Below are 72,089 nucleotides of genomic sequence, written 5' to 3'. Positions count from 1 at the left end.
TCTAGGGTCTGGAGCGCTGTGCGAGTTGACATTTGAAATGGAAGTTATGCTTCTGTTATGGGAAAAAGTCCACAATGAAAATGACATGAAATGTCGAGAATGATAGGCTACATTTGCATCTGTTGGGCATCAAGTAGGCTATTGATTTCTAAGCCATTGTAGGTTACTGTAGCCCTACCACGAACAACGAACACAATTTCATTTTATCAATGGCAATTTGAATGCACAGTGATACCGTGACGATAACCTGAGACCCTTTGTCGTGCCGTTCTTCCGCCGCCATCACTTCATGTTTCAGCATGATAATGCACAGCCGCATGTCACAAGGATTTGTACACAATTCCTGGAAGATGAAAATGGCCCAGTTCTTCCATGGCCTGCATACTCACCAGATATGTCACCCATTGAGCATGTTTGGGATGCTCTGGTTCGACATGTATGACAGCGTGTTCCAGTTCCCGCCAATATCCAGCAACTTCGCACAGCCATTGAAAAGGAGTGGGACAACATTCCACAGGCCACAATCAACAGCCTGATCAACTCTATCGGAAGGAGATGTCTCACGCTGCATGACGCAAATGGTGGTCACACCAGATACTGACTGGTTTTCTGATCCACGCCCCTAGCTTTAAAAAAAAAAGGTATCTGTGAACAACAGATGCATATTATTTCCAGTCATGTGAAATCTATAGATTAGGGCCTAATGCATGTATTTCAATTGACTGATTTCCTTATATGAACTGTAACTCAGTAAAACCTTTGAAATTGTTGCATGTTGCATTTATAATTTTGTTCAGTATAATGACTTGTCAGCCAGCAATGTTCATCTGTAAAATGAAAAGCAGACAGCCAGCTCTAGCAAACACCATAAAACGGGTCCACTAATTGCAGGCAAGAGCCAATATTTAGTGTATTAAGTCCAAGGACACACACGCACACAAACACACACAGACAGCACATGGGATTTTTAATTATATCAAGACACAAATGGGAGAATCTGCTACCTGCTACAGTTCATACTGAACAGAACATAACCAGTCCCAAATAATAGAATGTAAACTGACATACGATAAACCAGCTAAACTCAGGTTAACGTCAGAATCAGCTTTATTCACCAAATACAATTGCATGTACAGGAATGTAACTCTGTGAAATGATGCTGCCACAATAAACAGACTATACAGACAATAATAATATAATAATAATATGCCATTTAGCAGACGCTTTTATCCAAAGCGACTTACAGTCATGTGTGCACACATTTTTACGTATGGGTGGTCCCGGGGATCGAACCCACTACCCTGGCGTTACAAGCGCCATGCTCTACCAATTGAGCTACAGAGGACGGCAATAAAATATATAGATGCAGAATTTCCACCGATCTGCATACAGTATACCGTACACTATATGAACACTATAAGCTACATTATAAATGATGCATGTAAGAGACGTGCAAAGAGAAATGTGCAGTTATGGGATTAGTAGTGCAGAGTGAAAAGTCCATGGATGAGAGGATCATCTTGGACCAGGTGGCTGGTTGGTGAGGGGCATGCAGGGCCTCGATGGAGGGCAGGTGGCAGCCAATGACCCTCTCAGCAGACCAGACAATCCATTGCAGTGATCGAGGAGGTGAGGGTGAATTCGATGATGGTCGTTTAACTGAATTAGTACACACAGGATTCAAAGGAGGCCTGAGAACAAAACAACACTATGCATTCACAAAACATTGTACTGAGGAAAACAGATTTGTTTTATAGTAATTGTCTGATTGGGAACTACCATTGTCTATCAATGACAGAATCTCAAATTATTTTAATTTGGCACTGTAAGTTTTATTGAATACAGTCAGTAATACAGGAGTCAAATCGCAAAATGGAGTCTCATCAGATCAGATGTTGTCAGCAAGCCAGAGCCATCTGTGGAAAGAGCACAAGTAGAACAAAGATATAAGTGCAAACATAAATATATCATTCAACATAGAATCCACCTAAAACAATGGCATGAGCTCTGTCCCAAGTCATTTCTGCTCAACTCCTCACTTCCTCTGTACTCGCGTCCTTCTCAAAACACATTGGAGGAGGTCTGAGGCGAGGAACCTTGGGTCATGTCCTCCAATAGAGGCGTGATGGTCAGTCCTTGCATCCATAGCTCTGTCTATGAATTTGAGAGTGGTTACATTTCTGCGGCCCCATCCCTCAGCATTTTACCAAAATGGGCGAGGAAAACGCTTTGTTATTGTTTCAACTGCTGATTGCCACTTTAAGAAACACATAAATTAGCATACAACTATGTTTAATTATACATGACTAATAGGAGTGTGGTGCCATGCCTTTAGCTCCCAGGTGCAGCAGAGCTGACACACTAAAGATGAAGTTGCAGAAGATGTCTTGACCACCCTATGGCTGTTCTCCTGACACCGGAAGCGCTGGAAGGTGTCCCAGGCACCGTGGATTTGCCCTGTACCAATCCACGCCACTCGTCAGTCAGCATGGCTCAGTATTGAACAGCCTGCTGTCATTTCATGCCCAACCCACCTCGTGGAGAGCTATCCTCCTATAGATTTTCACTTCATCCCTTACCTACACTACTCATATTGTTTAGCAATGACTTTCACATACAGTACATTCAGTATATAACCATCCTTTGTATAGAACCATCTTTCTGCTTATGGTGGTGATGCAACACAGTAGCTTATGCACTGAACTGTATGTATGGGGTGACATACATGCATTATTCAAAGCTTACTTGAATAATACTAAAGTTAATGTCTAAAAATCCATCCACAGCATTGGAATAACATGTTCACAATTTTGCTGAAGCTACTTAACAATTAAAGCATGACTCATAAGGATATGGTGTGGACATCTTTTCTGGATATCTTCCCTTTGATAGCAGCAGGGTACAAAGTCCAAACTGATGCCCATTAGGTCCAAATCTTTTATGTTAGGGTCACGTCAGTGTAATGAATACTCGGACAGAGTGGTAAGATCCAATCGCAGAATAGCGATGCTTTATTAGAGTACAGACAAGGGAATAGCTTAATCGTGGTCGGGCGGGCTGTGGTCAAAACCGGGCCAGGCAGAGATAGGCAGAGGTACCAAGGGAGCGGGCTTAGTCGTAGTCGAGGTCACAGACATAGGATCAGAGGACGGTAATCACTGGGGTAGACAAGCAGAGGATTAAGCAATTCGGGGAGTCAAACAACAAGGCACAGGTCGGATACACGGGTAATCAAAAACAACAAACTCTCTCTCTCTCTCGGAACAAAACGCTTAGCAAGTCACAATGGAACAATACCTCGCACCGACTGAACTTCTGAGCACACCTTATATCCTACCCTAATTACGGACAGGTGTGCTCAGAACTCAGGTGAACCAGATCGAGTCTGATGACTCCCCCTCTCAGTAGATCGGGGAAGTGTCAGACTCTGTCTAGACCCAGCCAACCCCCGATCCCTTACAGTCAGGATCAAATCACACACATTTCTTGTGTTCTTACTCCTAGAGGAATAACCTGTGAAGATAAGTTATCAAATGTCAACCTCAACAAAAGACACGTTTCTGCTTTGCAAAACATGCAATGCGATCAGAGATCTACAATGAAGATTGATCCATGAGGAAACCGTCACAGAATGACATTTGCTGATTTTATCACCAGCTTGACAAGCAACAAAGCTCCCGCTCAGTCATTTTAACCAACCAGGTCTGTTGTTCCACAGTAACAGGGGGCTTTCGATGCGATCCTCTCTACAGTATTTTCAAAGCAAAGAGAAAACAATGCATGGTCGGTTGGCTTTATCCTCCTACCTCCCGCAATGCACTCACACTCACAACCTAGTGTAATTTACTGCAATCGTTTTTCTTTTTTCTGCATCAACAGCAGCTTGACGTAAGTTGTGGATTAATGGAGTTGTGTGTGGCAGGGGGCTAATTTATATGTTTAGTGCAGCAGGCTGACTGTGTTCTCTAATGGGGAACGCAACGGACATGGGAGGGAGGGTGACTGCACTGCTTCATGCCTGGGAGTCATCAATCACAAACTGCAGTCAACTGGAAGAGCAACACAGGGATTCCATTCTCAATCAGTTTACCATAATGCCTCTCTACCTTACCTGTTATCACTGGATTGACTGTATGTACGACCATGAGTCCCCTTCGGTTAAGACTGCTCCTGCTTCTCATCCTTCCCTCTATGAAGTACATGTTGTATAGGCTTATACTGAACTAAATCTAATTTCAATTAGTATGCAGTTAACAATCACACAGACAATACAGACAAAATAATATTGTAAAAAAGCCCTGCTATCATTGGTGGTGTGGTGATGAACAGGTTTGAGTTTAGGGGACCTAGACCGGGGAATAAAAATTCATCCACTTTGGGAGCCGTTGCTAGGTTACATTCAGTTTAACAGAATACTGATCTGTCCAGGTATAAACTGGTGAGAAATATGCCTCTGCTATTTCTATTTTTAAAAAGTATACCAATGATATAACAAATAGATATCCACAAAAGACTGCAAAAAAGACAGGAATTTGTATTTTTTCCTCGCCTCCTCCAAGCTGTCGCATTGCAAGGCAAAACAAAGACAGACCATGGAAAGGACAAAGTGTGACAGAAGCTGTATGTTTTAATGGGTATAAAAATAACATTAGTTAGGCTAAAGCCTGGTTTTGATTTGTTGGCTGCATGGGTTTCTGCCATCGAGCATGTTAAATGATGGGAAATGACAGTATAAACATGACTTAAAGATCATCCCTTTATCTCTGAACATCACATTACACCTTTGGACAGATGACCTTGGAAAAGAAGGATAGAAGTGAGAGGAAATAAATAACTAAATGTAGGCCTATCATACGCCTCCGGACTGCATGTCTAGCTGTATTGTGTAATGCTCATTTGTAGTTGGAAAAGCACAAACACACTTTATTACTCTTAAAATAGTCAGCCAGACAGTTGCCATTTAGCACAAGCCTTTTGTGAGTCATCATACAACACACTTTGAAAATAAAAATTGCACCACAGAAGGGTTGAACAAGCCCTTTTAAAAATTTTAGTAATTAGGTTATTTTATTCCCTGTAAATCAAACATTTGTAAAATAACTGGAGACATTCACACCAAGATAAATAAATAGGCAAATAAATCTATATTACATCCCATCCACTTGATACACTAAAGAGAAGCACTTTCACTGCTGATGTCCACAAGGTGAACAAATGTTTGATGTTGAAACTTCAGATGTGGAAAAACTGTCAGGTCTCAAGACATGGAAAGAAATTGAGAGGAAAATAATAATCTGTCTATTTCCAGAACTGGTGGTACAGGCCATACTTTTAGGAATACAAATCATGATATTTGATATTAGACTTATATGAGGGAGACGAATCTACATTATCTCAATTTGAGATCAGTTAAGTTATTTCATGTTGTCGACAGCTCTCAGTAAAGGAATCCTATTTTTTATCCTGTGTATTGAAAAGGGTATTAGGCTATGCATAGCCTATATTACATAATCCCCTCTCTAGGGAGTCAGGCTTTGATCTGAATGCCAACCCATCCCTAAATTCTCATCTACTGTAGCATTGTGATGTTCCTCACATTGCACACTGTGGTCACATGATTAGGGCCATGATTTGAAACAAAAACTATTGATGTCCCTGACTGACTAATAAGGCAGTCTAAATGGAAATGGTTCTTCTACAACTTGCAGGGAGGTGATGACATATCTTCAAATGTCTAGGGTGGAAATATCATTTAAATATTTATGTTGCATGCAATCTTCTGGCAGCTTTAATTGAGACATGTTTGGGAGAGACAGTTCAAACATTTGGAATTTACAATATCTTTCATATCTACTTGATGAACTGACTGATCCTCTATTTACCTGGAGATATTCCCACAGGACCCAACACTAACACAGCTGGTAGAACATCTGATTCATCCAATCATCCAATCTGATTCATCCAATCATCCAATCTGATTCATCCAATCGTCCAATTTGAATAATCCATCTGATTAATTCAATGCCTATCAAGTCAGTTGACATATGTTCATCGACGGATTTTGCTCACCCTGTCTCCACACATTGCATTGAGGTGTGTGTGTGTGTGTGTGTTTGTGTGTGTGGCCAGTTCGGGAGTCAACAGATACCTCAACAATATGGTGAACTCAGTGTAATCTCAGATGGCCTCCTACACTTACTAGTGGATGAACATGTCTACTGTGTTTACCCTGTTATTTAAGCACAACTCAATATTGCACAAATAGCCTATAATACTGCTGTCACTGTCCCATGGGAGGGCACAGAGGCTGCCTATGCTGGAGTAAAAGCATGGTATTAATATTGCAATGTGGGAGGATCATGGCAGGAGGACTCAGCTCTATTTTAACCTCTACTGTACTGTATGTGTGTTTGTGTGTGTGGCCAGTTTCTGCAATGTGAACATATTATTACTATGGTTCAAAGATGAGCTGAACAGAAGTGAAGGCAATATAATAAGCTATGCTTCTGGGTTTGGAAGTACAACCGCTACAAAATTGGGACAGTACTGACTGAGTCATTGGGCTTTTTAAAATAAACACTGCGAAATTAAGTGCCAGAGATTTCCATCCACCTATAATTGACAGCAGCAATTATAGAATGTATCCTCCTGAAAGGGTCAGCGACGGTGTGAGATAGAAGGAGCTGGCTGAGCACTGAGAGGCTCTGATGATTGACACAATGAAATTCTGCATTCATTGTCAATGGTGATGTGAAGGACAAACCGTTTGACATTGACACTGGGCTGGGGGATAGGGGAGGGGGCAGAGGCGGTGCTGTCCCTAGACAGCACAGGTATTCTGTATGAGTCATCCAGAATCATACAGTCAAACAGGCTTAACAATGAATAGACCCCAGATGTCAAACTCCTAATCTGCGATCCTGTTTCCATCTACAACAATGAACGTAATAAGGCATTCAAACTATTCAAAGGTGTTGACAGCAAGTCTCAAAAAGTGTGTACAAAATGAAAGAGCTGCAGGATATAACTAGATAGAACACCTTATCACTTCCTCTAAAGAGAAAAACATTCATTGATAATGACTTTTCATGTCGACAGGCTGTGTGGTTTGCAAAGCCCCTGAAGACAGAGTTTAGAAAATGCCAAAGCCTTAATTTCCTGAGTAATTTGATTCACCACATGCACATTGTGCACATTGATATAAAAAATGCTCTCCAAGAGGGCTGAAAAGGAGTCCATTAATTGTAGACAAGGGAATGGGGGTTACATGGTTCAGTACCTCTGGCTTATTAAAAAGGCTTCTTACCAGGAATCTAAATGTCAAAAGCCCTACAGGGAGGATCATGAGGATCCACAAGGAAAACAGGTGAGGAAACACAGATGAGGGAAATGCAGCAGGAAAATAATATTAATGTTGTCTGATGTTTGTTGATGGTATATGAGGCAGAGGCTCTATGACTGGAGGTGTTAATTAACCAGTGTCTGGATGAACAAGCACAACGTGGTTTATGAATGCCATCTGAATAGTGCTCTGTATTACACATCACTAATACAGTATGCTTGTGTGTTAATTGTGTTTATTGTTTCAAGCTTTTCATATCTACTTGATGGATTAATTACAAGAGGATGAGGCATTAGGTTGCATCTAATTGAGGGTAACCAAGGAAACTAAAACAGACCCATCATCTAAATGTTCCCACCCAGTTCTGAAAGCACTAAAATGTATTATCAACAACATGCTCAAATAGATCCTGATAATAGCCACATTGCTAGAGGAGTGAAATATATCCTAGCTCTAGACCAAACACAACTTTGCAGTGAGTTCAAGAGTTCATACGAAGTTGGCAAAATATGAGGGTGCATTCCGTATCAGTGTGCTGCCATACACACTGTGAGATGCTCAATTTGAACTATGACCATTCCGACTGATAGCTTTTGGTGGTACAGTATTATGACAGGTCTTCAGGCCTTTGACCTTGGCACTAAACAACCATATTTTCTTCCTGCGTATCGCTCTGCTGCCTCTCTCATCATCTGCAGCCACTGGCAGGGTCACATTCAAAACTCAAATCCACTGATGACAACATGTACACACACAGAGCAACGCCTGCGGTATAACAGCTGCACCTGTGCAGTATAAAACATTGCATCCCCAAGCTGCACATAGCTCCCTGGCTACCAAATAAAGTAATATTTAAACAACAGCAAATTTGTGATATAAAAACAAACTCTCCCTTTCAAACTGAATCCTCCTGCAAGAGCAACATGAGCTCAGAACGAACGCTCACATTGTTAGACTGAGATCAATTTATAGCACTCCATCAAAATGGAGGGAACCATTTGTTGCAAGAGGTAAACAATCAAATCAATACAGTATTTTTGACAATGCCATTTGCATCATGTTACTGTAGCAGTTTTGGCTACGCAGTGTCTATAAATCCTGATTTTGAGCTGATGGGCATTTTGTTTATCCAGAAATAAAGATTCTGGACCATGTGAGTATGTCTCTTTGTAATGCAGGTGAAGTCCCATATCAAAGTCAATATATATTCTATCACACATAAAAGTCAGTATTTCAAATCTATCATGGTTTCTCACCTTGACCTAGAGCAATACGAAAAATATTTTTTTTTACAGATCAGTATGGCAAAACGCTATTTCATGTTGAAGACATATCTCATCTCACATAACTTGTAGTTAGAATGCATGCATTTTTTATGTTGGGAACAAATTAAAGGGTAGGAAGCATGAGTTTTTACTCACAAATGTAACAACACAGTGTAGTCAAAGACTTAGTAACTTAGTTGTAGTCATGATCTGGTTATAAACATAGTTATGTTTTTGGGTTATTACCACTGGGTTATTACATATTTATTAACTAATTTCCGGATGTCTTCTAAACTACCCACAATGCACTATTTGTCAACGTCATATGGAGGATCTACTCTGTGCTAGCAGATATTTGGATATGATGACGAGATACTTATGTCTCCACCCTAACAATGGGATTCTTTGTCCACAGAGCGGAACGGCGGGTTGTCAAGCTCTCTTTGGATTGGTGGATATTTTAATACTTTTTTGAATATTCGATGATGGGTGTTGACGTCAACAGCCTGTATTCAATGGAGAGAGATACTATGTCACATTTCCTACTTATATCAGTACACTCGTAACAACCTAAGCATTACGAAACTTCTATTAGATCAAATAAACCTCACGTAGCAAATAACCCATTCCATTTTTTTGTTGACCAAATTCGACACTCTCTCATTGACCTCCATGCAAAAACTCCTCACTTGGTGAGTGAAAGAAACAACGGCACCTGCTGGAGAAGACAGATTTTTGGCCCAGTTGTCCCTCGCTTCGTCTCTTCCTCTCTGGTGCTACCGAGTTCATATCAGTGGTTCGTATACTAGTTCGGTAGCTAGCTCAAGCTGGCTAACGTTAGCCACTAGCCATGCTAGCATGTAACTACATTCCAGACCAAGTGTTGGCAGTGGTGAGCTACAATCCACCAATCACAGGAAGTGTGATCAAAACAAGAAGCAGATGGGGCTCGGGCCATGCAGTGTGCTTATCACTTACTTTGTGGCTGTGTTATCTAGTGGGAACCAGTTAGAACGGCAGGCGGTGCCTTCTTGTGGGCACAAAACGAAAGAGAAAATCGTACCTTCTTGCTCTAATTTTCTAGGACCTCGTCTGTTCTCCTTTTTGTTTTGTCAACTTTTCGGTATGTTCTCTGTGAAGTAGGCTACGGGAGTTTTGTAACTTTTTCCACCTTGGCTTAGTGCTATCGCGCTAGGTGACGGACATCTGGAATCTATCTATTTGGGATTTCCCTTACTCTCCATCGGCCGGTGAAGCGCCCGCGTCCACCTGGCTTTGGTAACTAACTCAACCTGCACACTTTTAAAAGTTGTATCATTGGATGGGCTCCAGCCATCAGTCTGTAAGTCTCTGCTCTCTCTTTGCTTTGATCTTGAGAGTTGCACCCCTTCTCAAAAAACCAACACTCGATCCCTCTGATGTCAACAACTACAGACCAGTATCCCTTCTTTCTTTTCTCTCCAAAACTATTGAGCGTGCCGTCTTTAGCCAGCTCTCTTGCTATCTCTCTCAGAATGACCTTCTTGATCCAAACCAGTCAGGTTTCAAGACTGGTCATTCAACTGAGACTACTCTTCTCTGTGTCACGGAGGCTCTCCGCACTGCTAAAGCTAACTCTCTCTCCTCTGCTCTTGTCCTTCTAGACCTGTCTGCTGCCTTTGATACTGTGAACCATCAGATCCTCCTCTCCACCCTCTCCAAGCTGGGCATCTCCGGTGCGGCTTACTCTTGGATTGCGTCCTACCTGACCGGTCGCTCCTACCAAGTGGCGTGGCGAGAAGCTGTCTCCGCACCACGTGCTCTCACCACTGGTGTCCCCCAGGGCTCAGTTCTAGGCCCTCTCCTATTCTCGCTATACACCAAGTCACTTGGCTCTGTCATATCCTCACATGGCCTATCCTATCATTGCTACGCAGACGACACACAACTAATCTTCTCCTTTCCCCCTTCTGATTACCAGGTTGCGAATCGCATCTCTGCATGTCTGGCAGACATATCAGTATGGATGACGGATCACCACCTCAAGCTGAACCTTGGCAAGACAGAGCTGCTCTTCCTCCCGGGGAAGGACTGCCCGTTCCATGATCTCGCCATCACAGTTGACAACTCCATTGTGTCCTCCTCCCAGAGTGCGAAGAGCCTTGGCGTGACCCTGGACAACACCCTGTCGTTCTCCGCTAACATCAAGGCGGTGACCTGATCCTGTAGGTTCATGCTCTACAACATTCGGAGAGTACGACCCTGCCTTACACAGGAAGCGGCACATGTCCTAATCCAGGCACTTGTCATCTCCCGTCTGGATTACTGCAACTCGCTGTTGGCTGGGCTCCCTGCCTGTGCCATTAAACCCCTAACATAAAATATATATATATAAAAACATTTTCCTTAAAGTATATATTTTAGAGATGACTAATGTTACTGTCCTCACTACAACAACAAAATATTTAAATACAATTTTGTCCTTGAAGCATTTAATTGAAATACTGTAGAATTCCATTCATTCCTATGGAGGACTGCTCCTACTGGGGAGTGCTAACATACAGTAGCACAAGCAATACAGGGTTTACAGTGCATTCGGAAAGTATTCAGACCCCTTCCCTTTTTCCACATTTTGTTACTTTACAGCCTTATTCTAAAATTGATTAAATTCAACATTTTCCTCATCAATCTACACACAATACCCCATATTGACAAAGCGAAAAAGATGTTTTTAGACATTTTTGTTGTTATAAAACAACAACAAAGAGCAGAAGTAAAATAAAATAACAGTAGGGAGGCTATATACAGGGGGTACCAGTACAGAGTCAATGTGCGGGGGCACCGGCTAGTTGAGGTAGTTGAGGTAATATGTACATGTGGGTAGAGTTAAAGTGACTATGCATAAATAATTAACAGAGTAGCAGCAGCGTAAAAAGATCCAGGGTTTACAGTGCATTCGGAAAGTATTCAGACCCCTTCCCTTTTTCCACATTTTGTTACATTACAGCCTTATTCTAAAATTTATTAAATTCAACATTTTCCTCATCAATCTACACACAATACACCATATCGACAAAGCGAAAATAGGTTTTTAGACATTTTTGCAGTTATAAAACAACAACAAAAACATACAAAAAAAGGTTTTTCCTTTGTCATTATGGGGTATTGGGTGTAGATTGATGAGGGAAAAAAACGATTTAATCAATTTTACAATAAGGTTGTAACGTAACAACATTTGGATAAAGTCAAGGGGTCTGACTACTTTCCGAATGCACTATATATACACTACCAGTCAAAAGTTTGGACACACCTACTCATTCAAGGGTTTTTCTTTATTTTTACTATTTTTTTTATTGTAGAATAATAGCGAAGACATCAAAACTATGAAATAATACATATGGAATAATGTAGTAACCAAAAAAGTGTTCAGCAAATCAAAATATATTTTATATTTGAGATTCTTCAAATAGCCACCCTTTGCCTTGATGACAGCTTTGCACACTATTGGCATTCTCTCAACCAGCTTCATGAGACAGTCACCTGGAATGCATTTCAATTAACAGGTGTGCCTTCTTAAAAGTTAATTTGTGGAATTTCTTAATGTGTTTGGGCCAATCAGTTGTGTTGTGACAAGGTAGGGGGGTATTCAGAAGATAGCCCTATTTGGTAAAAGACCAAGTCCATATTATGGCAAGAACAGCTCAAATAAGCAAAGAGAAATTACAGTCCATCATTACTTTAAGACATGAAGGTCAGTCAATACGGAAAATGTCAAGCACTTTGAAAGTTTCTTCAAGTGCAGTCGCAAAAACCATCAAGCGCTATGATGAAACTGTCTCTCATGAGGACCGCCAAAGGAATGGAAGACCCAGAGTTACCTCTGCTGCAGAGGATAAGTTCATTAGAGTTACCAGCCTCAGAAATAGCAGCCCAAATAAATGCTTTACAGAGTTCAAGTCACAGACACATCTCAACATCAACTGTTCAGAGGGGACTGTGTGAATCAGGCCTTCATGGTCGAATTGCTGCAAAGAAACCAGTACAAATAATAAGAAGAGACCTGATTGGGCCAAGAAACACGAGCAATGGACATTAGACCGGTGGAAATTTGTCCTTTGGTCTGGAGTCCAAATAGTTTTTTTTTGGTTCCAACCGCTGTGTCTTTGTGAGACGTGGTGTGGGTGAACGGATGATCTCCGCATGTGTAGTTCCCACCGTAAAGCATGGAGGAGGAGGTGTTATGGTGTAGGGGGTGCTTTGCTGGTGACAGTGTCTGTGATTTATCAAGAATTCAAGGCACACTTAACCAGCATGGCTACCACAGCATTCTGCAGCGATACGCCATCCCATCTGGTTTGGGCTTAGTGGGACTATCATTTGTTTTTCAAAAAGACAATGACCTAACACACCTCCAGGCTGTGTAAGGGCTATTTTACCAAGAAGGAGAGTGATGGAGTGCTGCATCAGATGACCTGGCCTCCACAATCCCCCAACCTCAACCCAATTGAGATGGTTTGGGATGAGTCGGACGGCAGAGTGAAGGAAAGGCAGCCGACAAGTGCTCAGCATATGTGGGAACTCCTTCAAGACTGTTGGAAAAGCATTCCAGGTGAAGCTGGATGAGAGAATGCCAAGAGTGTGCAAAGCTGTTGTCAAGGCAAAGGGTGGCTATTTGAAGAATCTCAAATATAAAATATATTTTGATTTATTTAACACTTTTTTGGTTACTACATGATTCCATATGTGCTATTTCCTAGTTTTGATGTCTTCACTATTATTCTACAATGTAAAAAATAAAGAAAAACCCTTGAATGAGTAGGTGTGTCCAAACTTTTGACTGGTACTGTACATCATTAGGATCACTAGCACACATTACATAAATTCGCTCAGAGGTGGTTTAAACTGCATTCTAATGTTGACTTCTCTTAAAGAAAACGGTATCAAGCAAAGTGTTTAATGCATGCTCACTTTTTGTGTATCTGGGGATGATCGAGTGGAAATTTGAAATGGAAGTTATGGAACTCCCTCGTGTAGCTCTTTTTATGGGGAAAAGTCTGCAATGAAACTGACATTAAATGTAGAGAATGATACATTTGTCTCTGTTGGCCATCAAGTATTAATTTACTGTATATGCCATTGTAGGCTACCATTTGATACAATAAATATGTTGAAATGATTATATCACTGGAGTCATTGCAAATCAATTGTGCCACTTGTGTAGCCTACCTGGAGCTGGCAAACCAATTTAATAAATAGCCTATAACTTCAGTTTATTGTTGTTGTAGCCTTATGCTATTATGCAATTATTAATGGACATGTTTAGTTAATTAAATTGGAAGTTATCAAAGCTCTATGGCAATTGCCGATCAGTTGTTAGAACGCATTAGATTGACGGCAACAGTAGTCAGATTAGGCTACAGGAAAAAAATGACGACCCCATCCTCAGTTGCCTATTACAGCAGGCTATTGGGAAACACAAGCACTTCTTATCTCGAAATCGCCTTGCTGTTCATGTTGAATACGTTTGTCTGTTAATTCGAACTAAGCAAATTATATTTTCTCTTGCAACATAATTATTATTTTGAGGAAACCTCATTTTGCTTCTAACGTCGTTAGAAGTTACTACGATATTCCTTCTTAATTGGCTCGATAACATGATGGAAAAAGGGTTTATTGTGTAAATATTGCAACTCCTCTCTTGCTTTAAAAATTACAGTTTGGCCTAGTTTTTAGGCCTTTTGACAGTTTTGAGTGTCATTGGGCTTGAAATTTTAGCTAGACCTGGCAACCCTGCTTGTAACTTGCGTTTTGCACAGTCAATTCAATGCAGACAAAGCTCATGGAAAAGCAAGCTACGTGTACCACCTGCTGGTGGTATTTTGTACTACAAATAATGTACAGAGCTCAGACCCGTTGTCACGAATTCAGCCGAGGCTGCTCCTCCTCCTCCTTGCTCGGGCAGGCTTCGGCGTTCGTCGTCACCGGAGTACTAGCTGCCACCGATCTATGTTTCTGCGTTCTACTTGTTTTGTCTATATTGCACACACCTGGTTCCAATTACGATAATTTGTTTCCCTATTTTACCCTCTGGTTCCCTCATGGTGTTGTGCATGATTGTTCGTTGTCATTGACATGTGAGTCGGTATTTTCTTCCCTGCGTGGAAGATATGTATATTTACTTGTGACAAGTAAAGTACGTCATTGACTAAGTTCTGTGTCCTGCGCCTGACTCCGTCCTACCACTACACACTGACGCATGACACCCGTTGACTTTTTCCACATTTTGTTACGTTACAGCCTTATTCTAAAATTGATTAAATTGTTTTTTTCTCCCTCATCAATATACACACAATACCCCATAATGACAAAGCAAACAGGTTTTAAAAATGTTTGCAAATGTATTAAAAATAAAAAACGGAAATATCACATTTACATAAGTATTCAGACCCTTTACTCAGTACTTTGCTGAAGCACCTTTGGCAGCAATTACAGCCTCGAGTCTTCTTGGGTATGATGATTCAAGCTTGGCACACCTGTATTTGGGGAGTTTCTCCCATTCTTCTCTGCAGATCCTCTCAAGCTCTGTCAGGTTGGATGGGGAGCGTTGCTGCACAGCTATCTTCAGGTCTCTCCAGAGAAGTTCGATCGGGTTCAAGGCCAGGCTCTGGCTGGGCCACTCAAGGACATTCAGAGACTTGTCCTGAAGCCTCTCCTGTGTTGTCTTGGCTGTGTGCTTAGGGTCGTTGTCCTGTTGGAAGGTGAACCTTCGCCCCAAGTCTCAGGTCCTGAGCGCTCTGGAGCAGGTTTTCATCAACGATCTCTCTATACTTTGTTCCGTTCATCTTTCCCTCGATCCTGACTTGTCTCCAAGTCCCTGCCACTGAAAAACATCCCCACAGCATGACGCTGCCACCACCTTGCTTCACTGTAGGGATGGTGCCAGGTTTCCTCCAGAAGTGACGCTTGGCATTCAGGCCAAAGAGTTCAATCTTGGTTTCATCAGACCAGAGAATCTTGTTTCTCATGGTCTGAGAGTCCTTTAGGTGCCTTTTGGCAAACTCCAAGCGGGCTGTCATGTGCCTTTTACTGAGGATTTTTTGGTACCCTTCCCCACATCTGTGCCTCGACACAATCCTGTCTCGGAGCTCTATGGACAATTCATTCTTCCTCATGGCTTGGGTTTTGCTCTGACATACACTGTTAACTGTGGGACCTTACATAGACAGGTGTGTGCCTTTCCAAATCATGTCCAATCAATTGAATTTACCACAGGTGGACTCCAATCAAGTTGTAGAAACATCTCAAGGATAATCAATGGAAACAGGACGCACCTTAGCTCAATTTCGATTCTTATAGCAAAGGGTGAATACTCATGTAAATGTGCTATTTTTTTTGCAAAAATTTCTAAAAACCTGTTTTCGCTTTGTCATTAAGGGGTATTGCGTGTTATTCAATCCATTTTAGAATAAGGCTGTAACGTAACAAAACGTGGAAAAATGGAAGGGGTCTAAATACGTTCTGAATGCACTGTATATCTATGAGTAGCCCATTAAGTAGTGTTTTATTCCTATACATGTCATAAAAGTAGGCAAATGTACTGTTTTCTCAAAGCCTACTTTGTTTCTTGTGGATGATTATAAGACTTTTTATTACTAGTGATCTGTTTATTGCCACTTTCTACATCCATCATTGTTTTGGAAAGCCAAACTGTAGCAGAGTGATTGATATTTACTGTAGGTCTTTCCACATAGCAAACTCATGTACATGTAGGCTTACATCTTTTTTATCCATCATACCAGGCTTCCAAGCAAAAAAAAAAATGTTTGCATGATTAATGCCTAATACAAACAGTGTAGCTACTGCCAGTGGCGGCTCCTGAAAAAATTCTCAGGAGGGGCAATTTTTCTGATGATTTAGGTGACCTACACACATTTTTAAAAAGATATGTCCAGCAACAACATGAAGACAGGGGCAGCATATAAGTCAATACCAGAAGCATTTATTGACTGATCTCAAAAGTGTTGGCTTACAAAAGCAAAATAAGTTATCACAGTAAAAATAATCAAGGGTGTTCTTTCACATTCCTCAACACTGCATAAACAATATGTATGGCTTTGTAAAAATGAACAACCATATTCTGGCCAATTGTATAGATTTGTAAATATGAACAACCATATTCTGGCCAATTGTATAGATTTGTAAAAATGAACATGAACAGATTTTTTATTTTTTTGAATGGCAGTACCTTTCAAACATGTCTGCTTGCTGTAAGGTAGCACTCACAAGGTGGCCAGAGAAAGAGAACCTTTCTTTGGTGTGATCCAGGATGGTGTTGCAGACCTCTTCAGACAGCCTCTGCTTCTCCTCTTCTCTCAAAGCTGTTCTGGGTCTTTTGGCTCCTGTTGCTTCTTGCAGCTGCTGTTGAGAGGAGTCCCTGAAGGCAAACAGACCAATGTGTTTGTTGGCTTTGTACAGTATTGTTGTCTATGTGATGCACAGGTATATGCAATGTATCCATGTATAGTACAAATACTTCAGTTCCACTTAAAATGGGCAGGGATGCATAAAGTCTTTAGTGTTTAAGTTAGCCTTTGTGTCTCACATAGCCTGGATGTTCAGCACAGTATACAGTGGTGCTCATAAGCTTATGATCCCATGCTAAAGTTGACTAAAAAGAGGAATAAAAAAGAAAAGAAAATTGGTGTCCTTAAAGGTTGGATTTTCCAACTTTTTTAATTAAGTCATTAAGATCAATTTCCAAAAGATGATTTTTTTATTTTTTTATTCCTCTTTTTAGTCAGCTTTAGAATGTGTTCATACACTTATGAGCACCACTGTACAGTACACATAGTATATAAAATAAGATAGATTACACCACTGGCCATATATAATGACAATAATGTAATTTCAAACACAAATGCAGTCTCCTTTCATGCATACATTTTCAAATAAAGCTCTGCTTTGAGAAAGATCGAATGATATTGTTTAATCTTTATCTTACCTTATGGCCTGCACACTGCTTGCGAAGCTGTCGAGGGCACGTTTGATAAAGACAGCATCGATGTCCTTATTCTGTAGCTTCTGGTACGGTGGGCTGGTCAAATGAACCCAATGAACCCGTCCGGATGGCTTCAAAACATTCTATGAGGTCGTCTCGATTCTCGTAGACAGTGTTCACGACTCTGCTGTTGCTAACCTCATCGTTGTGGCGGCGGACAGCTAGCCTGTATCCCTCATCCAGTTGAGTGGCAATATTCACTCTCACCAAAGCAGACAATCTCAAACAGCTATCAATGTGGGTCTTTGACAGCTCATTTTTCTTAATCTTTTCTGAAAGATGGTGCATGTCGGTTACACCAGTCGCTGTCCAAGCGTTGCTGTCTGCCGTTCATGGTTACGTTACGTTACGTATGACGAAAGCGCGTAAGTGCAAGCCCTCAGACACCCATAGAGAATGTATTGAAAGCTCAGAAATTTGAAAAAAAAATATTTTACATTAGAGGCTATGAGAGACTTCTGGGCGATTTTAAACCTGACTGAAATCGCCCCAAAACGGGCGGGGACATTTGAAGCACGACTTTAGCCTGATTGGACATTTAGTGGCTGGCAGATCAGACGTGAACACTGAACTACTGTTGCCATGATATAATTGATTAGAAAAAAAATCCCTTCCTTTTCCCGTTTGGCAGTGCGTCGCCCATATCGCCCTATTGAACACACCGCCCATGGCTACTGCTACAATTAAACAGGCAAAACATCAGTAAAGAGACAAAGTGGAGTCACAATTCAACGGCTCAGACATGAGACGTATGTGGCAGGGTCTACAGACAATCACGGACTACCAGCCACGTCGCCGACACCAGCGTCTTACTTCAGGACAAGCTAAACACCTTCTTTGCCCGCTTTGAGGATAACACAGTGCCACCGACGCGACCCACTACCAAGGACTGTGGGCTTTCCTTCTCCGTGGCCGACGTGAGTAAGACATTTAAGCAAGTTAACCCCCGCAAGGCTGCCGGCCCAGACAGCATCCCTAGCCGCATCCTCAGAGCATGCGCAGACCAGCTGGCTGGTGTGTTTACGGACATATTCAATCTCTCCCTATCCCAGTCTGCTGTCCCCACTTGCTTCAAGATGGCAACCATTGTTCCTGTACCCAAGAAAGCAAAGGTAACTGAACTAAATGACTATCGCCCTGTAGCACTCACCTCTGTCATCATGAAGTACTTTGAGAGACTAGTCAAGGATCATATCACCTCTACCTTACCTGTCACCCTAGACCCACTTCAATTTGCTTACCGCCCCAATAGATCTACAGACGATGCAATCACCATCACACTGCACACTGCCCTATCCAATCTGGACAAGAGGAATACCTATGTAAGAATGCTGTTCATTGACTATAGCTCAGCATTCAACGCCATACTACCCTCCAAGCTCATCATTAAGCTCGAGGACCTGGGTCTGAACCCCGCCCTGTGCAACTGGGTCCTGGACTTCCTGACGGGCCGCCCCCAGGTGGTGAAGGTAGGAAACAAGATCTCCACTTCGCTGATCCTCAACACTGGGGCCCCTCAAGGGTGCGTGCTCAGCCCCCTCCTGTACTCCCTGTTCACCCATGACTGCGTGGCCAAGCACGCCTCTAACTAAATCATCAAGTTTGCAGATGACACAACAGTAGTAGGCTTGATTACCAACAATGACGAGACAGCCTACAGGGAGGAGGTAAGGGCTCTGGGAGTGTGGTGCCAGGAAAATAACCTCTCACTCAACATCAACAAAACAAAGGAGATGATCATGGACTTCAGGAAACATCCCATCCACATCGACGGGACCGCAGTGGAAAAGGTGGAAAGCTTCAAGTTTCTTGGCATACACATCACTGAAAAACTGAAATGGTCCACCCACGCAGACAGTGTGGTGAAGAAGGCGCAACAGAGCCTCTTGTCGGGCTGTATCACCGCCTAGTACTGCACCGCCCACATTGCCGGGGGCAAACTACCTGCCCTCCAGGACACCTACAGCACCCGATGTCACAGGAAGGCAAATAAAATCATCAAGGACATCAACCACCCGAGCCACTGCCTGTTCACCCCACTATCATCCAGAAGGCGAGGTCAGTACAGGTGCATCAAAGCTGGGACCAAGAGACTGAAAAACAGCTTCTATCTCAAGGCCATCAGACTGTTAAATAGCCATCACTAGCACATTAGAGGATGCTGCTGCCTATTGAAATCACTGGCCACTTTAAGAAATGGAACACTAGTCACTTTAATAATGTTTACATATCTTGCGTTACTCATCTCATATGTATATGCTGTATTCTATAAAATTCTACTGTATCTTAGTCCATGCCGCTTTGTCATTGCTCGTCCATATATGTATATATTCTTAATTCCATTCCTTAGATTTGTGTGTATTGGGTATATGTTGTGAAATTGTTAGATATTACTTGTTAGATATTACTGCACTTTCGGAGCTAGAAGCACAAGCATTTCGCTACACCCGCAATAATATCTGCTAAACACGTGTATGTTACAACTAAAATTTTAATTTATTTTATTTTATTTAAGCAAATGAATGTCCATGTGCCCTACTGTACTGACATTCCCACAGAATAACGTTTCTTAACGTTCTCTGAACTATTTGAGAACATTCCCAATGTCAAACCATTTGGAGAACGTTTCTAGAACATTACCAAAAATTTAATTAAATATAACCATGTTTGAACTTTTAGGAAATGTTTTGTTAAAGTAATGAAATACCAAGAAAATAAGTTCCTTAAATGTGCTAAGAATGGTCCAAAGACAAGCAACTATTCTGCACCATTCCCAGAAAGTTGTGGGAAGATTGTATGCAAAATAACCATTGGAGAACCACCAAGCTCTAAAAACATATGGTTCTCAGAACATTATGTGCTAGCTGGGTTATTTCAGATTAAACATAAAAGATATAAAAGGTTAAAGTCTCCTACTGGACTGTTGGGAGTTCTTCTGTGGCTGTCAGTTAAACTAACACAGGATGTGATGTTAACCACCCCAACCTCTGCCTTTCTGGTGTCTTCTGCTGTCTTCAAAGTGATGCTATCACACAGGACTATGTTGAAAGGCAGCTTTAAACCAATTTAAAGCCAATTCAAAATTGGTTGTGGTGCTTTCCCACTGGGTACATACGGGTTGAATCAACGTTGTTTCCACATAATTTCAATGAAATTCTGTTGAACCAACTTGGAGTAGACGTTGAATTGACGTCTCTGCCCAGTGGGTTTCTTCTCTTATGTACTTATGCACCACCTTTCCAAGTACACAATTCATGAAAATAATATTCTGTTGCAAAAAGATTAGAGAATGTCAATCAAAAGATATTGAAATAATCCAACTATCTTGTTCAGTTTTCGCTATTGGCTGTACCTTCTAGCTATAATTGGTTGAGCTCATGTCCTGTGAGAGAGGGGCCATGGTAAGTTTTGCTAGTCTGCAATGTGTGGTGAAAGTGTTGCCTTACAGGAAGTAAAATAAACAGAACAGTGTTGAAAAAGCTCCAACAGGCATTGGTAACATGCTTCTGCTCTTCTCTGGCTTGTGCCTGTGCTCAATTGGTAAGATCTTTTAACAGGATGAAATTGTGTGTGTTTAATTGAAGTTGGAGGTTTTGCATGTCATATTTGTGAAGCCAATTGGTTGTCTAGGTTTTCTAAGGATCTGAGGATTTTGTCAACTTCCTCAGTTTAACCCTTCTGATTACTTTACCATAACATAACTACACCAATATCTGTTAGTAAAAAAAAATCTTTGATCAGTAGCAATGCGTGACAGTAAATTATCATTCTTGTGCAATATAATGCAGCTATATCCTGCTTGATTTATATAATCATGTTAGGGTTAGGCCCTTATGGCTTGGTTTCAGTTTATTTATGAGGAGTCAGATTTCTCTGCTCATGTTGGCTGACTATTTATCAGTATGAGAAAAATATATTGTGTGTCACTTGCCTTTGGCTACAGTTCTGATTGTCAGTTGTAGCACACAGTCGTATGTAAGTGTGTGTGTTTGTGTGTGTGTGTGTGTGTGTGTGTGTGTGTGTGTGTGTGTGTGTATGTGTGTGCATGCATGCAGTGGTGGAAAAAGTACGCAATTGTCATACTTGAGTAAAAGTAAAGATACCTTAATAGAAAATGACTCAAGTCAAAGTCACCCAGTAAATGACTACTTGAGTAAAAGTCTAAAAGTATTTGGTTTTAAATATACTTAAGTATCAAAAGTAAATGGAATTGCTAAAATGTACTTAAGTATCAAAAGTCAAAGTCAAAGTATAACTCATTTCAAATTCCTTATATTAAGCAAACCAGACGGCATTTTCTAGTTTTCTTTATTTACGGATAGCCAGGGGCACACTCCAACACTCAGATATCATTTACAAACGAAGCATTTGTGTTTAGTGAGTCCGCCAGATCAGAGGCAGTAGGGATGACCAGGGATGTTCTCTTGATAAGTGTGAATTGGACCATTTTCCTGTCAAAATGTAACGAGTACTTTTGGGTGTCAGAGAAAATGTATGGTGTAAAAAGTACATCATTTTCTTTAGGAATGTAGTGAAGTACAAGTAAAAGTTGGCAAAAATATAAATAGTAAAGTAAAGTACAGATACCCCAAAAAACTAGTACTTTAAAGTATTTTAACTTAAGTACTTTACAACACTGTACGCGTGTGCGTGTGTGTGTGTGTGTCTCGCGCAAAGACTGTGAAAATGCAGTGTAGATAGGGATGCCAACACCACATAGATGAGATATAACCAACAAAAAACAAGTAGACCTACATAAATGAAAACAATAACACTTCAGGTACAGTACATGTCCACTGCCCAAGCCAACGCCAAAGAAAGGATACCTTGTTTATTTTGTATTTTCCATTAGCATTAGTCTTTTTTATTATTATTTCTTAGGGTCAACAATTACCTGTGTCATATTACTAATTATATTGCCTTTTGATATGCTGATTGTTGGCCTGTTTACTTATGTTTTTCTTATTTTACTTATTTTATTGTTTTGTTTTTCAGGCTAATTACCCTAATATAACAAACATTTGTGAATGGTGTTGAGTAAGCACTTTTATTTGTTTCCAGTCAGTTGCCACAGGTATATGTCTGTACCTGGCGCCCCCTATAACATCAGCACGGATGACAAGGGGGTCCTAAAGGCGGTTCTTCATGGGACCTATTCATTTAACAACCAGACCAATGATGCTTTCCTCTTCAGGCCATCTGCAATCGAGAAAGCAGAAAGACAGGTATGGAGGACAAACAATAACTTTGACCTTTATGCTGAACTTTTTTGGCTAAAAACCTGTTAGTGATCATATATAAAATCTGTGCCATATGGTATGGTTCACAATATACTGTAGTTGGACTATACTGGCGAGGCATAAACTTCTTCAGTTCAACAAAGCTTTCCGTTACAGCTTGTAAAGGGGGTCAAATACATTCTGGAAGTAGACCTCTCACGGACTGTGTGCCTCAAAAAGTGGCACAGAAACACAGACCTGGCCAACTGCAAGTTCCAACCAGATGGTTTGTTACAGCAGGTATTGTACAGTACACATTATGTTTTTAGTGCAGAATTAACAAAAGTTGGAAGAACAGTAGTGTGGATTGAATTTAAATATGATACAGTATGTCAAAGTTGTATGTATAGCAATTGGGTAAAGACCAGCACTCATTTTGGCTGACAAGTGGAATGGATCATGGCTAAAAGTCATAACATTGTAGATTATTCTTTATAATAGAGTGCATGTTTGTATTTCAGACCTTCCACTGTGACTTTGAGGTTTGGACTATGTCTTGGCTCCACTTCATGAAGACTACCAATTTTATTTGCAGTCCATCTGACCGACCTTCCACTTCTCCATGAAACCCAATCCTTCCTCATTCAATGTTCTGAGGAAATACTAAGCTGTTTCCTTCTAAACATGGTCATATAACTGAGCATATTTACATTTCTCTAAATAAAAGGAGTAGTTCACTATTTTACAACTTGATGTTAGATGGTCCCTCAACCTGAAAGTAGTCTATGAGCAAGGAGAAACTGTAATCCATGGTTCTTTAAACAGCCAATAAAAACTTCAGCTAAGTTTAGCCACCACAAGATAACAATCAATGGAAGTGATGGGGGCATGTTTAAAAAAATAAATGGCCAAATCACCTTTAAGTAACATAAAAACAAATATGTAGTTGATTTGAATTGATTTCAGGTGATTTGGAATAAATCAATTTTTAAACATGCCCCATCACTTCCATTGATTGTTAGCTTGGGATTGGCTAAGGTTAGCTGAAGTTTGTAGTGGCTGTTTAAAGAAAACCGAAGCATGGATTACAGTTTATCTTGGCCCATAGACTACTTTCAGGGTGAGGAACCGTCTAACATCAAGTTGTAAAATAGTGAACTACTCCTTTAACATATATAGTCAAACAATGGCAATTTCCATGTGTCTTGAGTAGCAATATGATTTTCAGGCCTTTCAAGTCTTACAACTTACATAGCAATAACAACCGAAAGGCACCTAACCTTGTATTTTATCCTATAATAAAATGGTAGACCGCATTGACCCTTGCAAATTATACACCGAATTATAAATAATCACATTTTGGCCTGAGTTAGGGTCTGCACAGACTCTGATCAACAAGCTCTGATAAAAAACGGAACCTTGTGAACAAGGACTTGACAACCAAGCACGTTTATATAAGGCCATGTAAACATAAACCTTCTACAGATTCCATCTGAAGGCTTGCTCCACAGGGCCTTTTTAAAAGCCAGGGTTATCATTCTTCCTCAGCACTCAGTGACCTGAACCCTAACCTTGTGTCTAATAGTCTGTGATACACCTCAATTATTCAAAGGCTCTTATGAAACCAGTGCAGTAGCAGTGTCTGATCTTGAGGAGCGAGTAGAGCAGAAAAGGCTGACTGTAGCAGCGGGCGGCCCTGGGAGGAGGCTCTCTGAGGGGGGTCGGCACTCTCATCTCAGAGCTCTCAGCACCCTCTTTGAAGTAGCGCTCTGTGCACCCTCTTTTAATGAGCTTCACTGGTTCTGAGGCAGGGGAGGGTTTCTATGTGATCTCATGTAGATGTCTACGGTACTGTATATTGCTGAGGCGTACACTGACACTGTTTTCTATCATTTAAGACATGTAGTCGGTCAGTAGCAGGCTAATCTTTATGGCAGTAGTATGTAAACACTAGTAAGTAGCTAAACAAACTGTAGAAATGTGCCATCATGTTTTTCATATTATTAGATAAAAGCCAGTTAAAACATAACTGTTTTAATTCAAAAGAAACTCAGCTGAAAGCTGGCAAAATTGACATTACGTTAGGTAGTTGACAGTGCATTATACAAAAGCCGATGAAATGTATCACAATGAGGGGAAACGATTCATACTTATTTTGTATTCTTTTTGCATCACCTTTATTATGATCAACTAGATCTAGGATTTCTAAATATACACAACAAAATAAATCAGTTCAGTGGCACTCCTAGAATAATACTGATTCAGTGATTTTTACATGTGTATTTCAACTGATAAGATGACGTCTTTGAAATTCTCCAAGTACAAGAATAACATTGTCAGTTATATTTAAGGGTGAGATGAGAGCTTAGTGCAAAAATGAAACTAAAAGTGCAGATACTGAATGGTTTAAACAAACAAAATCGAGAACAAATTTGGCACATTTCAACAACCCAAAACACAGACCTGAAAAACAATGTACCTTACAACATGGGGATTTTTGGGAAAACTACTTTCCCCAAAGACTGTTTGGTTAAATAACACATTCCTTGAGCTACAACTGAAATGCACTGTCAGAAAGGGCTAATAGTTCATTGTGGGCTGATAAGACTAGAAAGGATGGATTTGCATCCCAGTCAAATGCGCCTTAATAGTGCAGATACTTAATGAAGACTAGTCCATGTTTTCCTGAAGCTGGTGAAAAGCAATGCAAATGCAGCACATCAAGCATTAAGCCATTCTTATCAATTCTGATGTATTTGTTGTTATTGGAAAACACTAATTTGGGAGAGACTAGGTAGGGAGGTGTTAGGTAGGCAGACAGCAGTCTCATATATGGGTTTTGTCTGAGAAAGTGGTTGTGCTCAGCTCCCAGCTCACACCTTGCTGAGATCCAGCTTGCAGAGGTAAGGGGAGCGGAAAGAGCCTAGGTAGAGGTGGCCGTCGTGCTCATGTGCCTCGCTGACGTAGGCCGCCACCATGCCGTGGGGGTCATGGAAGCTACGCACGCACGTCCCGCTCTCCTGCAGCTCTATCACCAGGCTGTAGCGAGGCACAAACTTCATCAGCATGTCCTGACTGAAGAGCTGGAGGGAGGGAGGGAGGAAGGAGGGAGGGATGAGTCATAGCACAAAAACACGACTGAACTAGAGATCACACATAAATATACACATTCTAACAAACTGGTCTCATGGTCACAATGAATGAATCCCTTCAATATTTGTTTCCAGCTGGCAAGATCCCAAACCCTTGTATGCAAAAACGCCCAAGAATCAGACCAACAGGAATGAATACTAGACTCATAGTCACAGTAAATAGGACATGCAAATTGTTCTCCCTGTAGTCTTTTTTAAACTTCCATGTAAATGGACAAAGCTATTGTTTTATATCATATAATACCATATGATATCACATCATGTCATATCATCTACCTTAAAGATGAGCTTCTTGATCCAGGGCTTCTGAGACAGGAAGTCCAGCATGGAGAAGCCAGGGTTGGGCCGCACCGCTGACATTGCCACCCAGTACCCTCCAGAGGAGCTGCGACGGATGTTGTCAGGGAAACCAGGCAGGTTGTCAACAAATGTGTCCATTCCTCCTTTATTTAGACCTGACACATGGACCCTAGAGGGACACAGACAGTCAATTAAATGGAAATTCAGGAGATGAGGGAAAGAAAGTCTATTCTGTCATGCAGATTAAGGTTAAAATGGCTTGCCTCATGCGCACGGTATGTGTGACAGACAGAGGTATTACGGGAAACAATTCAAAACATTTGACAAAAAAACTATTGTACGAGCAGTCTTCACAATACTTTGAAGTCTGTGTTATAGAAAGACCACCCAGATTCAGAGTTCTCAGCAGCACCAGGGTATTTGTCTCAGCAAGCTGTCTGCATTGATAAAGCCAAAGGAAAATGTATGACTTATGACTATTATAAACCAGTTATGGGAGGGAGGAAATAATCTACTTGCTGGGAATACCTAAAAGGAATCCATTTACTGATTTCCATTCTGCACAGTCAGCAAATAGAAAACGTCCCCAAACTGTCTGCATTACATGCTGACCACACCGCTCGCGTCACAAAATACATTTACACATACATGTTATTCAATCATTGCACCCACACTACTTGCGCGCATCAACGAGCGTCTGCGTAGCCAGGCACTAAAATAGAACTTGGTTCTATTTCTGACACTTCACGCGCTGCAAGTCCTGCCTCTCCCATCTCCTCATTGGTTTTTAGGAGCATATAGCCACGTGGGTGATTGAAAGATGAATTGAGGTCCACACTCCAGTCCAGTTGGTAGTGGTAATGCACCTTAAACTTGGTTGCCAACTGCCATATAAAGTCCAAAGAACAAGAAGCCTTCTAGAAGAAACGAACTCGGTTTACCCTTTTATCTGTGGATTAATTGTCGGAGTAGAGGACCTTGTGCATTTCAGGTAAAATAACTACCCAATGTTTATATCCCAGGACAAATTAGCTAGCAACAGCAAGCTAGTTAGCTAAATTGCCATACTTGTTTAATGCTTTTGGACCCGACCCCAAATTAATATAGTTGGTTCAGAGTTCGTTTTGATATTTCAACCTGCGTGTCCTCCCCCTTTCTACCCACACAAGCATTACTATTAGAGAATGGACAAGCTAATTTTGTCTTTCTACTCAGGCAGCTTGGTGAAGGGGCTCCGTTACCAAGGCAACAGTCCGCTTGCATCATTTATCCAGGTGAGGCTTGGGAGAATTGACTGTGCTCCTTGCAGGTTTTAAAAAGCGTGACATTACAAAGGCGAAATATACCAATGAAATCTTGTTACGGTGGAGAGAAAATAATGAAAACCAGAGAAAAATTAAAAACCTTGTGGGCGCACTTGGAGCACGTTCAAAGAGGCCACCAAAACAACCTAGCATCTGATGAAACAAGAGATAACTACAGAACGTTTCAAAAGAGGAAGAGAGAGAGAAATAAGGGGGGGGGGGGGGGGAATCCCCTGTGGGTAGCATTTCTTCACTCAGTGAATTAGTTAAATAAGGCTGGTTGTGTTGCTCAGGAGGATCAACTACAGTACCTGCGAATCCTAGCCATGGTAGTCTCAGTCACCAGTACAGACTCCTCATCAGGGAAAAGCTGGATCCCGTTGGCAAAACGAAGGTTCTCCATCAACACTGTTACCTCCTTGGTCTCTGTGTCATACTCTAACACACTGAAAGACAGACAGAGGGTTACATATGGACAGCTTTTCTCAAACTTCAGTTTGTTGTCTTTATAAACCATTCCTTCTTAAAAATGAAAGGTACCCACATTATGTATGAACACACATGCTTTTAAGGCACTATAATAACCTAAATCTATATCAAATATCAATAGAAACTCTTGACAAAGGAGACAAGACCTTGCTTTTAGAATGTGCTCAAGGCTCTCCATAAGGTCTGTGGTAACAGTTACCGTCCATCTGCTGTGGCCTCCATGATAAGATGAAGGTAGTCTCTCCGCTGCCACCTGCTGCTAGAGTCTGTGAAGTACACTTTCCTCCCATCCTGTGTTACATCTAGGTCATTAACAAAGGAGAGCCTCCGGCCCCCTACCATCTGCCCAGCCGACACCAGGTTGGTCACCTCACCTTTAGAATGAGTCAAGGAGAGAGAGTTACATCACTAAAATGACTTGCATACTACAGCGCTTTTATTTGGAGGATATTATATGCAACAAAATGTATTATACTGAGTAAAAGGTGAAATTGTTGGGAAATTCAAAAACAAATATTTAATTCCTAACCGGTCTATGTCACATTACTGATATTAAAATCTATCCTATCAAGGAAATAGAGCACTGTGATGCCATTGCTATGTAGAAGCTTGCCCTTAGCTGTGTATGCTGCTGACCTGTGACAGGGTTGACCTCGAAAAGCCCCAGATAGGCGTCAGCTACAAACAGGGTGCCGTTAGGACCCACTCTGATACCCAGGGGTCGTCCACAGCTAGGCTCCTGCTCACGGGATCCATCTAAAACATAGCACACAACCCAGTGGACATGAGGTATCTGAAGTAATTCCTCATTTATTGGGTGCTATTTATAATTCAATCATTTTGAACAGGCTAATCTGATTAATATGAGCAAATACTAGGGTTAGAGCTCAGTCTATTCTTGACATGTCTTTTCAGTTTTGAGCCAACCTGCTAGGCCTGTTGTGCATTAAGCCATCCTTGTTGTGCAAGTATAAAAACATTCCATAAAAGGCACGAGTGAAATGCAACTGCTAAGAGTTGCTTATGATTGAGCATTTGAAACTCCAGTCTTCAGCAATTGGAACTGTTGAGTCATTTCTGTTGAGTCATTTCTGTCTAAATCATGTCAAGTTGAGAGTTGAGACAACATTGTGAAATGAAAGTTTATGAAATCAGGTCTAACTGAGTCCGGCAACACAATGAGTGAAGAATCAGTCACAGCTCTAGTCCTTGCTCACTTACCACAGGGTGGCTTGCCAAGTCTGGCTATAACAGTGATGCTCTTGCCCTCAATCTTCACTATCTTCCCATCAGCCGTACCTGTGTACATCACATCTAGAGAAGGAGATAGACAATAACAATTAGCATTTAGAAACTGAAAAAATGCCAGGGCAATATGTTGGACACGGTTCACCATTATGACCTCAGAAAAGCAAAACAGTTGCAGAGGAATACTAGTCAAGCAGAAGTCATGTCATGTGTGAAAATATATGTCATCCCAAATATCTGTCTGTCACTAAGACCACGCTTACCATAGCTCATTTGGAAAACCTAAACATCTGCCATTATTGGTCACCAGCTGACATGTCTGCAATCCAGACTGCATTGCCCTATCACCTTTGATATATCAGGCTGCTGTTACTGTGGCATCACCATGAATTACACAAGCCCAAACAAACTGGGTGAAGGACATTGTCATGTGGCGAAACTCCAACTGGAATGCTCTACCCCCATACTAACCTCCGAAGTTGGCAATGGACTCTGGGCCAACAAGCTGGTCTTCAAACAGCCGCTGTGCCTCCCTCAGCTTAAAGTTGGGCTCGTAACACCCAGACATAAGGGGAGGCTCATTGAGGCTGAAAAGACAAGAGGAAACAAATGAGGAAACAGAATCAGTATGAATCACTGATCAACACCCTCGTCCTTGACTAGACTGTACCCTGGAGCCTAGTGCTGTGGAGAAATGGGAGAGAGGAAATCCTTGGCCCCAAGACCTCAGAATGGATCATTAAGTGTGGATGCAGAATTGAGCAATGAATTGTAATGAGGACAGGGAGATGCATGCTATTTGTTCTGAGGGGCAGACACTGGTGATAAATGAGATCAGCTTTGTCTATGACCCAAGGCCATTGTGCAAGTTGGGGCAGCAAATCACTCAATCTAATAGCATTAGTAGAGAATGCAGTATAGAGAAATACGGCTATGCAGTTGTGGAGAGATCGGGGTTGTGGCAGAGGAGTGGACAAGGGGGATTCTGAACTGACTGGAGGCGCCTAATAGAAAATGGCAACCGTGCATTCAGACTTTGAGCAGAGTGCCTTATCAATCTTTCCTCAATCATTAATGAATCAATTATTGAAATAAGATCATGTTTGGCTAAGCATTTTGTATTTGCATCAAAACATTAGGCCTACATGATAAATTCTATTGCTTAGGGACAATTGAAACCATTCTACATACTAAAGTTATATACTACATAATGTATGTTCTACAAGTAGCATAAGCCTAGTCAATCAGTTGAGTGAAATCTGTGAGAGGGACTTATACAAGTAGTATAAGCCTAGTCATTCAGTTGAGTGAAATCTGTCAGAGGGTCTTGTGGTAGAAATGTACAGAACAGTTTCCACAAACGTTATTTCCAAAAGTTGAAAAGTAAGCAGAAATGTTGACTATGCAGACTGACTAAAGTATATTGCAGTAAAGCTGATTAGTCTTAACATTCCTTGAAGTCAATACATTTCTGAGCTATTGGAGTGAACATGATTCTAAAGACCAGGAGAAAAAAAGAGAGAAGGATTTTCATTCTTGACATCTCACCTGAGCAGCTCAGGGTGAATAGGAGACTCAAGCAGAAAAAAGACCACAAGCAATGGAAGGATCAGGCATCCTCCCAAGGTCACTAGGGTCACACGGAATACCTTTCCACTGTAGGTACTGGGGAAAACAAAACATAGATCAATTAAAGCCGCCCGCCACTTTTCTATACAGCTGAGGGATGATGCTGAGGAAATGTAACCTCTCTCAAATTCATAGAGAGTTCTAGATGCAAGGACTGACAGTCTGACATCCATATGATAAATATTTGGAAGATTTGTATGTTCTTGTTGTTTATAAACAATGGAGTAGGCCTATAACCTTTATGTTTTGGGTTAAATAAAGGTTTGATAGCTGTGTTAAGCTACTGAGGCATAGGCCTAAGTTATATTCTTCAAGATTTTAATATCAATTTGTTATTGGGTGTTTGAAGAGATAAATTAGGTCAGCTCAGGTCAACAGTGGATGATGCAGTACTCAAACATACACACAGAATGCAAATGCATCTATTTTCAGAGAGAATACATCTATGACAAACCTAAATAGGCCTTACTATCACTCAGTGCATGCTGGCCAATTATCTCCACTTATTACTGACTGTTTGGTTCATACCATGCATGCATAATGCAAAGTAATTCATCCACTGTTACCTGTCAGTGAGTGGAAAACTGACCTATACATGGATTGTGTTTACTTCTGCATCTCTCATCAACTAGCAAGTGGAAATACGAATCATGCAGCCTGAAACACAGTGGTTGACTGCATCTGTGCGTGAGGCAATAAATACTACATAGCAAGGAAAGCAGTATCTGATGTTAATATCAATACTGTATTATTTAGAGTAGGCTAGCTTACCTGGTTCCCTTGTATTGGGGTTCCTGTAATTCGTCTGTGATGACCTGTGGTCTGTTCAGCCTCCTGAACCGCAGTCCCTCTGGCTCATTCATATTGAAATGAGACTTCTACTATGACTCTATCCAAAAATGAGGTTTCAAGTAAGCAACTCGCTACATGAGAAGGTTGATAATTCGATTGCTTGTAAAGACAGATACATGCAGGACATCGTAGTGACAGCTACAGTATTCAACGACTAGCTTTCCCGGCCGTGGACAGTTTTTACGCAATACGCATTTTTTAGACGACAGCTGCTGTCTCTAATCATTGATATTCAACGCCACCTGCTGTTGTGGAGTGTGCAGTACAGACCTTTTTTAAAACGTCCTATCAAAGACTGAAGAAGAAGCGAGACATCCCACTCCCTTATTGTTTCTATTTTAATGGAAGTCCAGACCAAGCTGCTATCGCATTGGTGTCTATGGAGAGCCACCCCCTTTTTTCAAATGGTTAACGGCTTGAGTTAACTATCTTAATATATCCACCATCTTTGGTGATATGACCAGAGGAAGGTCAAAATCAGTCCAAGGAGAATACAGGGATAAGCGTGGAGGTCTATAGAGTACTACAGTAAGAGTCATAATGCCCAAAAAACCTAGCATTCAAAGAAGGAAATTGTTCCAATCGTTTTTTCACCATACATTTTTTTAGAATTTTAGAAACACTTAAAATAAGGGCTGTGTTTTGTGTAGGCTTACCCTGGCCTGAAGTTTTGATAACTGTGTAAATCTCTCTAGGAGAAGGTGACTTTTATCAATATATTTGCCTGTATTTACCCCCCCCCCCCCCCGAAATTAAATGCTTATTAGCTGCTAATGTGGCTATCACAAAGACCTACAAATACCATGAGGATCTGGACGAGACTGCTGAATAGAGGCAAAGGTAAGAATCTCTGGATGAACTACAGTATCTAATGTTAGCTAAATTTAGTAATGAATAAATTGGCTACATTTCTTTAAATTGACAATTCTCTGAACTGTCTTGTGCACGTTTTAAATTGACACAATACCTGTTAGCAAACATGTCAGCTGGAGATGACGTGCAAGAGTTTGCAGGGATTTGTAGTCTTGCATGATGCCTACTTTGATGCTACTAATTAGCATTTTAGAATCTGAGAGTAAATAGAGCTGAATATATTGATAAAAGGCACCTTGTCCGAGAGAGATTTACATGGTTATCAAAACGTCACGCCAGGGTAAGCCCTGGGTCTGAACCCGGCCCTGTGCAACTGGGTCCTGGACTTCCTGACGGGCCGCCCCCAGGTGGTGAAGGTAGGAAACAACATCTCCACTTCGCTGATCCTCAACACTGGGGCCCCACAAGGGAGCGTGCTCAGCCCCCTCCTGTACTCCCTGTTCACCCATGACTGCGTGGCCAAGCACGCCTCCAACTCAATCAAGTTTGCAGACGACACAACAGTAGTAGGCTTGATTACCAACAATGACGAGACCGCCGACAGGGAGGAGGTGAGGGCTCTGGGAGTGTGGTGCCAGGAAAATAACCTCTCACTTAACGTCAACAAAACAAAGGAGATGTTTATGGACTTCAGGAAACAGCAGAGAGTGCACCCCCCTATCCACATCGACAGGACCGCAGTGGAGAAGGTGGAAAGCTTCAAATTCCTTGCCGTACACATCCCCGACAAACTTAAATGGTCCACCCCACGCACAGTGTGGTGAAGAAGGCGCAACAGAGCCTCTTCAACCTCAGGAGGCTGAAGAAATCCGGCTTGGCATCTAAAACCCTCACAAACTTTTATAGATGCACAATTGAGAGCATCCTGTCAGACTGTATCACCACCTGGTACGGCAACTGCACCACCCGCAACCGCAGGGCTCTCCAGAGGGTGGTGCAGTCTGCCGAACGCATTATCGGTGGCAAACTACCCGCCCTCCAAGACACATACAGCATCCGATGTCACAGGAAGGCCAAAAAGATCATCAAGGACATCAACCACCCGAGCCACTGCCTGTTCACCCCGCTATCATCCAGAAGGAGAGGTCAGTACAGGTGCATCAAAGCTGGGACTGAGAGAATGAAAAACAGCTTCTATCTCAAGGCCATCAGACTGTTAAATAGCCATCACTAGCACATTAGAGGCTGCTGCTGCCTATTGAAATCACTGGCCACTTTAAGAAATGGAACACTAGTCACTTTAATAATGTTTACATATCTTGCACTACTCATCTCATATGTATATACTGCTTTCTATTCTATAATATTCTACTGTATCTTAGTACATGCCGCTCTGTCATTGCTTGTCCATATATGTATATTCCATTCCTTACTAGTTTTGTGTGTATTAGGTATATGTTGTGAAATTGTTAGATATTACTGCACTGTCGGAGCTAGAAGCACAAGCATTTCGCTACACCCGCTATAACATCTGCTAAACATGTGTATGTGACAAATAAAATAGATTTTTTGAAACAAAACAAAGCCCTTATTTTAAGTGTTTCTAAAATTCCTTATGGGAAAAATGAATGGTGGAAAAACGATTGGAAACATTTCCCTGTTTCACCGCTAGGTTTTATGGGTATTATGACACCTCCACTCTGGAGCTCTATGAGAGAGAGATACTGGGAGCTTTCGAGCTGTAAGCCGAAAGTAGCCGACTGTAGACGAAAGTCGACAAGTAAAGTCGGGCAGGTACATAATATGCACAAACACTTGGACAACTTCTGCTGTTTCTAGGAAACGCGACAATGACAGACGATGAAGTGGATGCTATCGAAATTCTACTTCTCCTACACGATTTAATTGAATGAATATCGTGATAAGTAAATTAGATACTAGACCAAGGTTTTTCTAACATTCACAAGACTGGTTTCGTATTTCTGTGAGGATTTTCTCAAAATATAACCAGGTAGTGATGCATATACACTGACCAAAAATATAAGTTACTGAGTTACAGTTCATATAAGGAAATCAGTCAATTGAAATAAATGCATTAGGCCCTAATCTATGGATTTCACATGACTGGGAATACAGATATGCATCTGTTGGTCACAGATACCTTTTTTTTTTTAAAGGTAGGTGCGTGGATCAGAACCAGTCTGTATCTGGTGTGACCACCATTTGCCTCATGCAGCGCGACACATCTCCTTCGCATAGAGTTGATCAGGCTGTTCATTGTGGCCTGTGGAATGTTGTCCCACTCCTCTTCAATGGCTGTGCAAAGTTGCTGGATATTGGCAGGAACTGGAACACGCTGCCGTACACGTCGATCCAGAGCATCCCAAACATAGTCAATGGGTGACATGTCTGTTGAGTATGCAGGCCATGGAAAGACTGGACCATTTTCAGCTTCCAGGAATTGTGTAAAGATCCTTACGACATGGGGTCGTGCATTATCATGCTGAAACATGAGGCGGCGGATGAATGGCATGACAATGGGCCTCAAGATCTCGTCACGGTATCTCTGTGCATTCAAATTGCCATCAATAAAATGCAATTGTGTTCGTTGTCCGTAGCTTATGCCTGCCCATACCATAACCCCACCGCCCCCATGGGGCACTCTGTTCACAACGTTGACATCAGTAAACCACTCGCCCACATGACGCCATACACGCTGTCTGCCATCTGCCCGGTACAGTTGAAACAAGGATTCATCCATGACTAGCACACTTCTCCAGAGTGCCAATGGCCATCGAAGGTGAGCATTTGCCCACTGAAGTCGGTTATGACGCCTAACTGCAGTCAGGTCAAGACCCTGGTGAAGACGACGAGCATGCAGATGAGCTTCCCTGAGACAGTTTCTGACTGTTTGTGCAGAAATTCATTGGTTGTGCAAACCCACGGTTTCATCAGCCGTCTGGTTAGCTGGTCTCAGTCGATCCCGCAGGTGAAGAAGCCGGATGTGGAGGTCCTGGGCTGGCGTGGTTACACGTGGTCTGCGGTTCTGAGGCCTGTTGGACGTACTGCCAAATTCTCTAAAACAACGTTTGAGGCGGCATATGATAGAGAAATGAACATTCAATTTTCTGGCAACAGCTCTGGTGGACATTCCTGCAGTCAGCATGCCAATTGCGCGCTTCCTCAAAACTTGAGACATGTGGCATTGTGTTGTGTGACCAAACTGCACATTTTAAAGTGGCCTTTTATTGTCCCCAGCACAAGGTGTACCTGTGTAATGATCATGCTGTTTAATCAGCTTCTTGATATGCTACACCTGTCAGGTGGATGGATTATCTTGGCAAAGGAGAAATGTTCAGTAACAAGGATGTAAACATATTTGTGCACTAAATTTTAGAGAAATAATATTTTTGTGCATATGGAACATTTTTGGGATCTTTTATTTCAGCTCATGAAACATGGGACCAACACTTTACATGTTGCGTTTATATTTTGGTTCAGTGTACAAGAATGAGAACATATTGGTGTTTTTGCAGCATGTATGGAATGCTGTTGTTTGCCCTTGTGTATAGTCTTGTGTATACCTTCCTCATTATTATTTGTGATAGTGCAACATGGAATTGTAACAGATGTGATTAAAATGGAGCGGATCTTCAAAAAGGTATACAGCTGCACCATTGAGAGCATCTTGACTGGCTGCATCACCACTTGGTATGGCAATTGCTTGGCATCTGACCGCAAGCCGCTACAGAGGGTAGTGTGTATGGCCCAGTACATCACTGGGGCCGAACTCCCAACTACCTCGTACCCCTGCACATTGACTTGGTACTGATACTCCTTGTATATAGCCTCGTTATTGTTTTATTGTGTTACTATTTCCTTTTTTATGTAGCAAATATTTGTCTAACTTTTTTACTCTGCATTGTCGGAAATGGCCTCGTAAGTAAGCATTTCACTGTAAAGTGTACACCTGTTGTATTCGGCCAAGCATTCAAATGCTCTTGGTATTGACCCCACTGGTGTCTGGGGTACTTGCTCATTAAGGTCCGGTTTCCCAGACAGGGATTAAGCCTTGTCCTGGACCTAAAATCAAACTTAATGGGAATTCTACATAGAACATCTTTTATAGTCTGGACAATTTCTGGGGGGGATTTTTTTAAATTATGTTACTTAGATTGACGCACGGGTGGGAGGGGGGGGGGGGGGTACTAAGCTAACATATGGAATTGTTTTATTTAGCTATTTGATTTTGAATTTTAGGACCCCTTTAGGTCTCCCTAAAGAATATTTTTAAATTATTTGATAAAATATTGAATTTGGCCTTTACTACTATAGAAATGCTTTGAATAACACATTCATAAATGTCAAAAAATAAATAATAAGGAATAAGGTTTTGAAGTGTCTGCCCTACATCTAGGAGATATTATAAATATATTTGTATTTTTGGACACATATTTAACCCCTTATATTTGTTGGCACAAAACTACCTCCATACTTCCATTCGTTTGTATGGGTTACCTTCAGACAGTCAGTCCCCTGACAGAGAACACCATCGGCGAACATTGGGTTCATGAGAGTCTCCCCTTTCCATAGAGTGGTCATAATAGTTTGTAGGCCAAACCCTTCGGACGCTACAGACGGTTTCGTGAGAAGACCGATTTTCGGGATGTCTCATGGTCTGACAAACATTGCTGTAGCCCGGCCACCTTACACATATACATTTACGTCATTTAGCAGACGCTCTTATCCAGAGCGACTTACAGTTAGTGAGTACATACATTATTATTATTATTATATATATTATTTCTTTTCGCCGAATACAACAGGTGTAGACCTTACAGTGAAATGCTTACTTACAAGCCCTTAACCAACAATGCCATTTGATTAGATGTTCAGGAGTCTTATGGCTTGGGGGTAGAAGCTGTTTAGAAGACTCTTGGACCTAGACTTGGCGCTCCGTTAACGCTTGTCATGCGGTAGCAGAGAGAACAGTCTATGACTAGGGTTGCTGGAGTATTTGACCATTTTTAGGGCCTTCCTCTGACACCGCCTGGTATAGAGGTCCTGGATGGCAGGAAGCTTGGCCCCAGTGATGTACTGGGCCGTACGCACTACCCTCTGTAGGGCCTTGCAGTCGGAGGCCGAGCAGTTGCCATACCAGGCAGTGATGCAACCAGTCAGGATGCTCTCGATGGTGCAGCTGTAGAACCTTTTGAGGATCTGAGGACCAATGCCAAATCTTTTCAGTTTCCTTAGGGGGAATAGGTTTTGTCATGCCCTCTTCACAACTGTCTTGGTGTGCTTGGACCATGTTAGTTTGTTGGTGATGTGGACACCAAGGAACTTGAAGCTCTCAACCTGCTCCACTACAGCCCCGTCGATGTGAATGGGGGCGTGCTCAGTCCTCTTCTTTTTCCTGTTGTCCACAATCATCTCCTTTGTCTTGATCACGTTGAGGGAGAGGTTGTTGTCCTGGCACCACACGGCCAGGTCTCTGACCTCCTCCCTATAGGCTGTCTCGTCGTTGTCGGTGATCAGGCCTACCACTGCTGTGTCATCAGCAAACTTAATGATGGTGTTGGAGTCGTGCCTGGCCATGCAATGATGAGTGAACAGGGAGTACAGGATGGGACTGAGCACGCACCCCTGAGGGGCCCCCGTGTTGAGGATCAGCGTGGCGGATGTGTTGTTATACTACCCTTACCACCTGGGGGCGGCCCGTCAGGAAGTCCAGGATCCAGTTGCAGAGGGAGGTGTTTAGTCCCAGGGTCCTTAGCTTAGTGATGAGCTTTGAGGGCACTATGGTGTTGAACGCTGAGCTGTAGTCAATGAGTAGCATTCTCACATAGGTGTTCCTTTTGTCCAGGTGTGAAAGGGCAGTGTGGAGCGCAATAGAGATTGCATCATCTGTGGATCTGTTGGGGCGGTATGCAAATTGGAGTGGGTCTAGGGTTTCTGGGATAATGGTGTTGATGTGAGCCATGACCAGCCTTTCAAAGCACTTCATGGCTACAGATGTGATTGCTACGGGTCTGTAGTCATTTAGGCAGGTTACCTTAGTGTTCTTGGGCACAGGGACTATGGTGGTCTGATTGAAACATGTTGGTATTACAGACTCAGACGGGGAGAGGTTGAAAATGTCTGTGAAGACACTTGCCAGTTGGTCAGCGCATGCTCGGAGTACACGTCCTGGTAATCCGTCTGGACCTGCGGCCTTGTGAATGTTGACCTGTTTAAAGGTCTTACTCACACAGTCGTCCGGAACAGCTGATGCTCTCATGCATGTTTCAGTGTTACTTGCCTCGAAGCGAGCATAGAAGTAATTTAGCTTGTCTGGTAGGCTCGTGTCACTGGGCAGCTCGGGGCTGTGCTTCTCTTTGTAGTCTGTAATAGTTTGCAAGCCCTGCCACATCCGACGAGCGTCGGAGCCGGTGTAGTATGATTCGATCTTAGTCCTGTATTGACGCTTTGCCTGTTTGATGGTTCGTCAGAGGGCATAGCGGGATTTCTTATAAGCTTCCGGGTTAGAGTCCCGCTCCTTGAAAGCGGCAGCTCTATCCTTTTAGCTCAGTGCGGATGTTGCCTGTAATCCATGGCTTCTGGTTGGGGTATGTACGGACAGTCACTTTGGGGACGACGTCATCGATGCACTTATTGATGAAGCCAGTGACTGATGTGGTGTACTCCTCATTGCCATCGGAAGAATCCCGGAACATATTCCAGTCTGTGCTAGCAAAACAGTCCTGTAGCTTAGCATCTGCTTCATCTGACCACTTTTTTATTGACCGAGTCACTGGTGCTTCCTTCTTTAGTTTTTACTTGTAAGCAGGAATCAGGAGGATAGAATTATGGTCAGATTTGCCAAATGGAGGGCGAGGGAGAGCTTTGTATGCATCTCTGTGTGTGGAGTAAAGGTGGTCTAGAGTTTTTTTCTCTAGACCACCTTTGCACATTTAACATGCTGGTAGAAATGAGGTAAAACGGATTTAAGTTTCCCTGCATTAAAGTCCCCGGCCACTAGGAGCGCCGCCTCTGGATGAGCGTTTTCCTGTTTGCTTTTGGCCGTATACAGTTCATTGAGTGTGGTCTTAGTGCCAGAATCGGTTTGTGGTGGTAAATAGACAGCTATGAAAAATATAGATGAACTCTCTTGGTAAATAGTGTGGTCTACAGCTTATCATAAGATAATCGCTGTTCTGATGTCCAGAAGCTCTTTTCGGTCATAAGAGATGGTAGCAGCAACATAATGTACAAAATAAGTTACAAACAATGCGAAATAATACACAAAATTGCACGGTTGGTTAAGAGTCCATAAAACGGCAGCCATCCCCTCCGGCGCCATCTTTTGCATTGTGGATTGAGATGCATTGAGGAGTTTGATAAGGATTTTTTTATTATGTTACTTAAATTGACGCACTGGTTTCTTAAGGACTTAATCTGTTTCCGGGCCCTTAATGTCTTATCTGCATGCCATTTAATCCATTCAAGTGAAACGACTGATTAAAATTACATTTAATTTAATTTAACATTGAGCTGTAGGATACAATTTTACTATATAAACCGCTTCACTCTAAAATTGGCAGTGTAGAAATCCCCTACAATAACCAATGTGTATATACACTACCTGTCAAATGTTTGGATACACCTACTCATTCAAGGGGTTTTCTTTATTTTTACTATTTTTTTCATTGTAGAATAATAGTGAAGACATCAAAACTATGAAATAACACATATGGAATAATGTAGTAACCAAAAAAGTGTTAAACAAATCAAAATATATTTTATATTTGAGATTCTTCAAATAGCCACCCTTTGCCTTGATGACAGCTTTGCACACTCTTGGCATTCTCTTAACCAGCTTCATGAGCTAGTCACATGGAATGCATTTCAACTAACAGGTGTGCCTTCTTAAAAATTAATTTGTGGAATTTCTTTCCTTAATGCGTTTGAGCCAATCAGTTGTGTTGTGACATGTATTTCCATTGTTAGAGCGGTCACTTGACTATATTGTCAATATAATAGAAAATCTTTGCCATGGATGATTACATGTGTGACACTGGCTAGATTTGTCAGAAGTAGTGAAAGAGTGCACACTTCCCACATTTTGTGCCAATGTTCAACTTTTTTTAAAGCGCATAATCTTGGACCATGGGGTGGGCTACTTAAAATTCCATTGTGTTTTGTATTTTAGTTTATTTTCAAGTTTTTTTGTGTTTTTGATGGTCTGTAACGTAAAGCAACTGTGATGTCACAATGTACATACTCCTAGGGTAACATTATTTGCTCATGCAGAGCAGTTCAAACTGCCAGTAGAGGAAATAGCAGTCTGACCGGTCCTCCACCCTGGAGTTCCTCTACCGGCTTTTTTGACTCAAGAGAAAGCTTCACAGCCTGAAGAGACTCTGCTTGAGGTTGCTGAGTGTTGCCATTGTTTATAAAATAAATCTTTATAAATGTTGAAATAAACATGGCTCCAACCACCATATCACACACTCACAAACTAAAATGATATGTGTGTACATTGTACAATCAGTGAGAGAGCCTCAAATATATTAATTTGTATACATCCACTGCAGGCTATACATGAATAGTGGAACAGTTGGTTCCTATTTCAGTAACATCTTTAGTCACGTTCGCGTAGGTCAAACAATGCAGGCGATGGCTGCAGGATGAAGTTGGTGAAGAGCAGTCGAACTGCAGTAAAAACTTCATGACCTTTGATCACATGATTTTTGTAGTTCATGCAGTCGATATGTAGGCGCAAGTCGAACAATCTTTAACCTCATAATGTAACACACTTTGAAAGGTGGTGACCAACGATGGTCACCGACTTGACAAAAGTCACCCGCTCAAACGTGCCCTGTGTCTCCTCTGCAATGGGCTGGTTGATCAGGGGGGAGGCCACGGTTGTGGTCTGCTCCCTGTAAATGCAGGGCAGAATCTGCTCAGACCACCCAGAAGTGAGTGACTGTCCAGATCTGTCCCGGCTTCAACTTCAGTTGCAAATGAAGTTGATTGACCAAAAACCTTGTTTCAGATCCTTTTTATACCGTTTCACGATAGCATAATGACATAATAAGCCTAACTCCTGTTTCCTGAGTTGTAGTGAGCACATTTCTTGCAACATACTGTTAAACACTCATGCTACAACATTACTGGTGCATGTGGGTTGAAATAAGAGAGGACATATTACATATACAGTGAGGGAAAAAAGTATTTGATCCCCTGCTGATTTTGTACGTTTGCCCACTGACAAAGACATGATCAGTCTATAATTTTAATGGTAGGTTTATTTGAACAGTGAGAGACAGAATAACAACAAAAACATCCAGAAAAACACATGTCAAAAATGTTATAAATGTATTTGCATTTTAATGAGGGAAATAAGTATTTGACCCCTCTGCAAAACATGACTTAGTACTTGGTGACAAAACCCTTGTTGGCAATCACAGAGGTCAGACGTTTCTTGTAGTTGGCCACCAGGTTTGCACACATCTCAGGAGGGATTTTGTTCCACTCCTCTTTGCAGATCTTCTCCAAGTCATTAAGGTTTTGAGGCTGACGTTTGGCAACTCAAACCTTCAGCTTCCTCCACAGATTTTCTATGGGATTAAGGTCTGGAGACTGGCTAGGCCACTCCAGGACCTTAATGTGCTTCTTCTTGAGCCACTCCTTTTTCGCCTTGGCCGTGTGTTTTGGGTCATTGTCATGCTGGAATACCCATCCACGACCCATTTTCAATGCCCTGGCTGAGGGAAGGAGGTTCTCACCCAAGATTTGACGGTACATGGCCCCGTCCATCGTCCTTTTGATGCAGTAAAGTTGTCCTGTCCCTTTAGCAGAAAAACACCCCCAAAGCATAATGTTTCCACCTCCATTTTTGACGGTGGGGATGGTGTTCTTGGGGTCATAGCAGCATTCCTCCTCCTCCAAACACGGCGAGTTGAGTTGATGCCAAAGAGCTCGATTTTGGTCTCATCTGACCACAACACTTTCACCAGTTCTCCTCTGAATCATTCAGATGTTCATTGGCAAACTTCAGACGACCCTGTATATGTGCTTTCTTGAGCAGGGGGACGTTGCGGGCGCTGCAGGATTTCAGTCCTTCACGGCGTAGTGTGTTACCAATTGTTTTCTTGGTGACTATGGTCCCAGCTGCCTTGAGATCATTGACAAGATCCTCCCGTGTAGTTCTGGGCTGATTCCTCACCGTTCTCATGATCATAGCAAATCCACGAGGTGAGATCTTGCATGGAGCCCCAGGCCGAGGGAGATTGACAGTTATTTTGTGTTTATTCCATTTGCGAATAATCGCACCAACTGTTGTCACCTTCTCACCAAGCTGCTTGTCTTGTAGCCCATTCCAGCCTTGTGTAGGTCTACAATCTTGTCCCTGACATCCTTGGAGAGCTCTTTGGTCTTGGCCATGGTTTGGAATCTGATTGATTGATTGCTTCTGTGGACAGGTGTCTTTTATACAGGTAACAAACTGAGATTAGGAGCACTCCCTTTAAGAGTGTGCTACTAATCTCAGCTCGTTACCTGTATAAAAGACACCTGGGAGCCAGAAATCTTTCTGATTGAGAGGGGGTCAAATACGTATTTCCCTCATTAAAATGCAAATCAATTTATAAAATTTTTGACATGCGTTTTTCTGGATTTTTTTGTTGTTATTCTGTCTCTCACTGTTCAAATAAACCTACCATTAAAATTATACACTGATCATTTCTTTGTCAGTGGGCAAATGTACAAAATCAGCAGGGGATCAAATACTTTTTTCCCTCACTGTAATAACATAGTAGTACTTATCAATAGGCTGGGCCCAGGTAGCCTAGCGGTTGAGACAGTTGGGCCAGTAATCGAAAGGTCACTGGTTCGAAACCCTGAGCCTACTAGGTGAAACATCTGCCGATGTGCTCTTGAGCAAGGCACTTAACCATAATTGCTCCTGTAAGTTGCTCTGAATAAGAATGACTCAAATGTTACCTGAGAGACATGATGATATAGCTACAGCGACACAAATTTCAACCCATCCTATATAACATCAGAGGAATCCATGTAAGGACCATGAATGTAGGAGGCTTGCATTGTCATTGATGCATCTAGTGTAATAGATATTCTATCATTATAATTACTTCATGGATTTTTGATAAGCAGCTCCAGTTAGGCAGGTGTATTGATAGGTAGCATTATTTCACAGTTCGTTCATACTGGTATTGTGCCATTATATATATGTTACTACTAGGTCTCCAACAGTCACTACCACAATTTGTTCTACAACACACTTGTGTTCCTTCAAATTTCTCATACAGGAGAAGCTCTTCCTGCATTTGGAGCAGTTGAATGGTTTTTCCCTAGTGTGCACTTTCTGATGAGCCTTGAGATTGTTTGCTTGGCTAAAACTGTTCCAACACACAGTGCAGAGAAACGGTTTCTCCCCAGTGTGAACACGATTGTGGCGAACAAGGTTCAGTGCAAAACTGAAGCTCTTCCCACACAGGTCACAGGTATGCGGCCTCTTTCCGGTGTGAGTGCGTAGGTGAAGATTGAGGAAACGCTGTTTGGTGAAGCGCTTCTCACACATGGTGCAGCTGAATGGTTTTCCCTGAGTGTGAATGAGCCGGTGAGTGTTAAAGTAACTCAGGGAGCTGTACCCTTGTCTACATATGTCACAGGTAAACAGCTTCTCGTCTGTGTGGACCCGACAATGAGTTTTGAGAATGTTAGCAGTGTAGAAATTCTTTACGCATTCTTCACAATAGTGTTTGTCCTCTGTGTGTATCACCTGGTGCCTTTTCAGATAGTTTACAGACCGGTAGCTCTTTCCACACTTTGAGCGGTCATAGGGTTTTTCCCCACTGTGGATCTTCTTGTAGATCATCAGATAACTCTTTTGGTTGAAGCTCTTCCCACATATGTCACATACAAATGTTTTCTCGCCTGTGTGAATGCGCTGGTGGACATTGAGATGATTAGCTTGAGTGAAACTCTTATGGCAAATGACACAGGTGAATGCTTTGACACCAGAGTGAGTCTGTTGGTGTCTGCGGAGGTTGGGTGCTAAACTGAAACAGATCTCACAGCGAAATGCTTTCTCACCGGTGTGAACTCTGTGGTGGGGATTAAGTGCACTTTTCAGGCTGAAGCCTTTCCCGCATTGATCACATATGTAGGGCTTCTCTCCTGTATGGGTCCTTTAGTGAGCCTTGAGGCCACTTCTCTGAGTGAATCTATTGCCACACGTCACAGCTGAAAGGTCTCTCTCCTTTGTGTACAGTCAGCACATGTACATTTAAACTGCGTCTAGCTGTAAAAGACTTCCCACACATTGTACATTTAAATGGTCTTTCTTCTGTGTGTACACCCTGGTGTATTATCAGATCTCTCTGCCTGGCAAAAACCTTCCCACACTGAGAGCATTTGAATCTCTTGTCTCCTCATCTATGAGACTAATGATTTTCTTCATGGCCTCTTTGGACAATCTCTTCATGATGGCAGGCAGCTGTATATGGAGAAGACAAACATATGACACTTACAGTGGGGAAAAAAAGTATTTAGTCAGCCACCAATTGTGCAAGTTCTCCCACTTAAAAAGATGAGAGATGCCTGTAATTTTCATCATAGGTACACGTCAACTATGACAGACAAATTGAGAAAAAAAAATCCTGAAAATCACATTGTAGGATTTTTAATGAATTTATTTGCAAATTATGGTGGAAAATAAGTATTTGGTCACCTACAAACGAGCAAGATTTCTGGCTCTCACAGACCTGTAACTTCTTCTTTAAGAGGCTCCTCTGTCCTCCCCTCGTTACCTGTATTAATGGCACCTGTTTGAACTTGTTATCAGTATAAAATACACCTGTCCACAACCTCAAACAGTCACACTCCAAACTCCACTATGGCCAAGACCAAAGAGCTGTCAAAGGACACCAGAAACAAAATTGTAGACCTGCACCAGGCTGGGAAGACTGAATCTGCAATAGGTAAGCAGCTTGGTTTGAAGAAATCAACTGTGGGAGCAATTATTAGGAAATGGAAGACATACAACACCACTGATAATCTCCCTCGATCTGGGGCTCCACGCAAGATCTCACCCCGTGGGGTCAAAATGATCACAAGAACGGTGAGCAAAAATCCCAGAACCACACGGGGGGACCTAGTGAATGACCTGCAGAGAGCTGGGACCAAAGTAACAAAGCCTACCATCAGTAACACACTACGCCGCCAGGGACTCAAATCCTGCTGTGTCCCCATGCTTAAGCCAGTACATGTCCAGGCCCGTCTGAAGTTTGCTAGAGTGCATTTGGATGATCCAGAAGAGGATTGGGAGAATGTCATATGGTCAGATGAAACCAAAATAGAACTTTTTGGTAAAAACTCAACTCGTCGTGTTTGGAGTACAAAGAATGCTGAGTTGCATCCAAAGAACACCATACCTACTGTGAAGCATGGGTGTGGAAACATCATGCTTTGGGGCTGTTTTTCTGCAAAGGGACCAGGACGACTGATCCGTGTAAAGGAAAGAATGAATGGGGCCATGTATCGTGAGATTTTGAGTGAAAACCTCCTTCCATCAGCAAGGGCATTGAAGATGAAACGTGGCTGGGTCTTTCAGCATGACAATGATCCCAAACACACCGCCCGGGCAACGAAGGAGTGGCTTCGTAAGAAGCATTTCAAGGTCCTGGAGTGGCCTAGCCAGTCTCCAGATCTCAACCCCATAGAAAATCTTTGGAGGGAGTTGAAAATCAGTGTTGCCCAGCGACAGCCCCAAAACATCACTGCTCTAGAGGAGATCTGCATGGAGGAATGGGCCAAAATACCAGCAACAGTGTGTGAAAACCTTGTGAAGACTTACAGAAAACGTTTGACCTGTGTCATTGCCAACAAAGGGTATATAACAAAGTATTGAGAAACTTTTGTTATTGACCAAATACTTATTTTCCACCATAATTTGCAAATAAATTCATAAAAAATCCTACAATGTGATTTTCTGGAATTTCTTTTCTCATTTTGTCTGTCATAGTTGACGTGTACCTATGATGAAAATTACAGGCCTCTCTCATCTTTTTAAGTGGGAGAACTTGCACAATTGGTGGCTGACTAAATACTTTTTTGCCCCACTGTATATAACAATTACCCATACAATTTATCCCACGTTACACACACTTCCGTGCCAACACAAAGTTAGCTGGCTAGCCAGAGAAATGTAAACACTGCTTGTAACCCACTAATGCATAGTAGACTGTTTAGCACCAACCTCAGTCCCAGGGCTATTGCTCTGTCTCTGTGAATAGGTGTCAACGTTTAGATTCATGCACTCGTCCAACGATTTACTTCTTTACATCACTGCTGCATTTACTAAAAGCCCCATGACGGTGTCCAGTTGATCCTTTAAACGTGACAATTTCCTTGAGATATAAAAACCAACATTTACACAAATATTACTTTGGGATTATGCAATTGATGCGGTTACATTTTTGATTTACTAGCTAACTATTATAGTAAACAAGATGACAACGATGATGCACCACGATGGACAGAGCGAGCCTATTCCCAGCTGAAAGGGGACTGCTGCCATCTACCGGGCTGGAGTGATAGTACAGGTAGTCTGGTTGGCATTTATTTAGATATTTCCAAGTACGGGTATCTCCTCCTCTTTATCGGAGTGGCTTCAGATCCGACATTTACTGCAGGGCAGACCCGTCGCCAGACCTCAGTCTTAAAGGGGGCATATGAAATGCATGGGAGGGCAGGGCACAATTATTATTAGCCTACAGTACGTATATTTAATAATAAATTCCCTCAAGTGGGGGTGGGGGGGCACAAGCATTTTTGGGGGCGGGCCCGGCCACCTATGGCCCGCCCATAGCGACGGGTGTGCTGCAGGGGTTCCCAATCTTTTTCACTCGGAACCCCCTTCCAGTATTGGGAAACATTCCGCGCCCCCCCTACGTGCGCGCGCACGCGCCACATCTATTTCTATGGGTACAAGCGCTGTTCATTTTCCAGTGGAGGCTCCTCAGAGGAGGAAGGGAGGACCATCCTCCTCAGTGAATTTCATAAAAATTGTAAAACATTAAAAAAGTTATCATTTTTAGATAAAACTATACTAAATATAATCACGTCACCAAATAATTGATTAAAACAAACTATTTTGCAAAGAAGGTCTACAGTAGCCTCAACAGCACTCTGTAGGGTAGCACCACGGTGTAGCCGGAAGACAGCCAGCTTCTGTCCTCCTCTTGGTACATTGACTTCAAAACAAAACCTAGGAGGCTCATGGTTCTCGCCCCCTTCCATAGACTTGCACAGTAATTATGACAACTTCCGGAGGACGTCCTCCAACCTATCAGAGGTCTTACAGCATGAACTGACATGTTGTCCACCCAATCAAAGTATCAGAAAATTAATTTAGTACTGAAAGCATAAACTACAGCTAGCTAGCACTGCAGTGCATAAAATGTGTTGAGTAGTTGACTCAAAGAGAGAGAAAGACAGTAGTTGAACAGTTTTGAACAAATTAATTTCTTCCAAAATGAAGGAGAAGCCAGAGAGAAATATAGAGAGAGATTTCCCCAAAAAAAATCCCTTTCACTTACTTAGCTAGCAAATGCAGCTACCTAGTTTAGCCTACTGAAACACCCTGCTCAAACAGAGGGATGCTATGTTCGCTAGCTGGCTATGGCTTTCCAACACAAAACTGGAACTCTTCAAAGTCAAGGTAAACTTTTGGTTTTACTCATTTATTGCCACCGGGGCCCACCAGTGTAGCTGCTTACTGACTGTACACTGTAACGTTACTGCATGATTGTAGCGGGTTTACTAACGCGTTAGTTCTATTAGCTATGATGACTATGATATTACTTTAGCTAATATGATGACAACGATGTAGGCTGTGTGTAGCGGTTTGGCTTGGAGAGGTTTTTTCACCTGGTCACTTTACAGCTGATGTGTTGTGCATTGAAGTCCACAAGCGTGGAAAGAGGTGAAAGGAGGAGAGCAGCTTGATGTGAGAAGGAATACAACGTGGGTGCTATGAAAGTGAACTGTGTTTACGCGTGATCAGGGGTGTATTCATTCCGCCGATTCGGTTGAAAAACGTTTCTTAAACGGAAGCAAACGGAACAAAACGAGGATAAACATACCTGAATTTGTCCAATAGAAACTCTCGTTTGCAACTGTTGGACTAATGATTGCACCCTATATCAGCTAGATGCAGGCAAGAGTGTCACTGTCTGTCCATCTGTCACTGTCTGTCACCTCAAATATGTCTCTCGACCTGTGTGCACCTACGTTGTAAACTTTCATTCATAGGCTAGGTTGTAGCAACCTCATGATGGCTATTAGGAAAAGTCTAGTATCATGTAGTAGCCTAAACCTATCGCTGTTACATTGAACTGGGTGAATGGAATATGATTGAGTCATCCAATATGCTATAATAATAATAAGCCATTTAGCAGACGCTTTTATCCAAAGCGACTTACAGTCATGCGTGCATAGGCTGTGTGTAATTAATGTAGTAATAATAGAAATGAGGCCATAGTCATTTAAAAAAATTGTCCTCCCTCATCTTAAACGGCACTGACCGCCACTGTCATATTCACACCCCTCTTGTAGGCGGAGAAAATTTTGCAGGTTTTTTCCTGCAATTCTACACGTTTTGTCATGGTGTGCAAAGACAATTCTGCAGTTTTAAAGCTAATTTTCATGCTATTCTATACATTTTGCCATGTCTTATGTGTATTCATGTGATATTTCAGTGACAAAAAAATTACAACAATATCTATGGGCTAAAAAAAACAAATAAATAAATATTAGCTGACATGGGCTAGTTGATCTGGAGATTTCTGACAAGTTATAAATAGCTCTCTAAGGTATGCAACGACTAACATGACAAGAAGAACTGATGATGCACTTCCAAATTTCACCTTGTGCATTATACTATTACAACTTTCAAGAGTAATTTTAAAGCCGGACCAAGTTCCACTGATTAACTGGACCTTTCCTCACGATGCCTATCCATTATATTGACCAGATACTTTAGTGGCCGCTCTAACAATGAAAAAAAAATGTAAAAATAAAATAAAAATATGGAAGGCACCGGGATGAGGGAATATCAGGTGGGACCATTCTAGCCAATGAGAGGGCTATACCCGTGTGCACAACAGGCTCAACTCCGATATAAAGTGTTTTTTTCTCAAAGATTGCCGTGATGTCACGTGTCCTACTTATATCAGTACACTCACAACAACCTAAGCATTACGAAACGTATGTTTGATCAAATAAGCCACACGTAGCAAATAATCCATTACATTTTTTGGTTAACCAAATTCGACACTCTCATTGACCTATATACAAAAACTCCTCGCTTGATGAGCACAAGAAACGCCACCTGCTGGAGAAGAAGATGTTGGGTCCAGTTACCCAGTTCAGAGATATTGGAGAAATGAGGAGATAGGAATCACATTGGGCAATGAATTGAGGAACTTACAATGCCTCGCCCAGCAGAACATCGACCAATTGCGTTCACGTTGTCATGTGGCGTCACAGGGTTGCTAAAATAATCGTCACGCAATCCCGCCTCAAAGTCAGTGTATGAGTCGAGAAACCTGGCTATTTTCCTCGAAAGTACATCATGTCACGATTCCAAATCTATACGATATTACAGATAACTTATTCATTATTTCACATCTAGGAAATGATTTGTAATGTTGTACTTCTTGTTGACAAAATTCATGCTAATGTTGAGTTTTTGAGCTAGCGCCCAATTGACTCCCATTTACACCTTGAAGGAGCGCGCTCCTTGTCCCAGAATCGCCCAGAATATACCGCGCGGTCCATTGACGAGGCATGGGCAACGCACACAATGGGCGTTAATACGATTCCAATTGAGTTTCCATCTCCTCAAAAGTATCTCTGCCCAGTTATCCCTCTCGCTTGGCCTCTTCCTCTCTGCTTCTGCGCATTTGCGGGGTTTCTCTACTTAAGCAGTCTGCTCTACTCGTAGAGTCAATCAATCAAATGTATTTATAAAGCCCTTTTTACATCAGCAGATGTCACAAAGTGCTTATACAGAAACCCAGCCTAAAACCCCAAACAGCAAGCAATGCTGATGTAGAAGATTTAGAGAACAGGATACTCTGGCGAATAGTGGTCGTTTAATAAAGTTAGATAAAAGCTGAATCGATGTCTACAAGATCACATAATAATAGTATTGTAAATAGAACCGAATATAATAGCATAGTATAACATTAGTGTAAGAGACAAAAAACACCACCTTATATTTTATGATGATTGTGCAAATGGTCACATTTTCTCTGGGGCCAAAACTCAACAGCGCCCGTCGCTAGGCAAAATGTGTGCATTGATTGAAATAAAACACAGGTATGCTACAGTTTGTTTACACCATCTGCTCTAAAATTCGCTCCACACTGTTCATAACTAAATAAGAAGATCAAATGGTTGGCATGCAGATTGTAGATATTTATTTTTACCAGCAAGGACTGGAGTTGTTTTTGTTTTGTTTTTGGGGAGAAGTCGTTTCCTCCTCTGCATATGTTTAACTGTAAAACATTAAATATCATGGAATTGCTCAACAAAAAGGCTTGTTTATGTCGATTAATATAATCACTAATAAGGACTGCAAAAATACAAAATAGTTATTCGATATATTATGCCATATATATGCAATAAATATGCAACAGCAGTTGACAAGGCAATAAACAGTGCTCATTTGTGTTAGTTGCTTTATTTTTTGTAAGAATTTACAACATAAACTCAATTAATTCTGATATAATTTCAATATGGCATGTATATTATAAAGATTGAATATGGAAAAAATGGTTCATTCTCAAGTACATTTTTCAATCAAGTGAACAATTTCTTTTTATTTCTTAAAATTAGTTAAAATGGGACATTTATATCGATAAAATATATAAAACACCATTATTCTGAAGGAATAATTCATTATTCATTACAGCACCTTTTCAAGTATCAAATTGCACATTTAGTGAATGACAGGTGAAATCTTATTTACATTACACCTCATGACTTTAAACATGTACTATGCAGAAATCGCACTGCCATTTCCTGGTTGCTAAAATTCTAGTTGTTCGCCTAATTTCAGTTGATGTGATAAAACAAGCAGGTATAGTGTAGAGTCATTTTACCATCTAAACCCCTGTGAAATATATTTTTCATAAACAAAAATATTGTGTTTTCAGCTGTTTGAAGCTGGTGTACAAAACTGAAAGTTAAAAGACCCAAAAACGAAACTTCCCCAAGCATAGAAATAACACACATAGAACAGATCTACCGCTTCTCAGGCTTACATATTGCAGCTTTAAAGACGTCTGCCTTTAAAAAGCAACGAATCCCTTTGAAAACTGCATTTGTGGCATCTATTTGAGTCAGAAACAGTTATTGTAGCGTCAAAATTGACTACAAAGTGTAAATAGGATAATTTTGTTCATAAAGTAAGTCTCTTCTAAAACGGAGTTTGGAACATCGGTGTGCCACAACGGGTAAATAAATGAAGGTTGTGTTTTGATTTGAAGGTGTCCATTTGCCCACTAACATGAGGTGAATAACAGTCAGGAAACATACCTCCAAGACTGAAATCTCGTTTTTTCTAATGAGCAACAGAAAAACACACGTGCCAATCGGCGTGTTCGGTGGCTCTTATTAAAAAACAAAGTAAAAAAAATACTGTGCATTTGATCATCTTCATCTCTCATTAACCTTACGATAATTCTTCTTACGGGAAAGAACGTGGTGTACTGTGTACACAGACTGTCAAATCTTGAGTGTCTTGTGTCTTATATAAAGGAACCATACATAGTGAACAACTGAAGGACTGTGGTCATAAAACTAACTCAGCATATCTGCACAGTATAACATTCAGAATGGAGTGAGTGAAGTGAGCTGTAACTCAAGTGACCAGTGCCAAGTTGCCAACACAACATCTTAGCAGTGATAAAGCCTACTTCATTATTTATTCTGAGATGTCAGGCTCTTGTACTGAGCATGGGCCTTGATGATCTCTGCGACAACAGATGGGTCATCCAGAGTGGACACATCGCCCAGGTCTTCTGTCTGCTCCATAGCCACCTTCCGCAGGATTCTCCTCATTATCTTCCCAGAGCGTGTCTTGGGAAGTCTCTTCACTACCTGAAAGAGGATGAACGACAGATAGATGAAAGAAACCATCTATTACAAGTTAAAAACTAATTCAATTTCCATATACTAGGATCTTCAACAACAGCAGTGTTATATACTGCCTTGGTTAACAGGAATGCACAGTTCAGTAACCACAAACAGCGTAAATATCCTCACCAGAAATTGGTCAGGGACAGCATACTTTGCTATCTTAGTGGCCACCAGGCCACACAGCTCTTTAATGACTGCTGTATGGTTCAGGGAAGGGTCTTCTTTCAAAACCACAAAGGCAAAGGGAACTGTTGTACAAGGGAAGGAAAACATGGAACAAAGGTTTGATAGAATGTGCCAATAACTATGAATTACAAGTTGTAAATAAACTTCAATGCACTTGATAGTCATATAGATGTACACATATGTAATTTCAGTGTACATAGATATATACATATGTAATTTCAGCAATATTGATCTTCTTTTGGTTTGTATGTGGGTTGGTTGAATCTCATGAAGACCACATATTCCTTGTTATTCCCCTTTAAAGCCACAAGGTGGTGCTGAGTGTCAAGAGTTTACCAAGAACAAACTATGGATTTTCTCAGGGTTCATCATTAACCTCAGTAACAAATCATACTGAGAGACTGTTCGTTTTAGCCCCTATAGTTTTGGGTATATTACACTAGTATTGGCACAGCTGAAAGCTAGTGCCTATTCCACTAAAGGGTAACAGTGACTAGATTCAAGGAGAGAGTTGACTCAAAGCTAAGAAGCTTTCCATTTCCTGGTGGCCTTGTACTGTTATTCAACAGTTTAGAAGCCATTTCAAAGCTCAAGAAATACCTGATTCACATACATACTGTAACAAATGTGTGTTGTCTGTGTTAATGTGTGATGATAGAGAGGTTTTACACTGTATGTCTATATTTGTACTCTTACCCTCTCCTTTGAGATCATGGGAAATACCGATCACAGCCGTCTCAGGAACTGCTGGATGTTCATCCTAGAAGACAACCATTCAAGAAATGTACAAGAAATCCCCATTGACAACAACGGTACAGTGACTCTTTCACATAATCATGATATTGAATTTATTAGTGAGTCAACCGAACATACAGCTGCCATTCATGTAACAAATAGGCTAAGTGTGTTAGTTCTTACCAGGGCATCCTCGATTTCAGCAGTACCCAATCGGTGGCCACTAATGTTGATAACATCATCCATACGCCCAGTTATCTGATAGTAGCCTTCTTTAGACCGATATGCTCCATCCCCAGTGAAGTAATGACCTGGAATAGAATCAACTCCAAAGCTCACCCTTGGGTAATAAACAGTGACCTAATGTCTCTCAGTAATCGTTATCTTAACATTGTCAACATTGTTTGACATGTTAGACAAATATACTGGTTTATTTTTTAGCCCTGCTACCTCAAATCAAATCCAAATCAAATTTGATTGGTCGTGTATACATATTTGCAGATGTTATCGCAGGTTCAGAGAAATGCTTATGTTTCTAGCTCCAACAGTGCAGTAATACAAAACAATATACACACAAAAAATACAAAATAAATTAAGAAACAGCAGAATGTGCAATGAGTCCAAAATATAAATTAACAGTATATGCTGTATACACTGAGCGTACAAAACATTAAGAACACCTTCCTTTAACCTGTCTCCTCCCCTTCATCTACACTGATTGAAGTGGATTTAACAAGTGACATCAATAAGGGATCATAGCTTTCACCTGGATTCACCTGGTCAGTCTATGTCATGGAAAGAGCAGGTGTTCATACTGTTTTATACATTCAGTGTATTATTGTGTATATAGACAGATTGGACAACATATGAATAGAAAAGGTGTGTACAGCAGTAGTTATATAGGTAGATGAGTCTCAACTAAAATAAAGTATATACATATGAAGTGGGTAAAACAGTATGCTAACATTATTAAAGGGACTGGTGTTCAATGACTGTGTACATAGGGCAGCAGTCTCTAAGGTGCAGGGTAGAGTACTGGGTGGTAGCTGGCTAGTAACAGTGACTAAGGTTCAGGGCAGGGTACTGGGTGGAGGTCGGCTAGTGGTGACTATTTAACAGTCTGATGGCCTGGAGATAGAAGCTGTTTTTCAGTCTCTTGGTCCCAGCTTTGATGCACCTGTACTGTCTCCGCATTTTAGATGGTAGCTGGGTGAACAGGTCGTGGCTCGGTTGGCTGAGGTTCTTGATGATCTTCTTGGCCTTCCTGTGACACTGGGTGCTGTAGATGTCCTGGAGGGCAGGCAGTGTTTCATTTGGTGATGCGTTGGGCTGACCGCACCACCCTCTGGAGAGCCCTGCGGTTGCAGACGGTGCAATTGCCGTACCAGGCGGTGATACAGCCCGACAGGATGCTCTCAATGGTGCATCTGTAGAAGTTTGTGAGGGTCTTAGGGGCCAAGCCGAATTTCTTCAGCCTCCTGAGGTTGAAGAGGAGCTGTTGTGCCTTCTTCACCACACTGTCTGTGTGAAATGGACCATTTCAGGTTGTCAATGATGTGCACGCCGAGGAACTTGAAGCTTTTCACCCTCTCCACTGCGGCCCCGTCGATGTGGATGGGGGCATGCTCTCTCTGCTGTCTTTTTTATTTTATTTATTTATTTCACCTTTATTTAACCAGGTAGGCCAGTTGAGAACAAGTTCTCATTTACAACTGTCTCCTGAAGTCCACGAGCATCTCCTTCTTTTTGTTGACGTTGAGGGAGAGGTTATTTTCCTAGCACCACTCCACCAGGGCCCTCACCTCCTCTTTGCCACTCATCAATATGTAGATTACTATCTACCATTCTCATATTGATTTCACTATGAAATAAAATAACCTATTTTCTATAGAGAGGAGCTCACAGGGACACGGAATTAGGCCAACTCACCAGGATATGCTTTGAAGTATGCATCCACAAATCTCTCATGGTCCCCAAAGATGGTCCTGGCCATTCCAGGCCATGGCTGGCTGATACAAAGGGCTCCACTGACATCATTTCCTGATATAGGCTTCCCCTGTTGGAGATAAAAGGAAAATGAATAAAACATTTAAATAACTTATTAGGTTCTCTCACATTAAAACATTTGAATTAATAAAACTAATCAGTATAGAATGTAAACACAAACATTAAAAGTGCATGTAAAAAAATCATGCAGCAAGTATGTCACAACAAATAAGAATTTGTCTGTTTATAAAGATCAACCTCTACAGTAATACACATAGGTAACAACAATACATAGAAATTCAGTGCATGCATGTTATACAGTACTTGGGTGTAGATTTACTGTTTACTGAAATTACTAGTAAAAGACGCGGAGAGGAGAAATTAAGTTTCGAGGTCACGTTACCACTCCAACAAAGCCCTGTAAATATGTTAATCAAGGAAAGGGAAGCATATGCAGGCTAGTTTTAATTGCAATGTGAAAGGCGATAAGACGGGTGTGACCCATCTACCACAGGGTCATGTCGGTTCAAGCAACAACAGCTACAGAGAGATCCCCAAATACACACTTCCTCTTTATCATTTCACTGTCCCACAATTAGCGTCTAACGTACAGTACTTAGTGCTATAAAAGACCAGTTCAAATCAAATCAAAATCAAATGTTATTTGTCACATGCGCCAAATACAACTGGTGTAGACCTTACCGTGAAATGCTTGCTTACGAGCCCTTCCCAACAATGCAGAGTTTAAAAATAATAATACAAATAAAATAGTAACACAAGAGGAATAAAATAAAATGCACTAGAATGGAGCTATATACAGGGAGTAACAGTACCAGATCAATGTGGAGCTATATACAGGGAGTACCAGTACCAGATCAATGTGGAGCTATATACAGGGAGTACCAGTACCAGATCAATGTGGAGCTATAAACAGGGAGTACCAGTACCAGATCAATGTGGAGCTATATACAGGGAGTACCAGTACCAGATCAATGTGGAGCTATATACAGGGAGTACCAGTACCAGATCAATGTGGAGCTATATACAGGGAGTACCAGTACCAGATCAATGTGCAGCTATATACAGGGAGTACCAGTACCAGATCAATGTGCAGAGGTACGAGGTATGAGGTAGATATGTACATGAAGGCAGGGTAAAGTGACTAGGCATCATGATAGATCATAATAATAAGAGTCAAATAAAGAACAGAGCATCAGCAGCAAATGATGAGTGTAAAAGTGTGTGAGTGTGTGTGTGTAATGTGTATGTGTGTTTGTGTTGTGTCGGTATATGTGTGTGTGTGCGTATGTAGTGTATGTGAATGTGTGGGAGTTTTGTGTGGGAGTGTCAAGGTAGTGTGTGTGACTGTGTATATGGTGTGTATATATAGTCTAGTGAGTGTGCGTAGGGTCAGTGCAAGATTGAGTCAGTGAAGATAGTTCGGGTAACATTAATTTACTATTTAGAAGTCTGGCTATTTTGCAGTCTTATGGCTTGGGGGTAGAAGCGGTAGCAGAGTGAATAGTCTGGAGTCTTTGGCAATTTTTCGGGGCTTCCTCTGACACTGCATGGTATAGAGGTCCTGGTTGGCATGGAGCTCGGCCAAGGTGATGTACTGGGCTGTCCCTACCACCCTCTGTAGCGCTTTGCGGTCAAGGGCGGTGCATTTGCCATACCAAGCGGTGATGCAGACAGTCAAGATGCTCTCGATGGTGCAGCTGTAGAACTTTTGGAGGATCCGAGGGCCCATACCAAATCTTTTCAGAAAGGGCAGTGTGAAGTGCAATTGAGATTGCGTCATCTATGGATCTGTTGGGGCGGTATGCAAACTGGAGTGGGTCCAGGGTGTCTGGGATGATGGTGTTGATGTGTATCATGACCAGCCTTTCAAAGCACTTCATAATTACAGATGTTAATGCTACAGGGCGATAGTCATTTAGACAGTTTACCTTGGAGCTCTTGGTAACAGGGACAATGGTGGTCAGCTTGAAACATGTTGGGATTACAGACTGGGACAAAGAGATTGAAAATGGCTGTGAAGACACTTGTCAGCTGGTCTGTGCATGCTTTGAGAATGCACCCTTGTATTCCACCTGGCGGCCTTGTGATTGTTAACCTGTTTTAAACTTTTTGCTCACATCGGCCACGGAGAGCGAGATCACACAGTCAGTTGAGGAGGGGAAGAGTGGGTTTTCCTTGGAGCAGTTGGACATGGTCCGGTTATACTTTTTATGGCTTCTGAAGAACAAGAGTCCAAAGTCCCAGAATGCCGTCAGAGGCGAATGAGGTCGTACCACTGACTACATTTCACCAGGACTTGATTCACAACAATGGAAGGGAAAACATTTAAGATTGTGCCTTAATGATGAACATGGAACAAATACGCTTTTATATCAGTGAATTTACCTTCTCCTCCATGAGAACAGGCTGAATGCCGAAGAAGGGCCTCATGGCCATGGCCGGCACAATTTCAGCACCCTCTTCAGCTGGCCTTGGAGCGATACACACACCTCCTGTCTCTGGGGACAGAGAGAGAGAGACAGGAGATGCATGGAGAAGTGCAATAAGCAGGGTTAAAGGGATGTGCAGCTGACGTACTGGAGAGTAGTTGATATGTACTGTATTTGACCTAAGTCTGGCTGCAGTACAGATTGTCTATGTTTTGCTGATGGGGAAGAGGGGTGAGAGCAGAACCCCTGTGGCTATGGCAAATGAGTAATAAGTGATAATCACCTTAATAAAATAAAATTACACTTCATTTTCCTACTAAGCCTTTGGAAGAACCCCACTCTCCAGCCCCCCTCAAAAGACTTAGCACATGGAGAAAACCCAGAAAGTGATTTTCGAGGAATTAGGTCATGACCCTCCCCACTTCACTTCTGCCAGACCCTCACTGGAAAGCCTTCTCCCGCTGGGGGTTGGGGGAGTCGGGGAGAAGGGGGTAAGTGTGTTGGGGGTGATTATTTTAATTCCTTTTCAGTGCAGATGTTCCTTGTGCTAATCGCAAATTATGGTTAAGCCACCAATAAACAGAGTATCAGACAGACTTATTGTCTAGATCAGCACAGAAACCACCATAACAAATCAAGAAGCGCCTTGGAGGCAGAGCTTTCTCCTCCACCAGCATGCAACATAATAGCACAGGTGTTAGCATTCATTTAATGCAGAAAATAAGCTTGATTATGTATGATTTTTCAAGTCATGATTGTCTCCTCCATCTTACAAACCTAACTTGACCTGATTTTATATGCCTTTGATAAGCCCTTGTGGCATGTCATGTAATGTACTGTATTACGATGTCCTACATGGTAGTGCAATAAAAAAATGTGAAGACTCTTTAAAATAGATTTTATAATGCACCATTAAGCTAAGGCCATTCAAGTTTAAGCATTTACCACATCAGACAACCTTGGCCAAGACATTCAGCCAAGACATTCAGCCGCCCTGAGGTTACCTGTCTGCCACCATGTATCCACTAGAGGGCATCTTCCATCTCCCACCACGTTGTAGAACCACTCCCATGCCTCGTGATTGATAGGCTCCCCCACTGCAAGAAGACAGATAACGCTCAATACAGGTACACCCAGCTCTGGGCACACTCAGTGCTAGTTTAAAAATTGTAAAATGTACTCTAGGCATATCAATTCTGTATTATTTAGATAATGGACTACCTTTTTACTGATAGGGTATTTCAGTAATAAGACAATTATAATAAAGATATAAAATGCTTTCAACTGCTGATTTGATTAACAATCATTTTGGCCTATGAATGTGATGCTGATAGCGATACCAGAGAACTCTGAGACTAATTGTTTATTAATGTCATTGTAACACTGACAGGAATCACTGGAATCAAGTCAAGTTTCCATAATACGCAGTCATTCACTTTGAATTTGAATTGGCAACTATGCAACTCAATTATATACAGAACAGTTGATCCGTTATTTAATTTATCTGGTAGAATCAACTGTGCGCTCATTGGCAAATGATGGTGCAGGGGGCACTCATCTAGTCTCTCACCAGAGCCGAGGGTCTTGAGGGAGGACCTGTCATACTTTTTTACCCAACTCTCCTCATATTTCAGCAGCAGCCTGATGGCAGTGGGAGCACCGTAGAACTGGTTAATGCCCAGTCGCTGCACCGTCTCCCAGTATCGCCCTGAGGGGACAAAGACACATAGTCATCATGGTAAAGCAATACACACACATCAGCAAAATAGATCATTTCTGTTTCCATAACCCACTAAATAGGAACACAAAAACAAGAACGGGAAATGTCCTATTATGCCAAGGCTATAGAGGGCATCGGCCAATGTCATATCACTACAAAGCTTACAGGAAACCTTAACAATTAACTGATAACACTTTGAAGCACTCCTTCAGTCGACAAGCCAAGGTAGTAAACAAAGAACAAAAGTGTCATCAAGACTGTTAATGAGTCACTCAACACTGGAGAAATGCCAGCGAAGCCAGTTACAACTACAGTGATCCACTTTATTCATATTTCTAAGGTGTTCTTGTTGTCCCAAACACTACATTTAAAAGTTATCCCTGTGTCATACATTGTGTATTACGGTAGTAGTTATACATTAGTTATAGCACACATAGCAACAGAACTTCCCTTTCTCAACATCATAATACATGCCTATATAATATATAACTTCTAACTAAACACAAACAGTAATGATTTTTGTATTACACAATTAGCTTGAAATATCCCGTACTTTGACCCTTATTGCCCCTAGCCCAGGGCATAAGTATTCCAATACTGCTGAAAGCTGTGACATCCACCCAGCTGGTAACAAGTCACCTGGCTCTCTCTCTGTGGATACGACCTGTTTAACTCTATGACCTCTTGTAATGAGGACAAATAAGTAAAAAGCACCAGAAAAAGAAAGCAAGAACTTTGATGTTTGTTGTCAAAGTCTCCTGCCAAAGTATCCTCTGTCTCAATGTAACAGCTGTAGACACATCTTAATGGTTAATAGTCAAATCAAATCAAATCAAATTGTATTTGCCACATGCGCCGAACACAACAGGTGTAAACATTACAGTGAAATGCTTACTTACAAGCCCTTAACCAATGATGCAGTTTTTTAAAAAGTGTTAAGTAAAAAATAGCAAATAATTAAAGAGCTGCAGTAAAATAAAATAACAGTAGGGAGGCTATATATAGGGGGTACCGGTACAGAGTCAATGAGCGGGGGCACCGGTTAGTCGAGGTAATTGAGGTAACGTACATGTGGGTAGAGTTAAAGTGACTATGCATAAATAATAAACAGAGTAGCAGCAGTGTAAAAGAGGGGGATGGGGTGGGGTTGGGTGAGGTGGGGGGGCAATGCAAATAGTTCCGGTAGCCATGATTAGCTGTTCTGCTGTGCAGTAGCAGAGAGAACAGTCTATGACTAGGGTGGCTGGAGTCTTTGACCATTTTTAGGGCCTTCCTCTGACACCGCCTGGTATAGAGGTCCTGGATGGCAGGAAGCTTGGCCCCAGTGATGTACTGGGCCGTACGCACTACCCTCTGTAGTGCCTTGCGGTCGGAGGCCGAGCAGTTGCCATACCAGGCGGTGATGCAACCAGTCAGGATGCTCTCGATGGTGCAGCTGTATAACTTTTTGAGGATCTGAGGACCCATGCCAAGTCTTTTCAGTCTCCTGAGGGGGAATAGGCTTTGTCATGCCCTGTTCACGACTGTCTTGGTGTGTTTGGACCATGATAGTTTGTTGGTGATGTGGACACCAAGGAACTTGAAGCTCTCAACCTGTTCCACTACAGCCCCGTCGATGAGAATGGAGGCGTGCTCAGTCCTCTTTTTTTTCTGTAGTCCACAATCATCTCCTTTGTCTTGATCACGTTGAGGGAGAGGTTGTTATCCTGGCACCACACGGCCAGATCTCTGACCTCCTCCCTATAGGCTTTCTCATCGTTGTCTGTGATCAGGCCTACCACTGTTGTGTCGTCGGAAAACGTAATGATAGTGTTGGAGTCGTGCCTGGCCATGCACTCATGGGTGAACAGGGAGTATAGGAGGGGACTGAGCACACACTCCTGAGGGGACCCCGTGTTGAGGATCAGCGTGGCAGATGTGTTGTTACCTACCCTTACCACCTGGGGGCGGCCAATCAGGAAGTCCAGGATTCAGTTGCAGAGGGAGGTGTTTAGTCCCAGGGTCCTTAGCTTAGTGATGAGCTTTGAGGGCACTATGGTGTTGAACGCTGAGCTGTAGTCAATGAATAGCATTCTCATGTAGGTGTTCCTCTTGTCCAGGTGGGAAAAGGCAGTGTGGAGTGCAATAGAGATTGCATCATCTGTGGATCTGTTGGGGCGGTATGCAAATTGGAGTGGGTCTAGGGTTTCTGGGATAATGGTGTTGATGTGAGCCATGACCAGCCTTTCAAAGCACTTCATGGCTACAGACGTGAGTGCTACGGGTCGGTAGTCAGTTAGGCAGGTTATCTTAGTGTTCTTGGGCACAGGGACTATGGTGGTCTGCTTGAATGGATGATTGTGTCAATCAGATATTGTTAGGGTGTGGTTTTGAACCTGTAACCTTTATTCTTCACCTCACACCCCTTGTACTTGTACTGTTATAGCTCACCAGGGTCTGGGTACACAGGAGTGCTCTCAAAGAGGACAGTGGTGGCACCATTACACAGAGGACCATACACCACATAGCTATGACCAGTCACCCAGCCGATGTCTGCCACACAGCCAAACACATCACCTGGATGGTAGTCGAAGACATACTGCAAGAACAGGAACATGTAAGGTTAGAGACAAGGTCCATTGAGCAATGCTGTACTTTTCCGGACAATGAAATTATCAAAATTACAAGAGTGTGAAATTCTGAGTAACGTATTAGGTTAGAGACAAGGTCCATTGAGCAATGCTGTACTTTTCCAGACAATGAAATCATCAAGATTACAAGATTGCGAAATTCTGACTAAGGTATACAGATATATACATACAGTACCAGTCAAAAGTCTGGACACACCTACTCATTCAAGGGTTTTTCTTTATTTTTACTATTTTCTACATTGTAGAATAATAGTGAAGACATCAAAACTATGAAATAACACATATGGAATAATGTAGTAACCAAAATATTGTTCAACAAATCAAAATATATTTTATATTTGAGATTCTTCAATTAGCCACCCTTTGCCTTGACGACAGCTTTGCACACTGTTGGCATTCTCTCAACCAGCTTCACCTGGAATGCTTTTCTAAAAGTCTTGAAGGAGTTCCCACATATGCTGAGCACTTGTTGGCTGCTTTGCCTTCACTCTGCCGTCCGACTCATCCCAAACCATCTCAATTGGGTTGAGGTCGGGGGATTGTGGAGGCCAGGTCATCTGATGCAGCACTCCATCACTCTCCTTCTTGGTCAAATGGCCCTTACACAGCCTAGAGGTGTGTTGGTTCATTGTCCTGTTGAAAAACAAATGATAGTCCCACTAAGCCCAAACCAGATGGGATGGCATATCGCTGCAGAATACTGTGGTAGCCATGCTGGTTAAGTGTGCCTTGAATTCTAAATAAATCACAGACAGTGTCACCAGCAAAGCACCCCGACACCATAACACCTCCTCCTCCATGCTTTACGGTGGGAAATACAAATACGGAGATCATCCGTTCACCCACACCGAATCTCACAAAGCCACGGCAGTTGGAACCAAAAATCTAAAATTTGGACTCCAGACCAAAGGACAGATTTCCACTGGTCTAATGTCCACTGCTCATGTTTCTTGGCCCAAGCAGGTCTCTTCTTCTTATTTGTGTCCTTTAGTAGTGGTTTCTTTGCAGAAATTCGACCATGAAGGCCTCGTTCACACAGTCCCCTCTGAACAGTTGATGTTGAGATGTATCTTTGACTTGAACTCTGTGAAGCATTTATTTAGGCTGCAATCTGAGGTGCGGTTAACTCTAATAAACGTATCATTTGCAGCAGAGGTAACTCTGGGTCTTCCATTCCTGTGGTGGTTCTCATGAGAGCCAGTTTCATCATAGTGCTTGATGGTTTTTGCGACTGCACTTGCAGAAACTTTCAAAGTTCTTGGAATTTTCCGTATTGACTGACCTTCATGTGTTAAAGTAATGATGGACTGTCGTTTCTCTTTGCTTATTTGAGCTGTTCTTGCCATAATATGGATTTGGTCTTTTACCAAATAGGGCTATCTTCTGTATACCCCCCTTACCTTGTCACAACACAACTGATTGGCTCAAACGCATTCCTCAAATTAAGGCACACCTGTTAATTGAAATGCATTCCAGGTGACTACCACATGAAGCTGGTTGAGAGAATGACAAGAGTGTGCAAAGCTGTCATCAAGGCAAAGGGTGGTTATTTGAAGAATCTCAAATATATAATATATTTTGATTTGTTTAACACTTTTCTGGGTACTACATGATTCCATATGTGTTATTTGATAGTTTTGATGTCTTCACTCTTATTCTACAATGTAGAAAATAGTAAAAATAAATAAATAAACCTGGAATGAGTAGGTGTGTCCAAACTTTTGACTGGTACTGTATATATATATATTTAGATCTCCTATGTTGATGTTCCCCTTCTACAGGCTTTCCCACACAACATGTCTGCCACATTTATAGTTCTCTAAGCAGAAATGCTCAAAAGCCTGGCAACAACATCAGGTCTCTCTTTGGCATGGTCCCAAGAGGCCCTGTCTGTTCCAGGGGGATACAGAGATAAAGCAGCTTTGTCTGTTATTTGAATCCAAACAACCAACATGCCAAAAAGAGACAGTGCGAGCAATTGCCAACGTCTGTTTGGGTCTGAGCTGGTAAGCTACTTAGAAATTAGCAGCACATCTCGTGCAGATTCATAGCTGTGTTTTCATTCTATTATTATCACCAACATCATGTAAGCTTTGTGTCTGTCAATCCCACCAAGCACAACATGCTCATCCGCATCAAAAAGCTGGGAGAAAACAGATGTTTTTATTTGTCAGTCAAGGGGGCTAATTTTTACCCAGAATATGGAATGGGGCTTCTCTCACAAAAGGGGAACACTAAATTCATTGTTCAGATCTAAGCTATGCCAAACCATGTGGCAGATCATTTATATTGTTCAGACTGCCCTGTCTGTAGCCATCATCAAAACAGTCTCAGACAACACAGTAATTGGGCCTTCCTCCTCCTTTTATAGTTTGTTCTATTTATCAGCTAAACAAATGCATATTTTCTGCCACATCACCATTTTAAGAAAGGCACCATACCTGCGTTTGCTTCTCTAAAGTAAGCAGTATTCCGTAGAGGGGTTAACTGAAGACGTACCTGGTGAGTCAGTGCAGCATAGAGCAGATAGCCAGCCTGTGTGTGGACAATGCCCTTGGGCTTGCCTGTACTGCCTGATGTGTGGAGCATAAAAAGCATCTCCTCACTGCCCATAGGCTCTGGAGCACACTCTGTAGACTCATTGGCCATCGCCTGAGACAGAGAGGAAAAGAGTTGGAGACTGGAGATATGGTTTGGTGATATGGATGTTTCTTGCAGTGGAATTACTAAATGCAGCTAAATGCAGTGGAATTACACTTCATTTGCTTCAAATTAAATATGTGCTATGTCATCATGCTTCTCTCATAGTAGGTCGGTCTATGTACTTTGTTCAATGGTACAGGTTGTTCTTAAAAACAAAACAACGCAAGGTGTTTAATCTCGTCAGTGACAATGGCAGATGAAATGACAGACAAATAAATATATCTTTCATAACAAATATTAACATGACAGATAACATAACATAATGGATCTTTCAGTTCACCACTTCATCTGTGAGCGGAGCTTAGCTGCAATGCAAACTGATCCCGTTACAGGACTGCTACTGGCTTGTCCCGCTACTCAGACTCAGTATTACCTCCTCCACGGCACAATAAAAAGTATGAAGAACAAGTATTACCTCCTCCAATGGGATGTCTAGTTTGCCCATGGGAGTTGGGTTAGTGGTCCTCTGGGCCACAAACACATGTTGGACAGTGGGGCAGTTCTTCACTGCAGCATCTACTGTAGGTTTCAGGTCTATGAACCGACCTCCCCTCACACCTTGGTTACACGTGATCACAGCTTTACACTGGGCTGCAGGGAGATGGGGAATACAGTCTGAGAGATCTGAGACCATGCGGACACATCACCATACAGTCCAATTGAGAATATGAAGTACTTTGAGAAAATGCAAGAAGTCAATAGGCCTAATTGCTATCTGTTGGTTCTGTTTGAGGTATACACTGAGTGTACAAAACATTAGGAACACCTTCCTAATATTGAGTTGCACCCCCTTTTGCCCTCTGAACAGCCTCAATTCGTCGGGACATGGACTCTACAAGCGTTCCACAGGGATGCTGGCCCATGTTGACTCCAATGCTTACCACAGTTGTGTCAAGTTGGCTGGATGTCCTTTAGGTGGTGGACCATTCTTGATACGCACAGGAAACTGCTGAGAGTAAAAAACCCACCAGTGTTGCAGTTCTTGACACACTCAAACCGGTGCACACATACACAATCCATGTCTCAATTGTCTCAAGGCTTAAAAATCCGTATTTAACCTGTCTCCTCCCCTTCATGAAGTGGATTTAAAAAGTGACGTCAATAACAGATCATAGCTTTCACCTGGATTCACCTGGTCAGTCTATGTCATGGAAAGAGCAGGTGTTCCTAATGTTTTGTACACTCAGTACTGTACTGTACATGTTATAAAGGTTTGAGATGGCATGTTGCTCCTAGTTTTCTGTCTCATCCTTCAGTCTGTGTCCTAAACTGCTGGCCTTTTGTTTGATCGTTCTTAATTGGCCTGGTTTCTGTCTGACCCCAAAATGGAGCTTGAAATTAAACAACCCTTGTCTAGTCTCATGATGTTAGGAGCGTTTGACTAAAACAGGTCAGTTTCTCACTGGAGTTAAGTTGGAAAAAAGGGGAAGAGACTTGATGACTGGTGTATCCTAGAAACAACGGCCAAGAGCATGTTCAATTTTAAAAAATCTGATATTGCTCTATGCATAATGACTCACTTGGGAGTGTTGAGAACTTGGCAGCCATTCAGTCTAAGCCATTTTATGGGTCATGGCCATTGTAGCTATATCCTGTTTAACTATCAGACATTTATCCTGTGCCTTTGAATAGAAAAGCTGAAATCCCTGTCAACTCTATGATTTAGCTTTATTTAAAGGTGCAAATCTTAAGTATTTTGTCAGCTTTGTATGATTACAGATAACAGCCTAGCAAATCTCTCATTTTTCATTTTCACTTGAATGGCTGCATGCATGCACAATTGAAATGCCCTTATTTCCCTTGTGTTCAGTCAACCATTCAAATGTCATGTTTGGGCTATAAAGGGAGCATCTGTATACAAAACACAAACGTCCTTGAAATGCATTCTTGGGTTACCAACTGGACCATGAGATCGTAACCTAACATTTCGAAAGAGTTAATCACAGTCAAACATGAGTCCAGGCCCAGTATCACTCACCATCCTGAATCCTCCCAGCCAGGGCCTCTGAGCTGAACCCAGCAAACACTACCGTGTGCACAGCACCGATACGAGCGCACGCAAGCATGGCAGCCACAGCGATGGGCGACACTGGCATATAGATGGCCACCCGGTCACCTTTGTTGACCCCATGGCTCTTCAGGGTGTTGGCTAGGCGGCAGGTAGTCTCAAGTAGCTCCCTGTAGAACAGTTGTATAAAGTTTAGACACAAGTTATTACTTGGAGCAGCAGTTACCTCAACTGTTGTTGCGTATGTAAGTTAGTAAAAGTATGTATTCTGTATTGATTCCGTTAAACACTATCTGAAGTGTACACCCTTAGAAAAAAAGGTGCTATCTAGAACCTAAAAAAATCTTCAGCTGTCCCCATATGAGAAGCCTTTGAAGAACACCTTTTGGTTCCAGGTAGAACCTATTTGGTTCCAGGTAGAACCCTTTTGGGTTCTATGTATAACCCTTTCCACAGAGGGTTCTACATGGAACCCAAAAGGGTTCTACCTGGAGCCCAAAAGGGTTCTACCTGGAACTTAAAAGGGTTATCTTATGGGGAGACCCGAAATAAGTATTTTGTTGTAAGATGAGGGTCTTTGAGAACTACTTTGAATCCCTACTCCTTGCAAGCCATATAGGAAGATGTATATTAGTGACTTTGTGGCTTCTTTGAGGCACTGCCATTCACTGGCATGTGTGAACTATTTACAACTGAACAATGGAGAACTCTAAATTAATAATTTTCGGGTGCACTGAAATGACCTTCCAGTTCACTTTCAGTTTTATGTCTAGTGAACATTCAGTTTGACAGCCCACCACTTCCTGTTCACATTCTGATCCAGGAAGCAGCTTTAGTCGTTATAGCAGAAAGTCCTCATTTTCTTGCCATTTGGTATTTTGAAATCTCACTGCTGCATTACACAATAACTGACACCCAACCAACAATAATGTTGCAATTTCAACAGCACTTCCTTATGATTTAATGTCATCAACAATAAAGTACATATGGTGTCTCATTCATAATGCAAAGTGGAATGGGAGTATTAAAGCCTTCATGATTTGTTGATTGTTGTAAAACAGGACACCATTGAAAAAGAGAACCTGGTATCAATTGGTATTCCCTGTATCAATAAAGGTTAAATGTCATGCTCTTTATGTACCGTACAACATTAAAGATAACAATATATTAATTCAGATCCAGAACATGGTTCTTATCCAGTTATTTTATGGCACAGATGAAAATGTCACTGTGCATCTCTAGAGAACTATTTGGAATATTGTAAATATTTAGATATTACTGCTGAACCTCTGCCATGTTTCCTCCTACCCGTTACAGTACAGTATAAACTAAGAAAACAGAACCTAACATGGATATTTGAAAGATGACAAGATGATGTCTTTACAAGATACAGATGTAGGATCTTAATTTCATTATCCTGTTGCAGGATAATTTTCCTGCAATGCAGGACATTTTAAACTTGTAGTGTTTTTGAGGTTAATAATTCACATTTCCTGTTGCTGCAGGATTATTTTCATGCTGTAGCAAACTGGCATCAAATTAAGATCCTACATCTGTAGGCAAACGTTTCTGGTTCAGTGTGGAATGTGAAGTATTTTTATGTTACACCTCCTACTCTATTGCACAGTTCAGTCGAGATTTCAGCTCCTCTGCTGAATGATGTGGATAAGTTCATTCAGATAACTCTTATCTATATCATATCGCAAGCTTTCCAAGATAAGCATTATGTTATAATAGAAAGATTGCCAAGTCCCCCACCCTGCTGAAGGTCCTTGCATAGGCATGAACTTACCTATAGGTGACCTTTACCTCCGTCCCAGGTTCATCCCTCTCCCAGACCAGGGCGACTCTGTCAGGATGCTTGGCAACATGCACATCCAAACAATTCACTGCCAATCAAATGGATGAATGGATGAAATAATGTAACTTACTGTCCAGTATTTGAGGGGCTGTCCAGTAAGCATAATGTACATTGAACATAGTTAGCAAACCTGACCAAGATCCACACGAACATAAACAATATCAACTTAACCCTCCCGTTGTCCTAGGGTCAAAATGACCCGCCACTGTGTTGAACCAACTTTATTTAATTTTTATATTTTTTGGATCATTTGTGAGAAGGAGGCAGTGATACTTTCTTTAAAGTCTCACTGCCTCCTTCTCACAAATGATCCCCAAAATATAAAAATTAAATAAAGTTGGTTGAACACAGTGACGGGTCATTTTGACCCTAGGACAACGGGAGGGTTAATCCTAGAAGAGAATTAGGTTTGAGCACGCACTTCCAGACTATGTAGGATGCTGAGTAAATGCTGTTATGCAATGGGGTAGGAAATATTTATAGTGTAGCCAATAATCCTACTAATAATAATAGGGGATGGCAATTCTTACCAGAAACGTTCAATTGTCCACCAAGAAACCAATTGATTTTTCCACTAGTAATTTCGCAGTCGCTCACTTGATCGAATGGTTTACTCCATGTAAGCTTCTCTTTAGCAATTGATCCCCAAAATGTTTCTGGGTCTTTTACAGACAATTCATATAACTCCTTGTATGACCATCCAGCGAGATGTGAGCTCAAGTGCGGTGTCAAGTTCGTGTTCCTTTCGCCGATGCTGGAGACTGTTCGCCTCTGACACTGAACAGGTTTCAGAGAGGTAAATGCAATTCTATTTCGGTAGCTGCCGTTCTTGAAGAATACACTGGCTCTATTTATTATGTGTATCAAACTCCTGTTTTTATATGCAGCCATATTCTGCTCCCATGCTGCAAGCAGAACTTGACCAGAGACCGATCCTTCTCTTTCAAGTTTCCTTGGGTACAGAAAGGGTGGGAACAAGTCGTTGATGAAAATGTATTATGTAAAGTTCAGTGTTCATGACAGAGGACAGTTAGTTCCTAGCCCTGTGGTTCCCAAACTGTGGGTCGGGAGTCGGGACACACTTGTGGGTCCGGCAGGGGTCCAGGTGGGTCACAGGATGATATTTTTTGTGCATTGCAAAAAATATATATATATACAGTACCAGTCAAAAGTTTGGACACACCTACTCATTCAAGGGTTTTTCTTAATTTTTTAAAACTATTTTCTACATTGTAGAATATTGTGAAGACATCAAAACTATGAAATAACACATATGAAACATGTAGTAACCAAAAAAGTGTTAAACAAATCAAAATATATTTTATATTTGAGATTCTTCAAATAGCCACCCTGTCACGATCGTTGTATCGAGTAGACCAAGGCGCAGCGTGTTGAGCGAACATACTTTATTTAATTAAAGTGCACACACGAATAACAAAACAACAAACGATACCGTGACGTCCTAAGTCTAAACACAACCACCTGGAACAAGATCCCACACCCACTAAGGGAAAACCGACAGTTTAAATATGGCTCCCAATCAGAGACAACCAGCCACAGCTGACACTCGTTGCCTCTGATTGGGAGTCACTCAGGCCAACATAGAAATAAACAAACTAGAACTCCCAACAAAGAAATACAACACATAGAATGAACACACCCTGGCTCAACATATAGAGTCCCAAAGCCAGGGTGTGACAGTACCCCCCCCTAAAGGCGCGGACTGCGGCCGCGCCTCCACTAGAACAAAACAGGGGAGGGTTGGGTGGGCATTCCTCCTCGGCGGTGGTTCTGGCTCCGGGCTTGCCCACCACCCTCCAATAAACCCCCCATAGCGCCCCTGGTCCGGTCTGTACCCGCTGGCTGGAGCTGAACTGGACGTAGCAGGAGCGGTTAGCTTCAGCTCCGTTGTGGAGCAGTTGACCGGTACCTGATTAGGCACCGGTGACCCAGGCACGGGTTGTGCCGGACTGACGACGCGCACCCCTGGCTTGGTGCGTGAGGCAGGAAAGGACCGGACCGGGCTGACGATGCGCACCCCTGGCTTGGTGCGTGGAGCAGCAACGGGCCGGACCGGGCTGACGGTCCCCTGGCTTGGTGCGTGGAGCCGGAACGGGCCTCACCGGACTGACGATGCGCACCCCTGCCTTGGTGCGTGGAGCAGCAACGGGCCGGACCGGGCTGACGATGCGCACCCCTGGCTTGGTGCGTGGAGCTGGAACGGGCCTCACCGGACTGACGACTCGCACCCCTGGCTTGGTGCGTGGAGCAGCAACGGGCTTTACCAGGCTGACGACTCACACCCCTGGCTTGGTGCGAGTAGCAGGAACGGGCTGGACCAGGCTGACGACTCGCACCCCTGGCTTGGTGCGAGTAGCAGGAACGGGCTGGACCAGGCTGACGACTCGCACCCCTGGCTTGGTGCGAGTAGCAGGAACGGGCTGGACCAGGCTGACGACTCGCACCCCTGGCTTGGTGCGAGTGGCAGGAACAGGCCGGGCCGGGCTGGCGACGCGCACCGTAGGCTTGGTGCGAGTGGCAGGAACAGGCCGGGCCGGGCTGGCGACGCGCACCGTAGGCTTGGTGCGAGTGGCAGGAACAGGCCGGGCCGGGCTGGCGACGCGCACCGTAGGCTTGGTGCGAGTGGCAGGAACAGGCCGGGCCGGGCTGGCGACGCGCACCATAGGCTTGGTGCGAGTGGCAGGAACAGGCCGGGCCGGGCTGGCGACGCGCACCGTAGGCTTGGTGCGAGTGGCAGGAACAGGCCGGGCCGGGATGGCGACGCGCACCGTAGGCTTGGTGCGAGTGGCAGGAACAGGCCGGGCCGGGCCGGGCTGGCGACGCGCACCGTAGGCTTGGTGCGAGTGGCAGGAACAGGCCGGGCCGGGCTGGCGACGCGCACCGTAGGCTTGGTGCGAGTGGCAGGAACAGGGCGGGCCGGGCTGG

The 72,089-nt window shown here is 42.3% G+C and overlaps 2 protein-coding genes and 1 pseudogene across 3 annotated transcripts; 1 reads left to right on the top strand and 2 right to left on the bottom strand.

The window, feature by feature from the left end:
- Positions 1 to 21,042: 21,042 nt before the first annotated feature.
- LOC311110930 (cystatin-F-like) lies at positions 21,043 to 24,178 on the top strand (annotated as a pseudogene). The gene is made up of 4 exons (XR_014615912.1): positions 21,043 to 21,184; positions 22,706 to 22,869; positions 23,041 to 23,163; positions 23,385 to 24,178. The product of XR_014615912.1 is annotated as a cystatin-F-like (transcript).
- Positions 24,179 to 24,777: 599 nt separating this feature from the next.
- On the bottom strand, positions 24,778 to 32,089 carry LOC311110929 (adipocyte plasma membrane-associated protein-like). Its single transcript, XM_084153575.1, has 9 exons — positions 31,757 to 32,089; positions 30,905 to 31,021; positions 29,828 to 29,943; positions 29,330 to 29,422; positions 28,745 to 28,864; positions 28,308 to 28,482; positions 27,931 to 28,065; positions 26,292 to 26,484; positions 24,778 to 25,946 (listed from the first exon to the last, which is right to left on the bottom strand). The coding sequence occupies exons 1-9, from the start codon at positions 31,846 to 31,848 to the stop codon at positions 25,737 to 25,739; spliced, it is 1,251 nt and encodes a 416-aa protein (XP_084009701.1). The 5' UTR covers positions 31,849 to 32,089; the 3' UTR covers positions 24,778 to 25,736.
- A 19,296-nt stretch (positions 32,090 to 51,385) lies between these two features.
- On the bottom strand, positions 51,386 to 70,108 carry acss1 (acyl-CoA synthetase short chain family member 1). Its single transcript, XM_084153497.1, has 14 exons — positions 69,674 to 70,108; positions 69,075 to 69,171; positions 67,253 to 67,452; positions 65,690 to 65,865; positions 65,071 to 65,223; positions 62,372 to 62,519; positions 59,792 to 59,929; positions 59,226 to 59,318; positions 58,178 to 58,290; positions 55,715 to 55,841; positions 53,969 to 54,096; positions 53,747 to 53,810; positions 52,991 to 53,112; positions 51,386 to 52,825 (listed from the first exon to the last, which is right to left on the bottom strand). The coding sequence occupies exons 1-14, from the start codon at positions 70,032 to 70,034 to the stop codon at positions 52,646 to 52,648; spliced, it is 2,100 nt and encodes a 699-aa protein (XP_084009623.1). The 5' UTR covers positions 70,035 to 70,108; the 3' UTR covers positions 51,386 to 52,645.
- Between the last annotated feature and the right edge of the window lie 1,981 nt (positions 70,109 to 72,089).

Source organism: Coregonus lavaretus (assembly GCF_964263955.1).
Source record: "Coregonus lavaretus genome assembly, chromosome: 36".
Classification (NCBI taxonomy): domain Eukaryota; kingdom Metazoa; phylum Chordata; class Actinopteri; order Salmoniformes; family Salmonidae; genus Coregonus; species Coregonus lavaretus.
Note: the sequence above shows the minus strand (reverse complement) of the source record. Positions and strands in the feature narration are given on the sequence as shown.

Excerpts from the sequence above, each read along its gene's own strand:
- LOC311110929 (XM_084153575.1), bottom strand. The coding sequence starts at position 31,848 with ATGAATGAGCCAGAGGGACTGCGGTTCAGGAGGCTGAACAGACCACAG. Across the intron at positions 31,022-31,756 it reads CCCCAATACAAGGGAACCAG|TACCTACAGTGGAAAGGTAT; the intron begins GTAAGCTAGCCT and ends TGTTTTCCCCAG. Across the intron at positions 29,944-30,904 it reads ATTCACCCTGAGCTGCTCAG|CCTCAATGAGCCTCCCCTTA; the intron begins GTGAGATGTCAA and ends TTGTCTTTTCAG.
- acss1 (XM_084153497.1), bottom strand. The coding sequence starts at position 70,034 with ATGGCTGCATATAAAAACAGGAGTTTGATACACATAATAAATAGAGCC. Across the intron at positions 59,930-62,371 it reads TCCTGTGTACCCAGACCCTG|GGCGATACTGGGAGACGGTG; the intron begins GTGAGCTATAAC and ends TTGTCCCCTCAG. Across the intron at positions 53,113-53,746 it reads CCATGATCTCAAAGGAGAGG|TTCCCTTTGCCTTTGTGGTT; the intron begins GTAAGAGTACAA and ends CTTGTACAACAG.